This window comes from Scleropages formosus, chromosome 21 (assembly GCF_900964775.1).
Source record: "Scleropages formosus chromosome 21, fSclFor1.1, whole genome shotgun sequence".
Classification (NCBI taxonomy): Eukaryota; Metazoa; Chordata; class Actinopteri; order Osteoglossiformes; family Osteoglossidae; genus Scleropages; species Scleropages formosus.
Window position 1 is genome coordinate 2044257 of NC_041826.1, and position 61872 is coordinate 2106128.

General features: G+C 42.9%; 1 protein-coding gene across 5 annotated transcripts; it reads right to left on the reverse strand.

The window, feature by feature from the left end:
* Window positions 1–17863: 17863 nt before the first annotated feature.
* On the reverse strand, window positions 17864–60748 carry LOC108941972 (kinesin heavy chain). Of its 5 annotated transcripts, none has more exons than XM_029247380.1 (26): window positions 60201–60748; window positions 47520–47607; window positions 46685–46758; window positions 44965–45069; window positions 43748–43796; window positions 43616–43671; window positions 43373–43460; window positions 42849–42973; window positions 42519–42623; window positions 41470–41618; window positions 38979–39127; window positions 35896–36071; window positions 34346–34414; window positions 33324–33530; window positions 31896–32042; window positions 30800–30988; window positions 30491–30608; window positions 29784–29851; window positions 28877–28986; window positions 28573–28674; window positions 21858–21918; window positions 20712–20783; window positions 20245–20349; window positions 19882–20098; window positions 19019–19125; window positions 17864–18540 (listed from the first exon to the last, which is right to left on the reverse strand). In XM_029247380.1, the coding sequence occupies exons 1-25, from the start codon at window positions 60324–60326 to the stop codon at window positions 19031–19033; spliced, it is 2850 nt and encodes a 949-aa protein (XP_029103213.1). In that variant the 5' UTR covers window positions 60327–60748; the 3' UTR covers window positions 17864–18540; window positions 19019–19030. The 5 variants fall into 5 exon arrangements, with proteins under 5 accessions (XP_029103213.1, XP_029103212.1, XP_029103211.1 ...); XM_029247379.1 differs by having other exon boundaries at window positions 30473–30608; XM_029247378.1 differs by lacking the exon at window positions 60201–60748 and adding an exon at window positions 49572–49738.
* Window positions 60749–61872: the final 1124 nt, after the last annotated feature.

Genomic DNA, 61872 nt, shown 5'->3' on the forward strand with positions numbered 1-61872 from the left:
AGGTATCAAACCCATGTTCTTTTGCACCACCTAGGCACTATAAGACAGCAGCGCTACTTGCTGCACCACCATGCCACCAAGCTGTTACACACACACACACACACACACACACACACACACACACACACACACACACACACACACACACACACATTTTCTGAACCGCTTGTCCCATATGGGGTTGCGGGGAACCGGAGCCTACCCGGCAACACAGGGCGTAAGGCCGGAGGGGGAGGGGACACACCCAGGACGGGACGCCAGTCCGCCGCAAGGCACCCCAAGCAGGACTCGAACCCCAGACCCACCGGAGAGGAGGACCCAGTCCAACCCACTGCGCCACCACACCCCCATTCAAGCTGTTACATTGATACTCAAAATAGGAACAAACCATCATTGTATATATACATTTATTAATATTGCAGGCATTTTTCTCTAAAGTGACATACATCCCTAAGAACAATACAAAGAATGCATTACACAAACAGAAGGAGAGATCTGGATGCAGACGTGATTCTAGAGTTAACAGTCAATTTGTCTCATACCAGTATATAAACCAGTACACATTACACAAGTACATAACATAGTACACGTGTATCAAGCAAATAGGAGATCAAAGGAGAAATCAGATGTATTTTTAAACCCAACAATCCCAAGTGATAGTGTTAGATATTGTGTTTTACAGCTCTATATTGATCATATTAAAACGAAACTACCTGTTTTATGAATGGAAGTGAAGCAAAGTTTGTGTAGCTAAAGTTCTGGCATTATCAGTCAGGAGTGACAAAGACAGTTCCCTCTCTCAACATCCTGACCTATCCATTATAGAACTGTTGGCAGAGTTTCCGGGGCCAAAACTGTTTTGTTGCAACAAAGACAGACCAGCCAGGGATGAAGCTATGTGAAGCCCTTAGATGTTAATTTTGGGGCAAACTCCAGTAATTTAAGAACAAAATAAATAAATTTTCTGACAGAGAAGAGACATTCTTTTATTATATAGCTGAAAAGAGAATGTTTTAGTGGAGCAATGGCAAAGTACCTGTTAACACTGATTGCTTCCCCTTAGGGTCTCTTGGACTGCTACTGATGTATTGCTGTAAGAGTCTGAGTAAGGCAACACAAACCTGTTACTCTTTCATATGGAGTCACCCAACATTTCCTCCAGTGGATTTAGTTAAACATTCACACCATTCATCATTCACAGCTGTCGAAAATGCAGCAGAGTTCTTTTTTCATGTTATACAAATTCACATAAAAGGCTTAACTCAGAGTCCACAAGCTGACCCTTTTTTAAAGTTACAGATTCCTTGCAGGAGACTAAAAAAATGACTGAGGTTCTTCTATGGTATACATATGTACATTTATGGGTGTAATACTGTACATCAGTTATGATGCCATCTGATACAAATATAAGAATTTGTTATATACACCTGCAAAATAATTTTCCATAAAGAGCTATAATTTGACCGTTAACATTTTTGATAAAGCCAATTGTTCTGCAAGCAGGAATGGCCAACTCATCATGACAGATATTCCTCCCAGACTGTTACAGAAGTGCCCTTGACTGAAGATGGCAGCTTAAATTCTGACTCCACTCTAGAAACCTACATTTCTGAGAAGTAATGAAAAGTTGTTTTCTCAGTGCAGCTTTTTTAAAGGGACTGGACTGCTCCAATTTACTGTCCTTCCTTTACCTTTAACTAAAGTATGACCAATTTAAGTAGCAGTATCCAATGTGGTTCATTCTCATAATTATCTTATTCCAGAACATCTTTATGGGACATTTCCATGGGAATCTCAGGTGTGTTTTAAGTGTAAGGCTTATTTCATTTACCCTCAAAATGTGACAGGATATAAGCTTACTGCCGGGACATTAAATTAACAAGGAGAATCAGAAGATCCTTTATAGAAAGCACTATTTGATTTCCACATCATAAGATAATTTCATATTGCTGGATGACTCAACAGTCAAAATAAAGGTTGGCATTCAATTTCTAGGGTTATTTGAATAAACTCTGGATGATTAAGTCATGTTTTTAAATCTTCTTAGATAGGCCTGTAAGACCATCCCACTAATTAAAGCAACCCTTCCAGCTGTATTCCTTGTATTTATGAGCATAGTCATACCTTGTCATTTTATTACCCCATATTTTGTTATCACATGTGTGGTGCACCATTATTAATACAATTTATCCTTAATCAGTCCAGATTTTTATTTATGTGGTCTGCAACTATAAATTGAAATTGCATTCAAAAATTGCACCAAGTGGCTATGAGAGACTGTAAGATGCACTGCATTGTGGGAACAACATACCCATAGTATCAGCATTCTAGGACTCTGAGGTCTCGCTTGAATATTCATGTTTGTGTTTGCATCCTGTGCTTTTGTTTTATTGTGCCTTAATTTTCAAATTATTCATTTATTCACATGTGAAATAAAGCATCTGTCCTCCTCAAGCAAATCCATCTATCACAGTTAGCTTATGAAATCATTAATTTTAAAATTTATTTTATAAAATAAAATTAATTAAAAGTGAAATCTCCAGTCTCCTGCTTTCACACAGAGCCATGACGTGCTCCCTCAATCTAATTCCTTCGCCTATCCTACAGGACATTTCCCCACAACCTATCTCTTTAATCTACAAGATCTTCAACTCCTCACCCTCCTCTAGTTGTTTCCGATCATCCGTCAAAACTGCCTTCATTTGACCACTGTTAAAGAAGGCTTCTCTGGGTCCAGACTCAGCCTAGAACCACAAGCCAGTCTCCCTGTGATCCTCCCTGTGTTCCAAGCCCAGAATGATCTCTTTGATGGTCTCAACTGATGATTCAAGTCTGCGAGGATCAGCAATCAACACGTCGCCACGCACCGGCGCCATCTTGCCAGATTCACAGGGCCTGCTACTGGGCCCCTTATTCTTCTCAATCTACACTTCTTCCCTCAGCGTTGTCATTGCCTCGGATGGATTCTCCTACCATTGCTTCTCCAAAGATACCAAGCTCTTCCTCTGCTTTCCCCCTGGAGCTACAAACTTTTCCTCCTAAAAAATGCAAGTTCATAGTTATTCTTATGGTGTTTATTTTTATGTCCCATCTTGCTCTTAGTAATTAAATGTGCAAAAATGACTTCATTACATTATATTATTTGCTTCAATAAACAAATGACCATCTTATTTACACAAGTTTAAGCTATTTCATCAAACATGTACATGCTTGGCTGTTTAGTGAACCTATAGCTATATTAAGGTAATTCCTATAGGTATGATGCTGAGGAATTGGTTCATGCTTATGTTTCAAACAGGTTGGGCTACTGTAATACTCTATTATGGGGCTGTCTATACCACACTGTATCCAGTTTATAGTTGATACAGAATGCTGCTGTGAGAAGGTGTTGCAAAAACTTAGAAAATACATACAGACAGACAGTCTGAAACCACGTGTCCCAGCAAACCGGAGCCTAACCTGGCAACACAGGGTTCAAGGCTAAAGGGGGAAGGAGAGGGGACACAGCCAGGATGGGAGGCACCACAAGCAGGGCTCGAACCCCAGACCCACCAGAGAGCAGGCCCTGGTCAAACCTGCTGCACCACCGCACCCCCTTAGGAAGCACACACCCACACTAGCTGAAGCTACTTGTCCCAAGCGGGGTCGCGGTGAGCCAGAGTCTAACCTGGCAACACAGGGCATAAGGCTGGAGAGGGAGGGGACACACCCAGGACAGGACCAAGTCTGTCATAAGGCATCCCAAGCGGGACTCCAACGCCAGACCCGCTGGAGAGCAGGACCCAGCCAAGCCTGCTGCACTACCGCACCCTTAGTAAGCACATATATGTACAAATACATATAACACCAGTACTTAAATTGCTGCGCTGGCTTCATTATATTTAGAGTTGATTAAAAATCTTAGTTCTGACCTATAAGGCAGTTCATGATATTGCTCCAGCTAGCCTTTATGAGATTATTGATTCTTGTATTCCAAGAGGGTGTCTTTGTTCAGTGGATGAGGGTTACTTTAAAGTACCTGTGATCAATGAGATCTCAGTAGGAGGGGGCCTCTATTAGTCTTCAGCTATAGAGCACCTAAAGTTTGGGTTGTCAGGAATGCCCCATCTGTCTCAGCCTTTAAATCCAGGCTTCAGACTTACATGTTCACTCTGACATATCAATAACCAGTGCAATTCCTGTTTCCCATGGTTTGTTCCTTCTGTATAAAATTCAATAATCTCATGAAGTCATCAGTTATTTACAATTTCTTTCTTGCTGAGCATTGTTTCCCTATGATAAGACCCGAAGAAGCCCGGCTGGACATGATACCAGCACCCTATGTTGACTGAAGGTGATGACTGCCTGCTATGATGGACAAGACGTATGTGAACTGGGACATCAAGTCAACACTCAGCTACAATGTTATTTGTTGCAAATTCACTTAAATGTCTTTTTAATTTAAAATGTCCAGGATGGGTGGGCAGCCACTGGCACTTGGCTCCCCAGAGGATTTTTCTCCATTGCCTTTTGGTTGGGAGTTCTTTGTTCCTTTCCTCTATGGCCAGCAGGCATACTTACAGATTTATAACTACATGGATACTATAGTGATTTAACATATAACCAGCTATCTATTTGTCTATTTGTCTTATGCATTTGTTCAGCAATCTGTGTCACTGTGTGAAAAGAGCGTTGTACAAAAATAAATTGAACTGAACAAATTTAGTTTTAATATCTTGCTCACCATTAGTTTTACCAGCATTCTCCTGGGACTTGAACTTAGACCTATTAAAGGAAACTTCCATTAGACCCAAGGGAATCCTTGGCTGCTTACACTCCATCCAACTTCTCCATGTGCCACAGCTTCACCTACCATCCTCCCACTCCCCATGTTCTTGAAATCCATCCTACTCCATCATTACACAAGGGGCAAGGAAACAGGTCACGTTAATTGGCCGTCTTATTACATCTTCCGTTGGCTCCAGTGCTGCAAAAAGCAAAGGACCAGGCGAACCAATGACTCAGCACAACATCCCCTTTGTTCTCCTGGCTTCTTACCCCATGCCCTCCTAGCTCTGTACGAGAGACCGAGACACTTCCATTTTTCCGCCAAGGTGGCATGTGTGGTATTGTGTCTCCGCATTCCTCCAATGAATTCAGGCTCAATATGTGACACCCACAGCAGGACCCTGGCCTGGCTGCCTGGGTACATGGGAGACCAGCTAAGCCTACTGGATCTGGAACCGTACCCAAACTGAAACTCTGCTTCTCCATTAATTGGCAGTAAGGCTCAGTGTGGGAAGAACGGCTATACTTCCTTCATGATTTCAGTTCATCTGACTGAAAAAACTACTTTCATAACTGACACACTTTTAATCTACCAAGTCAAACCAATAATTTTACATTAGTCTGGATTATTTTCTTGTAAAACTTCTTGTTGACTGCATGTATTTTAGTCACATCACAAAAAATCTAAAGCATTCAGTTCTCTTCAAACCAATGGGTCTAAACAAATCATCTGCACTAAACCTAAGGGAAAACCTCTAAAATACTCAGAATAAAGGGCTCTTTCATGCATTCTTCACACTGGTCCTCTGGTTCCCTGTTGACCATTCAGCTGATGATCTACAGGTTCACTGAATACAAGATGCATTATTCATGAACAAAACAGAAGGATAGGTCTTTCAGAAGAAAAGGCATTTATTCCAAGAAGACTGGCAGTTTGTTTTTTTTTATTAATTTTGAGATTGAATTGTAGGCCCTCCTCTTAGGGCTTGATAATTCAACTTTACATACTGAATGTTTAGCTGACACTTTTCTCTAAAGCAACTTACAATGTTAAAGGCTTACAATTACTACCCATTTATACAACTGGCTAATTTTACTGGAGCAATTTAGAGTAAGTAACTTCCTCAAGGGTACTACAGCCAATTTGAATTGGCATTGGAGTAGCAATTGGATTGAAGTAGCAACCTTCAGAGCCATAGATAGTCACACTAACCACTATACTACCAGCTTCCCTGACTTAACACCTATGAATCATATCCTGCCATCTTATAACCTTTTCAATTTCTCTGTTAAGGCTTTTGTGAGGGTGTCTTTTTCAGTGTAAGTTTAGACTTCAAATTAAAGACTGCTAAGTGGGCGTTAACTAAGAGTTAACTATTTTATCATTATATACCTGTGATGACTGGATGCAGAATTGGGAAAATTCTCAACATTTCAGAAACAGTTTCAGGCACACTTCAAAGGGTACGATCCTCAAATATTATTTACTAGAAGCCCCAACAAAATTGAATTATACAAAGTTTTCAAAATCATATGAGACCATTTGTGGAATTCTTCAAAGTTTAACTGAAATTTAACAGCCAACTTCACCTTGTACACACAATCCACTTCATCCACAAGGAAGTAACTTGAGTGTACCAGTTAAATTCGTGGAATTGTATCAAGTCACTTTCAAGTTTAAGCTTTCAATAAATAACAGTGGATTCCTCAAATTAAAGGAGGACACTTTTCAATATTGCCTTCAAATACCAAGTTTAATTGAATAAATAGCACAGCTATTCAAAAAGTCAGTTTATTTCATTTAGTTTTCAACTGCTAGTGAAGTTAGTGGGCTCTCTAGACATTTAACCATTATGCACAGCAAAATCTCACGGACATGAAAGGAGATTAACTCCGCCATGACAAATTTTGAGTGTTTCTTTGTTCTCCACATGTTCTGAAAAGATTCAATCTTCCCAGTTGATGACAGAGAAAAGGTCTAATTTCTCTTTACCTTTTTAAAATCCCTTAACCGTTTAGATTATGTAATAACATCTCGCTGTCTCACCTGGGAGTTTTGCCAAGATGGTTAATTTAAGGACTATGCATTTTACTGGAGAATTGCAGTAATTTTCCTGTCTCATATGATACAGACACTGACAGTGATGTAGCCTCACAGTTGCTCATTTGATGGGTGACTACATCAAACAATACAACCCTAAATCCCCAAAAAAGATAACTCACCATATCCTAGAGGACTGCATCCTGAGCATAGAGGTTTCAAAAAAAGCAGGGCAACATCAACACACACACACACACACACATTGTCAGAACCGCTTGTCCCATACGGGGTCACAGGGAACCGGAGCCTACCCGGTAACACAGGGCATAAGGCCGGAGGGGGAGGGGACACACCAAGGACAGGACACCAGTCCGTCGCAAGGCACCCCAAGCGGGACTCAAACCCCAGACCCACCGGAGAGCAGGACTGTGGTCCAACCCACTGCGCCACTGCACCCCCCTTTGGGGTCATCAACAATGTACCCAAAAAGTGTTCATAAACCAAAGACTTGTTAATAAACCAAAAACTTGTAACCAAGTTTTAATGACAAGATGCCCCAAATTCTGCAGGACCTTGCATTTAACCTTTTATTCAAAACGCAGGGTAACAGGAATTGTAGTGGTTAGTGCTGTTGCTTAGTTATTAAGCGAACCAGGTTCAAACCCCACCTCCTGCTGCACTGACCTTGAGCTGCTCCAATAAAAATCAAACTTATATAAAAAGACAAAATCAGTAACTTTCTTTGGAGAAAAGCATCAGCTGAATAAATTTAACTTATCTTTTAACAACATTTTAATATAGCCATTGTTGTTAGTTTGTAAGTTTAATTGTGTAGGTCTTTGGATATGTAATGTATACTCTCAACAACAGAGAACATTAAGCTTTTCACATAGCTATGAAATAAGAAGTGAGATGACACAAAAAACAAGCAGTCACAGAGGTAGAGAGTGGTTGGGCACTAGGTCATCCACCCGGATGTCCTACCAGTAGCAGGGAGGGTCAGAGCACTCAAGTCTGTCCTGGAAACAAAGCACCACTGTGCTGCAGAACAAGAAGGAACCAGGTTCTTGCAAGGTGAGAAATGTCCCTGTTGACTGGAGATGTCAGCTGCCTAATGATGCACAGGGAGCAGAAGGATATTCCACCACTTCCATAAGAATGTCATTTTAAAAAAACTCAGTGAGAACTCAATACTCTTTCAATGGGTGTGTGAGCACAGGTGGGCGATTATTTTTTGATGGTTTCTTGTTTGTGGGACAGAATTATAATGTTGTGGTTAGACGTATAAATAAAAGGCAGATTAGTTTTTGTCAGACACTGTAGGCAAATTATCTTTGATAAGCGTGACACTTATCCATTATTAATTTCAAAGGGTTAATCTAGAGAGGGTGTCAACACTTCACCCACCTCAGTTAATGCATGGAACAAACTGGAGACTTGCAAACTTTATATTGTCATCGAAAGTAAAACGAAAGGAAGTTCTTAAATCATGTATGTGATGGACATGTTGCCTTTTTTTCTTTTTCTAAATGCTGTGACATGCTTTAGATTTAACAAAGAATAACTCCTAAAAGCAATCTGAAACAACTACACTTTTTCGAAAAGTCAGGATTTCCAGAAATTTTCTTGATTATGGTAATGATAATTTTTTTTCTATAGTATTCACTGGGAGCATACAAAACACTTTAAACCATGGGAAAATTAAAATCATTAGAAATGCCTTGGTTTATGCTTGTGGGGGTGCAGTGGTGCAGTGGGTTTGGCCAGGGCCTGCTCTCTGGTGGGCCTGGGGTTCAAGTCCTGCTTGGGGTGCCTTGTGATGGACTGGTGTCCCCTCCTGGGTGTGTCCCCTCCCCTTCCAGTCTTGCACCCTGTGTTGCTGGGTTAGGTTCCAGCTTGCTGCGACCCTGCTTGGGACAAGTGGTTTCATACTGTATATGTGGTTGGCTTTTATTTCTTTTCCAGATCTTGAAATCCTAAAGTAATATGAAGGGGTTATGTGGTTCTGAAGTGACAATAATATCGCTTCATTTTCTCTGGTCATTTATATTAGCCTGGTACCAGCAGAGTGACTCCTTAGCCTTCACAGTCAGATGGGGCAATAATCCATAAAGACTAGATGTGTGGTTTACATTTACATTTACATGTTTTTGTTTAGCAGATGCTTTTCTCCAAAGCAACTTCTAATAAACTCTATGTAGTGTCATCAGCCCATACCTAGAATTGAAGAATTCTTTTCCAAATTGTAAATAGGTTTAGAATTGTGTTTTCCTGTTTTATTACCTGACATTAGTTAAGCAGCATTGTGGATGGGCCTGTTGTCTTGTCTGCTGTCCTGCTGTAGTGCTGCAGTACACTTCATTAAAATACTTACTCTGAATTGCTCTGGTAAAATTACCTTGCTGTGTAAATGTTAAATATGTGTACATGGCTTAATGTACAATTCTGAGGTTGTGAGTTTGTGGAAAAAAAAAACATGTCAGATAAAGAATATTAATATTTATTACTTGTAAATACTTCCATATACATCCAATACATCTATAACTTTCATCCAGTTCTTGCACATCGCACATGTGTTTGCAGTTCTCTGCCAAGGGAATAGAGGTCTCTCCAGCTATGAGCCTGAGCACAGGACCAGGGCAACTTCAAGCAGACTGAAGTGGCTATGACGCCCCCCCACCCCTGAGACCCCTCATTCCGTACAACAGTCCTGCCAGTAGACCCAAAGAGACACAATGGGGTCTGAAGGTGACGTGGGAGGGGCCAGGTCATTTCCAGCTGCTTTAGAAAATAACGAGCAACAAGGTGTGGCTCCCCCTCCCACCCATTCCCCCAAACCACAGCTGTGCAGGACTGACTGATCAAGTTCTGGGAATAGGAGGGGCACCCGGGTCCTAAAAGAGTCTGCTTGCTGGGACTTAGGGCACCTGAGCAGAAGAGCTGCCCATTGAGCAGCTGAGTCAGAGAGCCTGGGTGAAGGAGCAAAGGAAGGAATGTGGAGTGAGCTCCCTGAAAACAGTCACCATGCCAGAAGCACCAGATAAGTGGTTGTTATTGACAGTGCACGTTTGTTTCACACAGCGACACCTTATTTAACAAGAGGGGTGAATTAATTCTATGGATTACATCAACACTGAGCATTTTTAATACAAATGAAGAAGTGACAGAAGAAACTGTATATGTGATGTACTATAATAAATTATATATAAAACATAATTCTTCATTGTTATCAATCCTCTGCAAAAATGCTGTGGTCATACAGTCTCTAGTTATTAGCCAGGTACAGTTGCTTGAAAAAGTATTCAGACCCTTTACAAAATCATTAATTTTACTGGATAAAAAGTGCTGTTGGCATCAGAGGATCCAACTGAGAATCTGTAGCAAGACTGCCCACAAGCAAAAAGAATGAGCAAAAATTGCACCAAGCTGGTGTAAAAACCAGTAGAGACTTTGAGGCTGTCATTGCTCAAGTCAAGGGACTGAACACTTATGTAAATATCATATTTATGTTTAGCTGATGCTTCTTACCCAAAGCAACTTACAATTATTTACTTTTTATACAGCTGGGTAATTTTAAAATTTTTTTTTTCTGGAGCAATTTTTGGTAAATACCTTGTGCAAGGATGCTATAGCCAGAGGTGAGATTCAAACCCATGACCTATGTGTCCAAAGGCTGCCTGTATTTCAGGATTTATTTTTCAAAAATGTAAAACAAAACTCGTGTTGACTTGGTTCATTTTCAATAGTACTATTTTAATTTAAAACACCACATGGAAAGAAATACACACACACATTTTCAGAACCGCTTGTCCCATACAGGGTAGCATGGAACCGGAGCCTACCCGGTAACACAGGGCATAAGGCCAGAGGGGGAAGGGACACACCCAGGACAGGATGCCAGTCCATCGCAAGGCACCCCAAGCGGGACTCGAACCCCAGACCCACCAGAGAGCAGGACTGAGGTCCAACCCACTGCGCCACCGCACCCCCTGGAAAGAAATATTTAAGCGTTTTTAAATCTCTGTGGTTTTCGGTAGCTGTTGTCCTGGTCACAGCTGTGGCAGCACAGAGCCTGTCCTGTAATCATTGGGCACAAAGTGAGGGGTACATTCTGGACAGGACACTAGTCCATCACAGGGTATCCACATACCTACAGCAGGAAATTCAGTGTTCCTTTTACCTGAACTGCTGGTCTTTGGAATGTAGGAGGAAAGCCACATAGACACAGGGAGAAGATGCAAACTCTACACAGACTGAGCCAGAGTCAAACCTCCACCTGAACAGCTCAAGCACTGTGAGATAGCAGCTGTACCTGCTCTTCCATAGCACTGCCCATTAAGCAAATATATACAAAGTCGATATTAGATCATCAGTTCTAAAGTCCTGGGGACAGACTGTGTTGAAATACCCAACTTTTAATAGTTGCTCAGGGCATGGAGACAATTGTGTAAAATGATACATACAACAGAACTTAAATCACAAGTCTTTTCTTTCGGTGTGTTGTGAATTTGAATGATAAGATGTTCGTGAAACTATGAGCCCTGTATGTTTGACCCTGTTAAACAAAGAATGGTACAAAAGATATATGAAAATGGCCATCACCAACTATTAGTCTTCTCCTCATGTAGGACAGTAAGTTCATTGTTATGGACAGAGACTGAGATCCACTGGATGTGCTTTAAAAATGGATGGGTTACATGGTGGCACAGCGAGTAGGTCTGCTGTCTCACAGCACCTGAGTGGTGTGAGAGAATGTGGGTTCTATCCCTCCTCAGTCTCTGTGGAGTTTGCATGTTCTCCCTGTGTCTGTGTGGGTTTCCTCCCACAGTCCAAAGACATGCTGTTCAGGTTCCCCCATAGTGTGTGAGTGTCACAGAGAGAGTGTGCTTCACTGATGTATGGATGAGTGACCCATTGTAAGTAGTATATCTAGCAGTATTAGTCACCTTGGTGAATAAGGTGTGTAGGCTAGTAACACTACATAGTATGCATTGTAATTTGCTTTGGAGAAAAGTGTCTGCTAAGTGAATAAATATAAATGTAAAAATAGTCCAAAGGTGTAAAACTAAATGTTATAACCCCTGAATCCTCTCACAGTGCACCTCTCCATGACTGTTGAATGATGACTGACAGCTGTATCCCACATGACTGGACTATAAAAAAACCCAGCATTACAGTAAGCCTCACATCTCATAATATGCATAGGACACATGTAGGTGTCACAGTGTCCCTCAGAGCTCAGCAGATCAACCGTGTGAAACCAGACTAAATGGAACATACTAATTATTATCGTTCATTGATTCATTCATGGGCCCCACCTACAGACTCCATAGTCCTGCTGGGGGACTTCAACGCTCACGTTGGCAATGACTGGGAAATCTGGAAGGAGGTGATTGGGAAGAATGGCTTGCCCGATCTAAACCCAAATGGTGAAATGTTATTGGACTTCTGTGCTAACTATGGTTTGTTCATAACAAACACCATGTTATAGGATGCTCACCAGAGCTCCTTGGGCCAAAGATGAATGACAGACTTTGTAGTCATTTCATGTGACTTGAGGCCACATGTTCTGGACACTCAGGTGAGGAGAGGTGCTGAGCTGTCAACCAATCACCATCTGGTGGTGAGCTGGATCGGATGGCAGGTAAAACTGACGGACAGACCTGGTAGATCCAAGCGTATAGTGAGTGTGTGCTGGGAACGGCTGTTAGAGGAGCCTGTCCTGAACGATTTTAACTCCCACCTCCGTAAGAACTTCTTCCATGTCCTGCAGGGGTTAGGGGACATGGAGTCTGTTCAAAACCTCCATTATGGTCAGAGGAGCTTCGCTCAAGCTGTGCTCACCAAAGGTAGAGAAACTCTGAGCTTAAATGAGGACACTGTCAGGAGGTGGAAGGAGCACTTCGAGGAACTCCTAAACCCAAGAGATATGCTTCCCTTACAGGAGCCAGGGCCAGAGGCTTCCGGGACATCAGATTCCATCTCCCTGGTGGAAGTCACTGAGGTAGTTGGATAGTTCCACAGTGGCAAAGCACCGGGGGTGGATGAGAGATGCCCGGAATTGCTTAAGGCCCTGGATGTTGCAGGGCTGTCTTGGCTGACACGCCTCTGCAATGTTTCATGAACCTCAGGGACAGTGCCTTTGGACTGACAAACTGGGGTGATGGTTCCTATCTTTAAGAAAGGTGACCAGAGTGAGTGCCAACTATCAGGGTATCAATTCAATTTATTTTTATAGAGCTCTCTTCTCATGCAGTGACACAGGCATAAGGAAAGAAAAAAATCAGATAAAGAAACAAAGAAGACAGCTGACTACCGACTATCATAATATAATGCTTTTATAGAGCTATAAGTATGTCTGCTGGCCATAGAGGAAAGTAACAAAAGCTCCCAACCGAAAATCGAGGGAGAAAATCTTCTGGGGGTCCAAGGGCCAGTCGTTGCCCGCTCCTCCTGGGCATTCTAGATAGAATAATAATTCTAAGCTAGTTTTCAAGCAATAATGATATTGTTGATGTATGGTAGCTTGAATTCCCAGTTCAGCACGGTACGTCTCGTCCATCATGGCAATTGGTCATCATCTTTAGTCGACATGGGGTGCGTCTTTGACTGCGGCCGGACTCCTCAGGTTGTATATTGGGAGACAATGCTCAACAAGAAGAAAAAGTTAGTACTTTGTAACTTAAACAAGTAAATTCAATTTGAATTGCTATAGAGGTGGGAAAAACACACACAGCCAAGTGGAATTACATTTTGAAGTGGAATGCCTGACTAAACATGTAAGTATTACACTTCTCAGTCTCCCTGGGAAAGTCTATGCCAGGGTGCTGGAGAGGAGGCTCCGGCCAATAGTCGAACCTCAGATTGAAGAGGAACAATGCAGATTCCATCCTGGCTGTGAAACAGTGGACCAGCTTTTCATCCTCTCACAGATAATTGAGGGGGCATGGGAGTTTGCTAATCCAGTCTACATGCGTTTTGTGGACTTGGAGAAGGCCTAAAACCGTGTTCCCTGAGAAATTCTACAGGAGGTGCTTCGGGAGTATGGGGTGCTGGGGCCACAACTGCAGGCCTTTCGGTCTCTGTACACAGGGGGCACGAGCTGTATCTGCGTACTTGCGTACTGGGCATTAAGTCAAGCCCATTCACTGTGGGTATTGGACTCTGCCAAGTTTGTGCCTTGTCCCAACCCATTTGTGGTTTTCATGGACAGGATATCAAGGTGCAGCCGAGGTCAGGAGGGCATTCTGTGTGGGGGCCAGAAGGTGATGTCTCTGCTTTTTGCAGATGATGTTATCCTTTTGACACCGTCACATGGATGCCTCCATCACGCACTGGAATGGATTGCAGCTGATATGAGGATCAGCACCTCAAAGTCCGAGTCCATTGTTCTCTCACGGAAAAGGATGGCATGCCCCCTTCAGGTAAGGGGAGAGAATCTGCCCCATGTGGAGGACTTCAAGTATCTCGGGGTCTTATTCATGAGTGAGGGGAGAAGGGAGCGTGAGATCGACTGCAGACTGGGAGCAGCAGCAGCAATAATGTGGTCGCTGTACTGGACTGTAGTGGTGAAGGGGAAGCTGAGCCATAAGGCAAAGCTCTCCATTTACCGGTCGGTCTACGCCCCTACCCTCACTTATGGTCATGAACTCTGGGTAATGACCGAAAGAATAAGATCGTGGATACAAGCGGCTGAAATGAGTTTTCTCCGCAGGGTGTTGGGACTCACTCTCGGTGACAGGGTGAGGAGTTCGGACATCCAGGAGGAACTCAGAGTAGAGCTGCTACTCCACACTGAGAGGAGCCAGTTGAGGTGGTTCGGACATCTGGTAAGGCTGCCCCTCGGGAGCCTCCCTTTGGAGGTATACCAGGCACGGCCAACTGAGATGAGGTCCCGAGGTCGGCCCAGAACCCGCTAGAGGGTTATATCTCCCAGTTGGCCCGGGAGTGACTGGGAATCCCTCAGGTTGAGCTGGAGGAAGTTTCAAGGGACAGGGATGTCTGAGCTTCTTTGCTCTCCCTGTTGTCACAGCAACACTAGAAGGACAAGCAGTGTGGCAAATGGATGGATGGAATTTGCAATGGGCACCTGAAAAACAGGCACACTGCAGGAACACAACTTGCAAAAGAGCAAGAAAAACACAGCAGACCTGTAAGGGTTATATTCATCATATTGTGAAACCTCCAAGAATTTGGGTAAAAATTTCCAGATAACAGCAAAAGTGTGTAAAGTAGAATAAGACTTTATTTTCTTTAGTGTCAAAGACTTTAAAATTGATTTCTCACCATGCATTCATCATCAGTAGGTCAGCAGTCCAGTTGAGGACTTATGGATAATTACTTTGCAAAGTTTTTAACAGTACTGGTCGAACCTTCAGTGATTTCTCTCACTACAGGGTAACCAAGCTCCTTTAAGAACCCTGTGTCTCACTGTATTATACCAATGTATCACCATTTCTGAGCCTAATACACAACAGCTTATTTTACAACCCAAAACATAGTTCCTACATAAACACTGGGTTTTTTTCAACTATATTATTGGACAGAAAGTCATACAAAAAATGGGGAATTTTGAATGTGAACATTTTCAGGACTTGAGTAACAGGCAAAATTAAATTTTACAATTAGAAGTTTTTGCAGATTAACCAGAGAAATTGAGTATTTACATGGAGTATTTCACATAGTTTGGCGGAAAAAAAGAAACGCAGCAAGCAGTGCAGGTACAATCAGTAGTCAAAGAAATGCATATAAATACTCAACTAATGCTGAATAAAATAGGATTGTTACATTTTTGAGGTGACAGAAACCAAAATGAGGTAAAAAGTATCTTGCAAATTGGATGAAAACAAACAAATATGTCAAAATAAAAAAAACGGTATAAAGGGAAAGCATAACCGGACTTAACAACAATGAATAATTAAAGCTAAGGAAATCACATTCCTCTTGACTATAAAGAATGTTGCCATGTCATTTACACAATAAGCTGCAGAAAATAATTGTATATGAAGAGCATTCCCGTTAGGAAAAAAGGTGCGCAGATAGGCAGGACTGAGTGGCAATGCAATAAAGTAATGCCCACCTGGATTTCAGTGAGGAAAAAACATAACCACTTTTTGACTCATGTTCCACTCAGTTTTTAGTACCACGTAATACTTACTCCTTAGTCACAAGGAAATATGTGAAGAATTCTAGCATATTCTGCTGGGGACATGCAAAGAGTGCTTCACCAGTGACAGTTGTGTTGAAAAACAAGATGTGCTGCAACACTATCTCTCCACTCACGTTTGGCAGCAGCACTTAAGAGAAACAAGAGACACAGCTGGGAGACCCATCTTGTTCCGTCATTTGAAAGTTTGACTAATGGGCCCCATATTTTACATGGAGAGCAATTTAATCGCAGCACCACGAACAGGTGGAAGCTGAGCACTAAGGGTTCAGACTTAAGGCCTTGAGGTTTTTTTGTAAAAACTGAAAGCAGACTTGCAAAAAAAAAAAAAAAAAAAAAAAATGCAAGGTGTGTCACTGTGCTCCAACTTATCATAAATGTTAGCCAGCCTTGGAAATACAAGCATCCCTCAATTTACTCATCTAAATTTTTGGTATAACAGCATTTTGATATCCAATTGATTTTATTTCCAAATGAAAAAAATTATCTTTAGTGTGTCCAGAAAAAATTTCAGATTGAAACATAAGTGCAGTAATGTACTTAGGTTTATGTTAACACTTGTGTACATCAGCTGTTTGCCGCTTCCTGTCTTCTGATATTTGTTTCAACATGTTTGTGCAGTGCTGGTGCAAGAATGACAGCCAAGCCTCCTCCATCCACCAAAATATAGAATGAATTGTTCTCTTCACTCACTAAGCACAGTAACAGTTCATTACAGGAAATTGCCTTATTTTCAAATAACTGTCTCCACTTCAATTTCATTATTGAATTTTTATTACTGTCTACTGGATATAAAGAAAGCACAGTTTCCAAAATACAATGCCTAGAAACATAGCAATTAACCTCATTAAGTTTGATAATTTACATCTTGGTGGTACTGTATTTGGGAAAATTAGTTTGGGGTTTTGGACAGGTTGGGGACACATTGTTTTTCCATATAAAATAACGGGAAACGGGTTCAGTATCCACACAAGAATGGATTAATTCTGTAAAGCGAGGAATTGCAGTGCCGATCAGCTCCGGGAAAAGCTGCACACAACTTTACCTTATTGTACAGATCAGTGACCTCATCACAAAGTGAAAAAGTTGGAAAAATGTAAAATAAAAATTAAAAGGGACAGAGGAGTTTTAGAACCTGTGAGCTGTATTACATTTATTAATTTAGCAGATGCTTTTCTCCAAAGCAACATATGTCACACAGGAAATTAAGTAAAGAATTAAGCTTTGGCTCAATAATTACAGAATGTGCCAAGGAGAAGGCACAGGTCATCCTCTCAATGGCTGCCAGGTGGACTGAGTGGCTGATCAGCATCGCTGGAGCCGGGATGAGCTCTATCTTCCTGTGAGCCAAGCAAACTTGGTCTCCTAAAAGATCCATTTTAGCTTTGGATTAAAGAAACATTTTATTTTACAGCCTACTTCTACAGTTACAAAAAGGAAAAAGAGGATAAAATACAGCAGAAGGTAATGGGATAGGTGCATTTCCTGATGAAACAGTAGCTACAAAAAGGGTGTTTTTTTTTATTGCAATATTTTAATGAACAAGATGATCTGCACCAACATTGCAGAATCTGTCATACACAGGGCCAAAGAAATGTTCTTAAACATTTGAGTAAGTTTTGAGTACTTCAATATTTCACATCGGCTTCAATTGTCAGAACCTCATGCCCTTGGGACCTTTGTTACCTCAAAATGCACGCTGCACATCGCTAAAATTGTTCAATTTTTAGGAACGTGTGAAGGCACTGAAATGTTGTTCAAAGAATTTTAATTTAAAACCATTTGTAAATGAATAATCAAAGCATGAAAAAGGCAAAAATAAAAAGATATCTTTATTAAATCAAATCATGAAAAATTAGGTTAAAAAAACTGAATAAATTCTGTGCAAAACAAAGTGCAAAATTTTACCAAGATGATTAAAGGAACAAGCTTCCACAGTTTTCCAGTGATACCAGCATCCCAGTTTCATAAGGGATTAACATCCCTACGATCACCTGGTTTGGAAACCCATCTCTACATGAAACGTAAATCTGTCTCTCAAAACTCACCGACAGCTTCTCATACCTTGCTGTATGTGCTGCTGTGCTGGCTTCCGCTAGATCAGTGACACAAACCACAACACCTGGTAGATGTTTTATGCATCAGTAGAAGGATTCTAGACATCCTCAGTGCGAAGCTCCGTGGCATCGCTGTGACTCTGCTAAAATGCTAATAAAGCCTGTTTCTCAACCATCAAAAAAAAAAAATATTGCATCAGAGAAAGCGATAGCAACAGTGCTGGATGATGGTGATGCTGCCTCCAGCAGTGGGCACAACTTCCAGGAATACAGAGACAGCGCATGAGTATGGGGCAAAGCGGCATGTGGAAAGAGCACTTGTCCAATTGAGGACGGGTTTCTTCACATTCAGGGCAGTAATGGAGATCTTGTGGGAGACAGCAGGAGGGGCACCGCAGAGGGCATGGGGGTGGGGCACAGGCACAGGGTCTCAGGCGGGGACAGGGGCCTTATGCATCCTTTCTATGGTCAGCAGTGTCTGTACACTAACAGTTGTGTGAAAGCTCCATCTGAAAAGTAGAATGACAAAACAGGAAATTGTGTCAATAGAGAGGCAGGCAGGCAAGCACATTTCACACTCCTGCACACATCCACAGCTACTGTTCATAATGTTCAAGCTGGAACGCTCCAAAAAGCAGCACAATGAAAAAGTGTCATTTTATTTGACACAGTGGGGTGGGAGGGACAGCAGCTATCATAACATTTGATTCTTATGACCCACTCATGTCCCCATAACTCATAGCAATCCTTTATTTCAAATTGAAAATGGGCACATGGAATGCAATTTCATTAAACCTACTGAAAATCATTTGTGTGTAGTGGACAGAATTTAACATTAATGGTTTTATATCTGAGCATGCTTAGTCAGCAAAATTTCCCTGTAGGAACTTCTAGATGTTTTACACAGGTATGTTGCCCTCTTGTGATGAAGCAATGTAATGAGCAATGTGAGCTGGCAAAATGGGCTTGCAATGAGGGGTTACTCACTGCCTCTTCTTACTACTTGTTTTGTTGGATGGCTCCTCCACCTCCCCTGATTGCCTGAGTCACTGTTGGGGAGGACGCTGGGTGCTGACCCGGGCGGATGGGCTTGGCTGCAGAAAGACCATGTTTGTAACAGAGCACAAAATGATCCCCTTCCAGCACATGTTCCTGCAATGTGCTTGTTAACATGTTACTGGCCAGTTTTAGAACTTAGTGACTGTATGTGATGCTGCACAGGAACATTGTTTATGTTTATTCATTTAGCTGACACCTTTCTCAGAAGCAACTTTCAAGGTTGAGTTACTTACAATTTATGCATTTTTGAAGCTTGGAAATTTTTTACTGGAGCAATTTAGGGTAAGTACCTTGTGCAAGTGTATGCCATGGGATTTGATCCTGCATTCTTTGGCTCCAAAGGCAGCAGCTCTAACCACTACACTACCAGCTGAGGCACACAGCAGCAAGAACTCGCTGTATGCAGCACATACAAAGCTTCACATAATATCTACCACTTTACCCTAATTACCATGTTAGCTTTTAAGAGTGCCCTCTCAAAAATGGATGCCACTGATGTATAGCTGAGTATCATAGCTTTAACCCTCGTTTCTTTGTAGAAACAAACTTGTTTGTTCTAGTGTCTATTTGCAATTTGTTTAATCCTAACAACTGTGTAATTCAGTCACAGGTTATCTTTACCACACCATTTCATTTTGTATCACCATCTCATTAAACATGTAACCTAGTGGGAAGTTTTACTTTGTACAAATGCATCACTTAGTTCCTTGATAGAAGGTGTTACCTAAATAGTGCTAACAACAACATGATAAAAACAACAACGCACCCCAGCAGTGTCCAACAGCCCTTACCAATCTGTGCAGTGTGCGCCCTCCTGGCCATGTTTTTGGCCCTCACAGCCTCCTTGATGCGGTCAACGTCCTGTTGATAGCGCTTGCGGTCACGCATGGCATTTTCTTTGGCCTCCTTCAGCGCTGTCTCCAGGGCCTTGACCCTCTCAGCTGTGGCCCGCAAGCGCTTCTCCAGTTTTGGCAGTTCACAGCGCAAGTCTGCGTTGTCCCGCACCAGCTGCAGGGGGATGGTTGTGACACAGCTTACTAAGGTGCACAGGAAGGCAGGACCACAACAGGCTTTTTTCCCCTATGTAAATGACCCACTGACACCTGCATGTATGCAGTCCAGGTATACTGGCAGAGGTGGCGTGGTCTTTGTACCTGCTTATGGACCTTAGTGAGCTGCTCCAAGTTGTTCTCCAGAAATGAGATCTTTTGTTTCTGAGCAGCACAGCCCCCTATGTCATCACAGTCCAGCTCAGCAGTCTGCAGTGGAGAATGAGAAATGCTTGACATCATGGGCCTCCTGCTCACTACACAGCAGTATCCCAAAAGACAAGGCTAAAAGTAAGTATGGATGCAAATGTGGACTACAATACTTTGGCCCTTTTAGTGTATTTCATTAGCAAGAAAATCAAGCATCCTCAACTGAAGATTGCATGTAAAAAGTTCAGCTGTTTTTATGCCTTCTCATCTTGCTCTTCTCTGCTATAAACCTCACCCCACTGTCGCCATCTCTGCAGGAGTGCTGGGCCTCACACTGCCACAGCTCCTTTGTCTGAAAACAGACTGAGGAAGTAGTAGTGGGGTCTCTGACCCACACTATGCAAGAAGACACTACCACTTGCCTTCTTGACACGTGTTGTGAGGTCCTGGACAAAGAGCTTGCGGAGGTTGTGGAGAGTCTGCAGCTCCCTGGCCTGTTGATGCAAATCTTCTCATAAGAAAACTGAGAAATCAGCAAAGTGCAAGGATTCCACAATACTATAACCAAAATGGAGTGTGTTAGACAGCACATTTACACCAGGGGTGTCAAACTCAGTTTATTCCACGGGCCGAAGATGATGCACGGCACCTGCTGTCTCCTGTACTTCTATAAAACTGTACACTGGATCAGTACTGGTCACAGTCACTAAGGCTATACACACAGTACCTCCATAGTGCTGTGTATTTATTCAATAGCATTTATTACTGTAGTTATGCCATATGGATGAAGCCCCTGAAATACTGTCAGCAAAAACTAAGCAATTCTGACCAACAAAATATTTTATTAAAGGGTCATTATTATAGCATGACATGTTGGTACTTGCTTCCCCATGTCCAACACTACTTAGCTTGAACAGCATCATCAAAGTTTGGGCCAAGCAAGTGAGCAGTGTCATTAAGTTGAGAACCACACTAAAATTGTGCTAGGACCACACGGTGAGCAGTGGTTTTACTAATGAAGGGCTCAGAAGATGGGACTCCAGGAACACATGCATGGAATGTCTTAGCAGCAAAACTTCACAGATCCCACAAGCACACCAGCCAAGGCTGCAGGACACAGTGAACTGTACAAGGGTCGGTAACAACAACTCCTCCTCCCCCAAAGGTTTCTACACCAATGCACATTCGTAAACACATAACTAAGAACTTACACACAGAAAGAACCATGCACATAACATTAAAATAATAGCAAGCAGCATTGCACTGTATAAGCACTGCTGAGTGCCACTTATTTATAACGTAAAAGTGGAAATCACAGAAGAAAATTGTTCTCAAAATGGCCATAATTCTTGCAGCAAAATCCATCAACCTGAGCTGTTTTCAACCTGTGTATCAATACAATGTTATATGCTTGTCATCACTATCATTTTAAGCATTTACCATTTGGCACATTTTAAGCGCGAATGAAAACTGCAGGTCATATTGGTTATATTCACACTGTTAGAGGGGTGTCTCTGTGCACATTTAAGTTGGACACCCCGAAGGCTGGGATTGGTCATAAGACTTACCACCGTCTCCTCCAGGCCTTTCAGGTCCTGCTTGGCTTGCTCCTCCTTCTCATTAAGCATGCTAAAAAAAAAAAAAAAAAAAAAAAAGGAATTGAGTAGTTGATCCAAAAAACATGGCCAGGGGAAGTAAGGACTTTTAAATGTTGCCACCTTCCTACTGGTGGCCAAACCCTGACAGCTGTGTAACGTAGAAGAGCCTCATGGTACGAAATTATATAAACAAGATTATATACACACACACACACACACACACACACACACACACACACACACAGTGCCACAGGAACTTGCCCTTCTACAAGAATTAATCTAAACCATTACTGAATTTACTTTGATAGAATGTACTTTCTCCTTTATTTACATTTATTCATTTAGCAGATGCTTCCCTCCAAAGCGATGTATCTCTCAGCAAAAATACAATTTGTGCATTACGTTAAGAGAAACGGACATAGCTGCAGACGTGATTAAGCAAACCTAGTTTGTTATTTGGTTTTTCTTAATCAAATCTGCAGCTATGTCTTAATGCAATGCACAATTTACTCTTATTATGAAAAACGTTTAATCTCCATGACCTCTTAAGGGCATGTAAGGTATTGTTCATGATCATGCTCGGATCAATTCTTTACAGAGGCACTCCTGCAATGTAACGTAAATGTTTATATGTATCCCAAAAAAAAATTAAAAACTACTAGAAAGGTGATTAGGAATCGGTGATATTCTGGTAAAGTTTTATGCAGCTACTTGTGTGATGAATGTCGGTGCGTATGGTGAAGGAAACTACTTTAGAGTCACATCTGCAGCTATGTCTTTCTCCTAAGGTAATGTACACATTGTATTTTCTATGAGATGTGCGTTGCTTTGGAGAAAGGAGTCTGCTAAATGAATAAATGTAATTACTTCTATGCTTTATTATTTACTACATGGTATTTTTCAGATTTTACTCCATTATATTACAGTTCTCTGTCTTTTCCTTACAGCCTGGAATTTCCACACCCCTGATTCGGAGACCCTTGGATGGTTCATTTTGTGGTTATGAGATAAAGGAGAGTATATTTACACTTATTTAGCAGACACTTTTCTCCAAAGCAACTTCCAATGAATGTAGTGTCATCAACCCACACACCTTATTCACTTACAATGCTAGACACACTACTTACAATGGGTCACTCATACATACATCAGCAGAACACACTGTCACTCACACACTATGGGTGAACTTGAACAGCATGTCTTTGGACTGTGGGAGGGAACCGGAACAGCTGGAGGAAACCCATGCAGACACAGGGAGAACATGCAAACTCCACACAGACCGAGCAAGGATCAAACCCTCATCCTCTCACACCACCCAGGTGCTGAGAGCCAGCAGCGCCACTCGCTGTGGTGCCATGTCGCCCATAGTAGGAGCGTAAACGGACAGTGAAGAAATGCGCAGAGTAGCGGCTGATGGATAACATCCGGGGTGATTCTGCAGAACTGTAATAAACCATTTTTAAGCCTATCTGTGGCTCGTTATGGAGACCCCAATGAACTTCAAGATGTCTTTAAACCACTCAGAACCGTAATGTGAATATCAGGAAATTAGATACGCTATTTTATTGTTTTTTTTTTTTTTTTTTTTGTTGAACATGAACAACACGTTTACCCTGCCCGGAATAGAGTCACTGGGACCTACCCCTAGAGCAAGGCCTCGGGGGAGTATTCCTAGACGAGCGCCTGCTGGCTTATACAAGAAACAGCACTTCAGAGTATTTGACCCTCTTGGATAAAGAGGTGGGCCCCTGGCCAGAACCCCATAGTCCTGTTGGGGGACTTAAACGCTCACGCTGGCAATGACTGGGAATACCGGAAGGGGGAGATTGGGAAGAACAGCTTGCCCGATCTAAACCCAAATGATGAAATGTTAGACTTCTGTGCTAACCGTGGTTTGTCCATAACAAACACCATGTTATAGAATGCTCCTAAGTGTACTTGGTACCAGAGCTCCGTGGGCCAAAGGTCAATGATAGATTTTGTAGTCGTTTCATCTGACTTGAGGTCCACATGTTCTGGACACTCGGGTGAAGAGAGGTGCTGAGCCGTCAACCAATCACCATCTGGTGGTGAGCTGGATCAGATGGTGAGTAAAACTGAGACAGACAGACAGACCTGGTAGACCCAAGCGTATAGTGAGGGTGTGCTGGGAACGACTGTTGGAGAAGCCTGTCCGGAATGATTTTAACTCCCACCTCTGTAAAAACTTCCCCCACGTCCTGTAGGAGGTAGGGGACATGCAGGGACGAACTGGGAGTAAAAAACGGCCCTGGATTTCCCCCCAAATAGGCCCCACCACAACTACAAACAGCTGCTATCATCTTACAATATTACAGCAGTTGATGTATCGCATTTATGGCAAATAATATCACAAAACCCATGGTGATTGAAATAAATTATTGTATGAACTAAAAGATGAGAACATCCGATGGCGCTACGTGTCAGTTTGCACAATTAGAACTGTTAAATTGTTTGTTTTGATGCGAGTTCATGAGCAATTTAAAACAGGATGAATGGGTGTGAATTTGGATATTGGCTGGGTTAGCCTACATGCCACAATCAAAATATCATTTTGGCATCTACTGTTACCATACAACGATAAAAGTCATGCTGCAGCCAAGCTGAGTGAGAGTGACCATGTGTGCACAAATTATTTGCAAACTCGCTCATTCTCATGTTAATCGGAGCAATCACCTTAGGCTACTTCATTTACTCTATTTTCTAACTTGGTAGCATTGTAACCTGTTGTAGAATCGCTGCTGTCTCGTTATGAATGAATGAAATATTCACGTCAGACAATGCGGAGTGAGAAATAGCAGTGAACGTTCGGACTAGGGATGTTCTGGGATTTTACTATAGTGCTGTTCGTAGGCAACATGCTCTATATAGAGAGAGGCGGGAAAGGTAACCTGATGTAACTGTCCTGACAGGCGACTCACCAGAACCATTGGCTCAGGAGCAACTGCTGCTGTCTCTCCCTCATCAGGCTCAAGATTAGGGCTACTGCTGCCTGCAGTTGCACAGCTGTTGGCAACACTATTGTCAAATATCTCATTTCTTGCATTTTGTAGCATTGGTCTCTACGTACTTCACTTTTTTCTCTTTTAGCTTCTCCCAACCGCCTTTATCTTTACATTTTTTTGCTTGCCATCATGAGCCCACTCTCCACTGTTTTGAGCATGTTCAGCTCCAGGTTGTTATGGCTGCACCAGACAGCCAGCTCTTGGACCTCTTGTCTGTAAGCAGACTCGTCACCATCCCGGATGAGGCCAATGAGTGTGGTGTCGTCTGCAAACTCCTGAAGTTTGACAGAGGGGTCTTTAGCGGTGCAGTCGTTGCTGTACAGGGAGAAGAGCACACATCCCTGGGGGGTGCCAGTACTGATCGTGCGAGTATTGGATGAGAATTTTCCCAGCCTCACTATCTGCTGCCTGTCTGTCAGAAAGTTGGTGATCCACTGACAGATGGAAGTGGGCACAGAGAGTTGGGTTAATTTGGACAGGAGGAGGTGTGGGATGATGGTGTTGAAGGCTGAGCCAAAGTCCACGAACAGGATTCTCGCATAAGTCCCTGGTTTGTCCAGATGTTGCAGGATGTAGTGCAGTCCCATGTTGACTGCATCATCCACAGACTTGTTTGCTCGGTAAGTAACTGCAGGGGGTCCAGCAAGGGTCCAGTGATGTCCTTCAGGTAGTCCAACACCAGTTTTTCAAGTGACTTCATGACCACAGACATTAAGGCGACAGGTCTGTAGTCATTAAGTCCTGTGATTTTGGGTTTCTTTGGGATGGGGATGATGGTGGAGCGTTTGAAGCAGGAAGGAACTTCGCACATCTCCAGTGATCTGTGAGAATCCTGTTCGTGGACTTCAGCTCAGCCTTCAACACCATCATCCCACACCTCCACCTTAACCCAACTCTCTGTGCCCACCTCCATCTGTCGGTGGATCACCAACTTTCTGACAGACAGGCAGCAGATAGTAAGGCTGGGAAAATTCTCATCCAATACTCGCACGATCAGTACTGGTGCCCCCCAGGGATGTGTGCTCTCCCCACTGCTCTTCTCCCTGTACACCAACGACTGCACCGCTAAAGACCCCTCTGTCAAACTTCAGGAGTTTGCAGACAACACCACACTCATTGGCCTCATCCAGGATGGTGACAAGTCTACTTACAGACAGGAGGTCCAAGAGCTGGCTGTCTGGTGCAGTCATAACAACCTGGAGCTGAACACGCTCATAACAGTGGAGATGATTGTAGACTTTAGGAGAAACACCTCAGCATTATCCCCACTCACCATCATGAACAGCACTGTGGCAACAGTGGAGTCATTCAGGTTCCTGGGCACCACCATCTCACAGGACCTGAAGTGGGAGCCCCACATAGACTCCATTGTGAAGAAGGCCCAGCAGAGGTTGTACTTCCTTCGCCAGCTGAGGAAGTTCAACCTGCCACAGGAGCTACTGATGCAATTCTACTCCGCAGTCATCGAGTCTGTCCTCTGCACCTCTATAACTGTCTGGTTCGGCTCAGCTACGAAATCAGACATCAGAAGATTACAGCAGATAGTTCGGACTGCTGGAAGAATCATCGGCACATCCCCCCCAGCTCTCCAAGAACTGCACTCGTCCAGAGTCAGTAAAAGGGCTAGCAAAATCATTCTAGACCCCTCACATCCAGGCCACTTCCTCTTCGAACCTTTGCCCTCTGGCTGGCGCTACAGAGCACTGAGCACCAGGACAGCCAGGCACAAGAAAGGTTTCTTTCCTCAGGCCATCTACCTCATGAACAGCTAAATCCCCCCCCCAGAGAGTAAACCAGTGCAATACATAATGCTATTTATATTTATAACTTTTTATCACATCATATCTCTTACTCACACTCCCTTGCATTTGTAACTAGTGACTATTTTTGTATATAATATTGGGTACTGTATATTTTTCATCCCTTATTCACATACTCTATCTTCTCATCTGTCTTGTCACTGTCATTATCTGTGCTGTGGAAGTTCCTGTCACCAAGACAAATTCCTTGTATGTGCGAACATACCTGGCAATAAAGCTCGTTCTGATTCTTTGCGTCAGTTCCGGTTTATTAAAAAAAAAAAAAAAAAAAAGACTGCATTAGCGCCCCCTTTTGTCGGCTGTCAACGTCACTTAATCTGACACTTTTCTTTGATGATGAACCAACCAGGCCGATGGCCATCGGATGGACGGCCGTTCTGGACTTCTCCAGAAAGCCCAAATGGCCAGTCCGCCCCTGGGGACATGGAGTCTGTTCAAAACCTTCATTTTGGTCAGAGAAGCTTCGCTCAAGCTGTGCTCAGCAAAGGTGGAGAAACTGATCTTAAAATGAAGACACTGGCAGGAGGTAGAAGGAGCACTTTGTGGAACTCCTAATTCTGAGAGATATGCCTCCGTTACAGGAATCAGGGCCAGAGTCTTCCGGGACATCAGAGTCCACCTCCCTGGTGGAAGTCACTGAGGTAGTTGGAAAGCTCTGCAGTGGCAAAGCACCGGGGGTGGATGAGATTCGCTCGGAATTGCTTAAAGCCCTGGATGTTGTGGGGCTGTCATGGCTGGCACACCTCTGCAATGTTGCATGGCTCTCGGGGACAATGCCTTTGGATTGGCAAACTGGGGTGGTGGTCCCTATCTTTAAGAAAAGTGACCATAGAGCGTGTGCCAATTATCGGGGTATCACACTTCTCAGTTTCCCCAGAAAAGACTGTCAGGGTGCTGGAAAGGAGGCTCCGGCCGATAGTTGAACCTCAGACTGAAGAGGAACAATGCAGATTCTGTCCTGGCCGTGGAACAGTGGACCAGCTTTTTACCCTCTCACAGATAATTGAGGGGCATGGGAGTTCGCTAATCCAATCTACATGTTTTGTAGACTTGGAGAAGGCCTAAAATCGTGTTCCCTGAGAAATTCTACGGGAGGTGCTTCGGGAGCATAGGGCGCAGGGGCCACTAGGTCTCTGTACAGAGAGAGAGAGAGAGAGAGAGAGATGTGTCCACATACTTGGTATGAAGTCAAGCTCGTTCAATGTAGGTGTTGGACTCTGCCAAGGTTGTGCCTTATCCCCACTCTTCTTTGTGGTTTTCATGGACAGGATATCAAGGTGCAGCTGAAGTCAGGAGGGCATTCTATGTGGGGGCCAGAAGGTAATGTCTCTGCTTTTTGCGGATGTTGTCCTTTTGGCACCGTCACATGGATGCCTCCATCACGCACTGGAATGGATTGCAGCTGATATGAGGATCAGCACCTCAAAATCCGAGTCCATTGTTCTCTCATGGAAAAGGATGGCATGCCCCCTTCAGGTAAGGGGAGAGAATCTGCCCCATGTGGAGGACTTCAAGTATCTTGAGGTCTTATGAATAAGTGAGGGGAGAAGGGAGCGTGAGATCGGCTGTAGACTGGGAGAAGCAGCAGCAATAATGCGGTTGCTGTACTGGACTGTAGTGGTGAAGGGGGAGCTGAGCCATAAGGCAAAGCTCTCTATTTACCGGTCGGTCTACGTCCCTACCCTCACTTATGGTCATGAACTCTGACCGAAAGAATAAGATCGCGGATACAAGCAGCTGAAATGAGTGGTGGGACTCACTCTCCTTGACAGGGTAAGGAGTTCGAACAAAGCAAGTGATGCAAAATTGGAAAGGTACAAGTTTAAGGGTACCAAAACTTACATGAGTTTCTGCAGCTTCATGTCCTTCTCCTGCTCTTCCGATTTGAGCTTCTCGTAGTCTGACATCAGCTTGGTCTTCTCCAGCTGCAATCCCTGGTTAAATCTGGATAGTGAAGAGAGCCCAGACATCTTACTAGAGTGCAGTAAAGGGATTATGGGAGCGTCTGGCCGCAGCATGAAAGAAGACCCCCAAGCTGTCAAGGTGTGCTGCAAGTTAGATAAAATAATGTGCAAGGAATAAATTAGAAGAGGTGAGTAGACAGAGCCTGTAGCACAGAGCAAAGGTGGTGAGAGCAACCCCTTACTCCTTCAACTCATCCAACATGCGCTGTTTCTCATCAATCTCATCGCGTAGGCGGCTCAACTGCTTCTGGTGGGCCTCACGGTGGCTCTCCATTTGCTCCTCCATGGCCTTCTGCAAGAGGTACACAAGACTGAGCATCTTCCTCGTGAGAGAAGGGGCAGTTCCAGAGAAAAGCCCCATTCAGTATGGTCACACATCCACACCAGGCCGTTCTTTTCAGAGTGGTAAGTCACATATATAGTCCCATAGACAGTCCCCTCAAAATCTGAAATTTCTACAAAAATTCTCTACAGGTCTGATCTTCACAGTTTAATCTCATTACCTGATCTTTAATAGGCATCCTGACGCCTACGTTCCGGTCAAAGAGTATCCGTGTACTCCAGTATCAAGTGTACACGCATTCAAGAACAGGCTTCCAGTGGAGATTCAGCACTGTCAAGCATGTGAGCAACCAAACTATGCACTTGTTAAATCACAACCCAAACTCCTTTCTTGATATTATAGTACACAGGCCATCTACTGTGACATATTTTGTGTCAAAATGCATTTTAACACTGTGGTCTACACCACAAGTTCTCTTTGTAAACATATGGATGACTGAAGTGTTTAAAGAGTTTCACCCACTTGAAAAACTGACATTTACATAATTTTAATAAATTCCATATACGGACACTCTTCTGGTAGTTATTACAAAGTGCTACATGACCATACCGGTGACAAATTGTAGCCTTTTGACCCTGAGCCATTGCTCTCTGTATATCGACATATTTCCTTTTTTGGAGTGCTGTCTATCTGTAGGCTGTTTTGACCCTGTGCCATGCATGAAATCAATTAAAATTAAAAATTAGAAAGAAAACGAAAGAACAAAAGAATGAACTCCACATTCTGTGGCCCAGCGTGACCTTTACCTTGATCTCCTCAGCATCCTGCAATCGGCTCAGATGCTCCTTCTCTTTGTCCATCACAGACATCCTCTCTGCAGGAGGAAGCAAAGAGGTCAGCTCACACTTCACTTTTATGACCCTCCTTCAACATGACCCTCATGGTATCAAGCTGCTATACTGTGTAGTTGATAACAGTACACAGCTTACAAGCAGCAGTGAAGTCTAATCTGCTCAATTCATTTTTTCATTTCATTGACACTTTTCTCCAAAGTGGATAAATCTAGACTTTACTCATTTATAGAGCAGAGCTTTTTTTCTTTTAGTATGTCAATTTAGGACAAGTACCTTGATCATGCATACTGCAGTAGTTGGTGGGATTTGAGCCTGCAACCAAAGATGGTTGCTCAAACCACCACACCACCTGCTGTCCCTTCCAAGCTGCCTGTTTACGGGTTCTCTTTTTTTTTGAACACATTCTTGACGAGTAAAACACATAATGCACCATGGCTGTGCCATTAGCCAATGACAAGCTGTCAACCTTTATGTTCATGGTCCCCTTGTGCCCACCTTCACCACCACTGTGCAGCGCTCTCACAATGATGTATCCACAGGTCACCCAGAGTTGCAACTTGAAAAGGCCCAAAAACAGCAGCATAAGCGTGGTGGAAAAGGTGTGGAGGCCCAGGCTTGCCTGCACCACTAGGGATACGTACGCGGTGTGGGAGTCTCACCCTGCGCCTGCAGCTTGGCCAGCTCCTCGGTCAGGGCATCCTGGCTCTCTTCTAACTGCCTTTTCTTCTGCTCCACACTCTGCATGCAATCCGTCAAGGACTTGATCTTGAGCTGATACTGTCCACAGAAACAGGCTGTTCACACCTTAGTACATAACAGTACAAGCGACCCATTTACTTTGACTGAATCACATCATAATACTGAGAAGAATCCAGTGTATGATGCACAGTTTAGAATGAACTGGCAAGAAATGGAGATGCCTCATGCACCTTCTTACCTTGTGGCCTCATCCCCTTACCAGCAATTACCTGGGAGATGATCAGCTGACAGGATGCCAGATCCTCCTCATAGGCTTGCATCTTGTGATTGGTATAAGCCTGGTTGGTCTCCAGCTGCTTGCTGCGGTTCACCAGGGATTTCACCTCCGACTTCATCTTGCTGATGTAAAGGCGGGCCATGGTGAACTCCTCCTCGATAACACCATTCGTCTCAGTCACCTGCAGACAGGAGACGCCACTAACACAACTCAATACAGAGAAGCGGAGCAAACTGGATCTAATCAAGATGGAAAAAGTGGAAGTCCCAGATGCACAGCTGCACAAGATAACTACAGCATCTGTAGTTTGAGAAACAGGCACTTTACAGGTCTCAGTTGGATGATTCCTTAAATAGTACACCCTAAATACCAGTGTCAACTGCAGCAATGAAAAGACAATGTCGAGAGGCTGTGCTAAGAGGCAAAGTTTCACAGAAAAAGCCTCATCTGACAGACAAATACAAAGAATTAAAGGTTAAAATGGGCAAAAGAACCCAGAAACTGGACAGTGGATGACTGGGGGGGGGAAGTTATGGATGAATGAGTATGTTTGAGATGACTTGACCAAGGAGAAGAACATAAGTGAGATGTAGAGCAAATAAAAGGATTCTGGAGGAGTGCTTGATGGCTTCTGTTAAGTATGGTGGACAAAGTGTAATGCTGTGGGGCTGCTTTAGTGCTGGTAAGGTGGGAGATTCAGACAGAGGACAAGGAATCAACCATAAAGTTTACCATTGTATTTTACAACGTCATACCATACCTTGTGGTCAGCACTTGACTGGTGCAAATTTAATCATGCTCGAGGAAAACAATCCAAAGCATACTTCTAAGCTATGCAAAACCTGTTTGGTTGATTCTAAAATTTTGAATGCTAATATAGGGTTCTAAAAAGGGCTAAAAATAAGATCAGCTGGAGAGAGGCTGAGACACAACCCTATACAGACACCTCCCTTGAAGGCCTGAGACACACTCTTGGTATCAAATTGGGCTGCTCATTCAAACACACAACCGCTTGTGGACCATGAAACACGTTTCTGATGGAAGTGCAGTAGGGGCAGAGGGAGGTGGGCAGAACGTAGCGTTCTTACCGCCTTTGTGTCACTGGTGCCGATGATGGCCCCTATTTCAACCAGATCCTTAAGCAGCAGACCTAGCACTTCTGCAGCCCGCTTCTTCTGGTGGCTACTGAGCTCCTGTAGCTGGGAGAGTGCCCTTTGTGCAGCCTGCAGACTCACCTACGGGCACATAATTCTTATTTAGAATTTATTCTTTACAACAGCTTTCAAGTCTATTGATGGCATGTACTTAAAATTTTCTACTTTATTAATTTATTTTTACAATGCTAAGTTAAGGTTTATTTTCCCTTTGTATCTTCAATACAGTCAACTCCAGAATTCTTTGGCACTCTTCATAAAAATATTGTATGTATTGTTAATTTTATATATTGATTTCTGCTCATTTTCATGAAGGGTGCAGTAATTTTAGAGCTGACCATTTCACCTCTTCTGCATATTGCACTCCAGTAGAAAGTCCAAGAGAAAGCACCTTTGCAATTTTCCTCTAACTGGGGCTGTATGGGAAGCAGACTGATAAGAGGGTATATCAGGGCACATCAGACATGACATTTTTATAGCAGGTCAGCTTTTGCGTGCACAGAGCCTCTGCTGAAGGTCACCATAAGGAGAAACAAAAAATCTCAACATTTTATCGCACCTCATCATTGAGTGGCTAAAGAATCAAGGACTGCCTGGAACAGATTAATTCCCACAACTAGTGTCACAAACAGGATCATCAAGAGGAGAGAGCATCTGGACATGCAGTCTGAAGGTCAGACCCACAGTGGCAGCAATTTTCCACTAAAACAAAGATAAGATCTCCTCTATTCATCTGTTTCAAAATATCTGTGGACTAATTTTTCACAGCTCAGTACATGATAGGAGACCTCATTGTATGAAGAAGGATCCTTTTCAAGTGGAGTCTAAACACATTTGGTCATATGATCCATTGCTGACACAGCAAACTATTCATTAGTCGCAAACTATGGATACCACCTTAATTATTAGCCCACGTGACGCAAGTAGATACGAGAAAACATGAAAAATGGGCCCTTCATTTTCGGTTCTCCAAGTATCTCAACATTGCAGAACATCCCAACATTTAATTCTAAGAGAGTGTTCATCTCATAAATGACTCTGAAGCAGTGTCATAGTGTCACGTGGCCGCTGCTTGTACTGAGAATTCACACCACCCATCACTTACATACACAAAGGCTAACACTTTTTTTAAAATAAAAATGCATTATCCTCATCTAATACATCTATATGTGAACATTCATTCTTGACTTGAACACCGTATTCCCTGTGGTGTTTAATACATGCAGTTCCTCTCCTTCACAGCAGCTTCACACGCTTAGTAACCCCCTCGGACAGAGTTTGAGTCCACATTGTACATGTTCAGTTTTAGGTTGCTACCCCCCACACCCCCTTATGAGGTCCTGATCACTGCACCCAACTCACAGTCTTCTGTGCTAGCTCCTCGCTCAGCAGCTCATTGGCACGGCTCTTGTCCTCCACCTCCTGACTCTTCTGGTCATAGTTCACCGCCAGCTCCTCCAGAGCCTGCAACACCTCCTTCACCTCCTCCTTTGCCGCCTCATTCTCCATCTGCAGCCGTGACAGCTCCTCCTGGATCTTCTCATAGTCTCGCCGTGTCGACGCCAGCAGCTGGAAGATGGGGAGAGCAGTAGGAAGGAATAACTGTCAAGGAATCGAATATTTAAAAAAGTAATGTGCTGTAAGTCATGTGCCAGGTTTATTTAATCCTCAAGGGTATATATATATTTTGTGGAAATTATACAACAAATGGTTTAGTTTCCACAGTAAACATCTGAGGGACCACAAATTAATGACAATGATAAGATGTAAAACACTAAGCAGTAGTTATACTGCCAGCATATGCATGATAAATGTGTAAATGTTTAATAATTTTGTGATTAGAAATTGTTGAATAAGTAAACCATTCATGGAGCTACTCATGTGATGTACACTGGTCATACAGTGGATTGTGACAAATGACCGATACTTTGTGCCCATGTTTTATTTGTGTGCCCCATTACATCCAGCAGATGGAGCCATGTCAAATTAAACCGTAAAACTGGTACAGAAATCATTTCCCAATTTTACTGACAATTTACTGCCAAGATGAGACTAAAGTGGAAGATTCCTGCAGACAAGCCCCTCTATGGTTTGGCTATTTTATTATACATTTTGCCATCAGGAAGCAGAAGATGGTATAGTAAGGTCCCTAACCTGAGCAAGGTACCTACCCTGAACCAATACCAAAGGGGGGGGGGGGGGAAGGGGAGGGGAAAAAAAAAAAACCCTAGCAGTTTACTTTGTTTATTCAACAAGTAACTTGACATTTTAAGTTGCTCTGGAGAAATACATGAATGTAAATGCAGGATGAGTGTAGTTTGCCCCATTGGTATTGCATGACAAGACAGAAAAGCTCAGGGAACATGAACAGGCAGCGCAGTCACCTCTTCCTGGTCCAGCATCTGCTGTTTGAGCTTCTCTGCCAGCTGACTTTGCTGGTTGATTTCATCATCCTGCCGAGAGGAGAACACAACCACATTTCACATCATTACATTTTCACCATTTGTTTAGGGGACATAGTAGGTAAACCTGACTACTCATAGGCTGAATATTTTATCAAAGCACTTGGTGTTAAGTACCTTTCTCAAAGGTTGCTGAGGTTTCCACAAACAGGCTGATAACTAGGTGCAAATTAGCACCTCATTAGTGCCCAATAACCTCACCTAAAATATATTTACTGTACATGCTAATAGTTGCTGCTAATTACCAGCACAAGATTGCCAATTAACATATTTCCAGTAAGTAAACAGTTACTGAGGCCTTCGGATGTGCAACAGGCAACACCATTTCCATAATGGATCCCTGCAAGCAAATTATCTTGCATAAATAACCCATATCAGATAAAAGGAGGGGAATCAAACCAAGACTTAGATACCAATTAGTTTATACAATTAATGCACATGTTACAGTACTACAATACTACTACTACTACAGTACTACTCTGCTACTACATATATTTCACATTACTGGAAGTACATTTATTCATTTAGCAGATGCTTTTCTCCAAAGCAACGTACATCTCACAGAAAAGCACAATTTGTTAGTAATTAACTTTATTATGGTTCATAATACATAAGAAACTGACCAAAGACTTTTTTTTTTTAAAAACTAATACCCATAACACATCCAGACCTAATCAGTCAGATGCATGCCAAATTATTTAACCACTCTCATAATTTACTATACAGTAGCACTATATAACAGGAACTGCCAGTGCTGAAATGAAGTTTGTAAAACATCTACTGGGTCCAAAGGTCGCAGGTTCAATCCCCACCTCCAGCTGTAGTACCCTTGAGCAAGGTACCTACCCTAAATTGTTCCAGTAAAAATTACCCAGCTGTATAAACGGGTAAATAATTGTAAACAGCTTAACATTGTAAGTTGCTTTGAGAAAAGTGTCAGCTAAATGAATAAATGTACTGCAAATTGAAGAGGAGAGAGGTGGGGACTTCCAAAACAGATCGGGGGCTGGGTCTCATTTAGCTGACGCTTTTCTCCAAAGGGCTTTACAGTGTTTAACTACTTACACTGATTTATCCCTTTATACAAAAAGGTAGGGGGTGCAATGGCACGGCAGGTTTGGCCTGTGCCTGCTTTCCAGTGGGTCTGGGGTTCGAATCCCGCTTGGGGTGCCTTGTGACGAACTAGCATCCCGTCCTGGGTGTGTTGCCTCCCCCTCCAGCCTTGCACCCTGTGTTTCTGGGTTAGGCTCTGGCTTGCTGCAACTCTATTCAGGACAAGCGGTTTCAGACGACGTGTGTATGTGTGCGTACAAAAGGGTCATTTCCACCATTTCAATTCAGAATAAGCAACTTCATCAAGGGTACTGGAGATGGGATTAAACCTGCAACTTTTGGATCCAGAGGCAGTAGCTCAACCAGTACACTACCATCTGTCCCATGTAGTTCAAACTAAAGTTGCACGCCCACCCTACCTTGTCATCCAACTGCTTGTACAGGTTGGCAATGTCCTCCTCATACTTGTTCTTCTCCTCAGCAGACACCAAGCCAATGGGTGGGGCAAGGTTGTCAATGATGGGTGTGTTATCACATGGCTCCAGGTTCTTCTGCTCCTTGGCGCTCAGCTGCTCCTCCTCCGGCACAGCCTCACCTGCAGACATGGAAGGAGCACATGACAGTGAGAAGTCTTGAGCACACACCTCAGTCGCAAGACCAACTCCTGGGTTTAGGTTCTATTCCTGTACCTGCACTGCATGTAGCACATGGTATAAGAGCTATATGTTCTCCCTAAAAAGTCCTCCTGGGTCAGTCTAAGGTATACAGAGCCTGAGTCATGAGGCTGCCAAATATAAACTGGACTCGTATCTGATACACTATGCATCACCACCAACCTACCCAAAGAATGACTTCAGATAAGCAATTACTACTATAGGCTTACTTCGTTTAGCAAGCATTATTCATTTCTGAAGATCAACTGCCCAGCACAGCTCCTCCAGAGTCAGAGTCACTGAGCCCACTACCACAATGGCCTGGAGCTGGGACTCAACCAACTCCACAACAGCCACCAACAGTTCTTACATGTCCTCACTTCAACCACAGCTCCTGCAACCCTTATATCACTGCAGTCACTGTACTGTAGCACTTCCCTCTAGAATTCAACCCTGTACTACTCCCACAGACTTCAAAAGGGCATCTTTAGCTTGTTGCTCTGCCTGTACAAAGCAAATCTCAAGCTTTGAGGTAGATCAAGCCTTCTGCAGAGGTGCTAGACTATCTTTCTTGTAAGGTTCTCAAAATGTTCATACAGAGATTTTGTGACCAAAAAGGAACTAGAGAATTCACAGCAGGATGCTGTGCCGATATACCCATGCTTTAACGTTACCTAGAAGCTCTGGCTAATTCATTGCTGCTAACTAAACATCAAACTCTTGGTAAGTTGACTGAATAGCTGCTGTATCCTCAAATTGCCGCCAAACAACTTGCTTAAGCTTTTCATTGATTTCCTCTGACAGATGAGGCAGTGCACCTTCTCTGCTAGTCGAACTTACTAAGCTTACCTTTCCACAATACTGGAGACCTGGCCTTTGATGGTTTGAAACTCATAATAGCCCACATAAGCCTCTATAGCCAGTTTATGTAAATATTCTTAAGGCCCCTTTATAAAAAGGAATAGTAATTACTGTAATGACTACCTCTTCATAAAGTATCACTTGCAGTAGAAAAAAAAACAACAATTCAAAATCACACAAAGTTATATGCAATGATGCTGCTTTTCAAGAGAATCCTGTGAACTGCATCACTTCAGGTTCTACACAAGGCTCTACCATGCCTTTTCAGCTTTTACCTCTTAAAATTTTGCAGAGAAACCATGCCTCAAATAAAGGGGGGGGGTGGGTGGTCTACTCGCCCAGTATAGTGTTTGACATCACCAAGTTTTGTATTTTCTGTTCTTGTCAGGGGTTTCTTGTTTGACTTTATAGCTCATCAAGGGAGCTCTACGGTACAAATCACATTTGCTTGTAATTCTCAGAATTCTTGTAGAAGGAGCATTCAACACACGAGGGAAGCCTGTACTGGTCTACCCTTAAATGTGAACCAGTGTTTACACAGTGGTGTACAGACCCAGCAGAGCAACCATGTGCTGCATGTTCCTTGTCCCACTGTCATGCAAAGGGACAGACAAGTCCTCAACATGGAAAAATGTAGGAAAGCTGCATCTCCACAGGGAGGGAGGGACATCTGGAGAAGTTCTTATTAAATCACCATATCCACAAAACCCACTGGGGGGGGGGGGGGGGGGGACCAAAAAAACCAAGCAGAGCTTTGCGTTCCCATCTCAGAACGTGCTAATTACTCAGTGGTGGTCGAACAGCATGCAGATGGAGCACCTGTCTAACAGCAGACCCCCTGGGCCTAAACCTCGAATCACATCCATCAGTTCAACGATAATAAGCAGTAAAACACAAACACAGCTTTCATTTGTCAACAAGCAGTTTTTCATGTCCTCAACATTTGACTGCATTATTTTCAAGTTGAAACAGCTCACTCAATAGTAGAACTGTTGTACCCAGTTCTTTAAATTATTTCCTGTTCTTTCTGGAATTAAGTCCATTCAGAGCTATGGCAGACATTAATTGGTATATGGGTTCTTGTTATAGCAGTTTTCTCCGTACAAAGAGTACCAACCGTGTTTATATGTAGCCCCTCTACAACTCAAAATCCCTCAAACAAGACTACATTAAACGGCCTAAAAGTTATACAATTTGAAGAAAAATATACATCTCTCTATACAAGGTAGCATAGCAGTTAGAGCAACTGCCTCTGCACTTAGAGGTCACATATTTGAATCTCACCACCTTCTTAAGTACTCCTGAGGTACTTTTCTTCAGTTGCTCCTGTAACAACTATTCAGCTGTATAAATGAGTTAAATGACCTAGAATTTTTACACTGGAAATATCTTTGAAGGAAAGCATCAGCTAAATAAATTAATGTAACTGTAAAGATCTCAAGCACAGCCATCCAGTGGCTGGCTGGTTATCTGCTCTCCCATACTGGTGCTCATGGTGATCCTTGCGATTCCTGAGACACATAAGCAATACCCTCCATTTTGTGTTTATTAAGAGGGTAAACCATGCTAAATGGAGTACCCATGCTTCACATCCCTGACCCCCAACCAGACAGCAGGGTTCTTTGTAGCTCCTAATGCCTGGTATGTGCATTGCACTCTGTGGAAAAGAGTAAATCACCCAAATGACAAAAGAGCGGGAAGATTGAGCATATACAACAAAGGTACTCAACCAAACGTGACATCAGGATTCAAATGACATTTACAGTACCCATGACAGAATATGGTGGCGCTGTTTTGAGAGTGAGGACTTCTAACACAGACTCCAGCATGACCTGGATAATGTCTCATCTAGAAATGGCCCTAAAGCCCCAATTCACCCCCTGGCTGATACAGATTTCTGAGACCTTTCAAAATTTTTCTATTAATTCAGTAGCAGTTAAGACAGTACAAAGGCAACGAGGATGAAAGCATCGCTGTCCCGCTCTTACCGTTCCTCCAGCGGTTGAGCTCTATCTCCAACCGCTGAATGACTAACTTCAGGCTCCGGCTTTTGTCCTTCTCCTTCTCATACTTCTTCTTCCACTCCTCTGCAGTTAGCTCCAGATTCACAGACACCGTGTTCTTGATGGTCTTGGCCCTGCAAAGATAGCAATGGTGCATGCAGAAGAATTGAGTCTGAAGATGTAAACGCAGGATGTGAGGACAGGGGTCTCTGAGTAGGACTGAAAGATGGCATTGATATAGGTATGAAAGTCCATGAGTTAGCTTTGATTGTAAGACCAGAAGACCATTCTGAATAATAAAATTGCCTTATATGTTGTCTACTCTGAAAGCAACTTTACAACGCTACAAGTAAATATTGTACACGTGCAAAAAAATGTCACTACCAATAAACACCAAATAAAGAACATCACACCCCACAAAAAAGACAATGCTTCAAATTTGGTCTTTTTGCACATTTGTCTAAAATCTCACAAATACAATTTTTCAGCTCTTCAAATAAGATGTTACCTTGAAGCACTTCATCCAGGAACAAGCCATGTACTACAAGTATGTATCAAGCATTCAAATCAAAGAGGATAAACATTACTGACATTTCTTTGGAATGACAATTCAAGAAAAGGTTTCTGTTTTCCAATCAGTATGATTAGGTACTGAAACCACTTATAGTGATGAAACACTAAATGCCATCAGCCCCTTATGTTATTGCCTTATAGGATGGAAGAAAACCAGAGTGTGATCACAAGCACAACTTATTAAAAAAGAAACATCAGACCTACACTCAGCCATGTTTAACTGCCACACAAGAGATGATTTCAACACCAGTGCCACCATTTGAAACTATGCATGTGAAGACAGCTTGCTGGCAACATATGGAACACCCAAAATGCCTTCCAAATCATCTTGCATTCACATCTAACCCATAGACCCACAAAAGAGGTAGGAGGGGGTCAAGCACTTGCCCATTCATCAGTATCCTTCAACAACTCCATTTCTAATACCGCATGACTAAACGTAGGTTCTTCAGTAAATTCAGTGTAATTGTTAGGAATTGTCTGCATACTTGCAGTGCTCATTGAGCAGTGAAGGGTTCCACATGCTGCTGTAATATTTTATTCAGTTGCTAGACAGGGAGATACTGCTGTTTTTCCTCCTCCACTCTGCCCCTCCCTTTTCCTGGCTGTACACAGAACCTGGGCCAACGAGCTGGACAGCTTGTCAGCAAACCCTCGGGACACAAGGACAGCAACGCTCAGCACACCCAGCTTCTGTTTCGGAGCAGGCAGTTCACTGCACATCAAACAAGTCTACGGCATATGGATATGCAGTGAATGCGAGACTTTTTCCATGAGGAAACAGAGCTGTCACTAGGGCCAGCTCATACTGTTCCACTCTTGGTCCAGTGCAAAGAAAACTGAGTGGGCAGTAATGTCTGGGGTATGGAACCACAATTTAAGAGATGCCCTCTCACTTCATTCAGGTACTTTGCCAATATAAATAAGAGGGGGGGGGGAGAAAAAAAAGGGGAGAAAAAAAAAAAAATCATTTAACCTGAATACAATGCATTTTGAAAATTACGCAACTAATGAACTAACTAGTCCATTTATTATACCTCTTATCAATTTGCCTTATCTAGCCATAACAGCAGGCATTGTCAGAATGTGCTTTTACAAAAATTAGTGTTTATTCTATACTCATGATTTACTTGTTATATTATTTGGTATAAGGAATTTATTCATTTATTTTGTTGTTACTCCATTATATCTGTTTTAATATCAAGCACCTCTGTCGATTTTATGGGTACCTGCATATTGGTAGAGTGTGGGAATATGTAAGCACGGTGGAGACACTGCAGCCAGGTAGCATCTAATTGTCTGAAAACTATAAAATCCAACAACCAGAATTAGCAGAAAGTGGCAGACCTTTTCCACAGCAATCTCCACAATGCAGAACCTGATAACCAGAGGGGCTTTTGTTTCTCAGTCGACGGAAAGAAGTGTGGGGAGACACACACACACACACACACACACACACACACACACACACAGGTATCTGCTTCCCCAAAGAGGAGGTGGTACACAGTGTACCTCTCATAATACCCCATGCCAATAGGCAGAGCCCGAAAACCATATTCATGTAAAATGCTTCAAATGGAGACTGTATGTAAAAAATTTTGAACAACAACCTCACAAACAATGGAAAGCTTCTCTCACAAAAGCAAGCTTCGATCATTCAGAACAATCAGTTCAAATTATCCAGATGACAAAAGGTGAGACTGAAGTGGAACCGGTATAGACAGAGGCACTGAACAATCACTAAAAAGCATCAGATAACAGCGTTTAGAGCGACAATCACTTTACGCAGCCATTGCAGTCAGCATGCTGGATGCGGAAATGGAGAATGATGTACCCAAGAGAACAATGGGGCTGTTTTCTAGAATATCAGATGGGACTAGGGCACACAGCGACGGATGCTCACCTCTGGCCAAACATAAGCGTGGACTTGGTCTCAGCCTCGTTGAATATTGAGGGGGAGCAGCAAATGATGATGGTAGTCCTACAGTTTCCCCCTAGAGAATCCTGCAGGATTCGGGTCATCTTGCTGTCCCTATATGGTACATGTGTTTTCTGCCAGAGAAACATTATACACATTCTCATGAAGGAACGTTATTAGCTATCATGCCCCATGCGCAGCATCAAAATCACCCCGAATTTCTATTGCCAATGTTGAGAGAGATTTACTGAAGGTGTTCAGGTAAAGTATTCTGCTGCAGAGTGAAGCCTCAGCAGGTTTTTCAGCTCTGCTGAACTCACAATATGTCACTTTAAAACTCATTTCCAGAGTTTACAACACCCTGAAAAAAGTACCACCACCCCAATTGTTTCTTGTTTTGACATTCGGTTTGATGATGCTTTGTTCTTCAGAAACCTGCAAGTGTTCACCATGTTGAAGCAGCTGGGCCATCTCCACAGCAATGCAAGACCCTGGTTAGCAGCTACAGAGAGTGTTTAGCTGCAGTCATTGCAGCTAAAGGTAAATCAGTTGTTGACTGAAGGGAAAGCTACTTTTTCCACATTTATGACTACTGTCTTCCACATAAAGAAAATTACAATTAAATACTGGTGCCCATTTTTCTCTGACACCATTCATATACTACTAAAAGTGACAAATCAAAACTACTGTCTAAAAGCAACGAATTTCACAGAACTGTACATTCAACAGACATCATTAAAGGCCAGTATGTTTTAAGAATTTCACCACTACGGGAGATGCAAGCTTAATTCTACACTACTGGCAGTAATAAAACACGCTTTGCTCAGAATGCAGACATTTTCTGGGCTACCCCCAAGATAAATATGTATTTCAGAATAAATACCCTGGTGTTTTGCATTTGCATGCTCACCGCCTCTCCCCCCAAGCCTCTTTAGCAGTAATGAGGTAATGATAGAGTTCAGTCAACTCCAGTCAGCAGCAGAAAGCATCACATTGCAAATGGTGATGGGTTTGGAGACCAGCACAGAACTTACAGTTCCCTCAGCCAGAGCAGAGATGACATTCCCAAGTGCTGAGAGGGACTTGTTGATATTTTTAGCCTCGTCCAACACAGCTCCTTCTGCCCCAGTTTTGCTGACCTTAAAAAGAAAAAAATAAAAAGATCTGTCCGTGAAAATGAGAAAAAGTGTATAAGTGCTTTCTGCCAGAAGTTTAATCTGTCCGATTCACTAGATGTATTGCTGGAATGCAGGTACCCAGAGGACAAAGGCATCAAATGAGGCATTTTTAAAGGAAATCAGTTAAGGTGTTGACAGAGGATGGGGGAGGGGCTTTTCCTCCATCAGTGTCCCAGCTCATCTAACCTTCTCACTGCCAGCCAGGTCAACCAGGTACAGCTTCCCTGAAAGCTTCTTCTCTGTCTCCACGTTCTCCTGCTTGATGTTGATGAGAAAGATGCTGTGGCTCCGAGAGCTGTGCTCGTTCATGTCTGGATAAAGGGATGTGAAACTAAGAAGTTGACTAAAACCTAAGAATCACAGCTTTATTAATGGCATCCTGACTTGTTTTTGCAGCAACAGGAAATACTCATTTGGTGCCCACAACATGCTAGACCCAGCAATGCATTATATTAACATTTCTCATCATCTATTGTCAGTCTTTGCCATCATACCTTTCCTCAGCTTTGTAAGTATTACAAGGTAAATATGGCAGTTTATATAACACAAAATTGTAAATGATAATCATTTACATCATAATTCCCCCCTCCCAAATTAAAACCGGTGTACTTTGGTCATTCATGCTAGGACCTGGTACTTGTGTTCTCAATGGAATTAAGATAGCATAAAATACAATACATGCCGGTTATCGCCCAGAATACTATACATACTTGTCACAGCAACATGTCGATTTGCTTTGCCTTCATCAATGACGTCCATCACCTCTTCCGGGCTCGACACAAACCTCTCTGTACAGCCCTGGAGGAACACCATGACTTTATACCTCTCATGTCCACCTCTGTATTTAGCAAACAGTGCTCGTAGACTGTCAGTCTTGCTCTGTGATTTGTTATTCTATTGACCGTAATACGAATTTCAATATGGGTAGGAAAATAACTTTGTACTTGACTTACCTTGACATAAGGAACTCTGTTTTTGTCTTCATGGACAGCCAGGTTGGTCTTTGAAACTTTTAAAAAAAATGCTCAATTAAAAATTTTAAAAACACAATAATCCAAAATTTAAATTAAATACATTTTCCTCACCATCTAACAAGTCTCGTATTTTGTCCAAGTAGATTTCAAAGTAGGAGACCTTCAGAAAGAGCACAGAAAAACAATGGCCTTCAAAAACAAATTAAGTCTTGAATTTTTTTTTTAAAAAAATGCATTTCCAGTCAAATAGCTGTGGAGGAGCAGAGTGCATTAGAGACTATCAATAGCTGGTGTTGCGGTTACTGTGCTGACCTCAGGAACACCGAATGGATACTTTGGCCTGCCTTTTCACACAAACTCCTGATGTTCTCGTGAACCATCCTTCTGACAGCTTTAAACTCACAAGACCCAATAACAAACCACAGCCAGGGTTTGTCAACAGAAAGCTCCTCACAACATGGCTGAAGGTGGTGTCCTTGTCACAGGCTTTCTTTACGCTTCAAAGAACACATCTTAATTCCAAGCCTCAGACAGACTGCTAGTGTCACAATATAATTCAGCTGTTAAGGGTGCATTTAGATAAATTTAAGACCATCTGTTAAATACCATGCAGGAAAAACAAAACTGGGGGGGAAAAAAAAAAAATTTAATTCTGACTGTACAGGTTCTTGATTTATGCTTGTGGTTTTTTCTAACAATTACATCATAATTCAACTCCATCTTTAATTAGAAATTCCTTAAGCCTGCATAATATGAACATTATAAACAATATGCATGAAGGCTTCTTGTATAACAGGGTTTTCTTATAGTTTTTCACTAATTTCATACATTATTCAAGTTAATAAGAGACAATTGTCTGTTGTGTCAGATGTCAGCTTCTGCTGGGATACAAGATGAGTTCATAACTCAAACACAGTCCAGAGAGTATCATTCTAGAGCTAGACTGTGCTAGATTTTGCGCCACGTGGTAATTTCTTATTCCATAATCTCCGATCTCTCATCCTAAAACTACAACTGATCCTCTGCAGCCCATGGGCCGGAAAACAATGGACAGGATGATGCTGGCAACCTCCAAAGTGCACCCTAGAAGCAATGTGATAATGCCTTTCCACAATCAGAAGGAAAAAAAAAAAAAAAAAATTACAGCATTTGTATCTGCAGACATTGAGAATGTAAGACTGACCATATCTATGACTTTCAACATATTTTTTCAGACTAGACCTCAGTGTCACCGCTTGTACAATTTCAAGCACATGTACATGAAGAGTGCTGCTCTGACCCCTGGCTGGACTGTTCACACAGAGCCTATGCCATCACTGAACTGTCACCTTGATGTGGAACTCCAGGTTCTCATCCATGGAGTAGATGTGGTCAAAGATGTCATGTGCAATGCGGGGGATAATGCCCATCAATTCAGGATCATGAAGCTTGCCCTAATGGGGGAGGGAGAGAAGAGGAGAGAATCTGGCATCATGTTAGAAATTACACAAGGAATAACAAGGGGAGAAGACGACAGAGAAATTTTAAAAAATAAAAAATAAAAATAAAGGGTGGGTGTACACCCAACAGTGCTGAATAACAGGTGTCCCTACTGCATGTCACACTGCTGTAAAACATTTGCAGTTTTTAGAAAAGCTGGAAATATTTGGAATCATACAGGCACACAGGCTTTTGAGAGTTTTTCCTGTAATCACTGAAAAAGTGCTTTCAGCGCTTATGTTTAACAAATTTCCGAACACCGAACGTTAAAAAGGATCAATTAAATACTAGAAACTTCAGTTTAAATGTTATGCTCTGTAGCTAAAGCTCATTGCACTGGCAGCAAGACAGTCTCATAAAGGTGGTATTTCCATCAGCAGCAGAGGTCTTAGCATCCTACACTCAATGAAAGCATGCATATTATTGAAATCAAAATAAATGGTATATAACCATGCATGTTATTGAAGACAATATATATGGTATCAATATACTGACATTACCAAAAACCTGCAGAGGAAGAATTCCATTTTGGACAACAACCCCTAGTGTCTGAAGCTCCCAGATGGCAGGAGAAAGGGGACTGACACACACAACACTGACCATTCCGTTCTCCCAGTCTCAACACAGCAGACAGCAGGCTGTGTACAGCTCAAAGTGAAGCAGCGAGCAGTGAAATCCCAGCTTCGGGGAAGCGCTTTTCAATAACACGCCACCGCATCCCCTTATCTCACCACCCGGGGTGCTTACATGTGGCAAGAAGAGGAGACCCGCCTTGAGGGACTGTTCCACAGGAGGAATCCTATTTTAAGAGGCACATTAAGTAGTCGGCGGCCCATTCTTAAGCTGCAGCCTCTCAGATTTAATCACAGCTGAGCCATGATGCAGCTGTAAATCTCAGTAACAAGGCAGCATGATGCAAGCAGAACACTCTTTTGTGAGAGATCGCCGTCATTGGAAAGTGCTCCATAACCATTACAGAGTATGTGGTACACAGGAAGTAGCACTCATTCCTCCCCATGTGGTCCAGCACTACAGTATAAAGAGATAACGGGAGCCAGCTCAGAGTATTGTAGTTAGTGCTACTGTCTTTGAATCCAAAGGTTGGCAGTTCAAATCTCATCTATTGCTGTATTACCCTTGAGCAAGATACTTATCCTCAATTGCTCCAGTAAAACTACCCAGGTGAATAAATGGGTAAATTATAAGTAGCTTAACACTAAGTTGCTTTGGAGAAAAGCATCAGCTAAGTGAATAAATGTAAATCATAGCAATTGTGTGTCCACTTCCTCCCAGTGAGGTCTGCCAGATGCTCCTTCACCACACTGCACCAGCAAGGTCTGGCAACTCAACCAACTGCAAAGCACCTAATACTGTGGCATTGGCAGTGATTGGTGGGGGACAATTTTAGTTCCCAAACACTCGAGCACTAAAGGCCTTTCTTTCAGAAACGTATCAGAAAGCTTCTTTTGGAAAAATGGCCTCCTCTGTTATTCCTGTGATGATTAATGGTCACCACACATATCAGTGGATAATCTTTGATATTTACCACTCCCTGGAAGAGAGACTTACCTCCATAGTGTGAGTCTTCCCTGAAGAGGTCTGCCCGTAGGCGAAGATCGTCCCATTGTACCCAGCAAGGACATCTGTGGAGAACGGGTGGGCATTTTCCATTGCCGGAATGTATAAAATACAAGAGCACTTCAAAGAACACCAATTTAAGTCGACAGCAAATCTGAGGTGGGAGGGGGCATTAATGTGTGCGAAATTACATCCGTGGGCAATTGTATTACCATGACTTCAAAATATTAAACTTCAAAGTGTTCCACTTTATTACATTATTAAATTACCTTTATACCAAGCCACCTCCCCAGTTTTTATAGTCCACAAATTCCTAGTAACTTCCTTATTAAGGTACATTACGAAACACCTCCAGTCATAATGCGCTGGAATTTCTTCTTAAAATTTGAGTTAACATTTAAAAATGTTTCACGATGAACGCCATAAGAAAAGCACTGGCTTTGCCCAGTGCTTCAATGTGTCAACGATCGCCATTCTTAATTACAAACATTGTTTAACAGAGAGAAAGCTAAAGCAGTAGGGAGTTGCGATGCATGAATAATTACTATTCACTATACAACAATACTGCGTATCCTAAGTGTGCACCAAGAAAAACAACCTTGTAAACAAAGTGCACAGTTTAAACTGTACTATCCTTTACTAGGGTTTTGCATTTTCGGAATGTAAAGAACATTACAAACATGCGGCAAGTGTAAAATTGGCAAAAGCTGACAGCAAAGTACAGGATTCGGAAAGGGGGTCTTTTACACTGACGCAAATGCTGGGAGACAGGCCTTGGGTGCGACCATGCATCAGCTCTCAGAGCTCAGCAGGGACACAGACCCACCTCTGACAATCTGCTTGGCACAGGCATTGTACACCTGTTCCTGGGTGGTGTTGGGGGTCAGGACTCTGTCAAAAACATACGGCTTGCCCTGCAAACGAGAGAAAGGGGCAGAGTCATTTTACGTTTTCATGCATAACTCAACAGCTGATTTATTTTTATTGCACTTCAAGGGATGTGTCCATCACAAAATTGCAAGTATAAAATGATGACGGAAAACTTCATCTGAACAACTAATGCAATGATCAACCCAACACACAGAGTCTATGCCCCAGCTCTGGTTGTACAGCCACTAATAAGGCACTGCTGACTGCACCGGAAGGGATGAGGGTTCAACTCCTGCGGCTGTAGAACAGAATCAAGGAACAACACTGTAATCAGAGTCTGACTCAATTTCAGCATGAAGGACAAAAACCTCCCGGGAGTTACATCTAACACGTCAGGCTCCTGCTTGTTATTTCCGTTCACTTTACTGTCAGCGATATCACACACAGCACTTTTCAGCTCAACAACAAATATCACTGTGGTTAAAAGAAATGCAAGGGACCCCTAACAAAGAATCTAATTACATAATCATAATTTATTCTTTTAACCTGGGTAGGACATTCTTGGTATCACTTCCTTGCCAAGTGGCTCTTTTTTAACCCATAACCAGTGCAACACTGTTCAAAAGGTCAAGGTCAGGTGGATTTAAACTGAACACTAAGAAAGAAAAAAAAAAAAAAAGAAAAAAAAAACCCTACATTCCACACAATTATCTGGCCCTGGTTCAATACCATGTCCCACATTCTCATCTGCTGTTAGAGCACTTACAGAATCAAAACTTATAGTAAATCCTGCATTCACAATGTGAGAGCAAGAAGGCGGTATCTCCAGCACTGACAGCCTCTTTCCTCATCCCCATGTGCTTATTTCACATCCAGATACCATGGGGCTTAGTAAAGATATTGCTTGTTGCAAGACCCAAATTTCACTCATGATCCTGAAGGGTGGGGTGTGTGTCAAACAACAACAATGACATCCAGCCAGCCATTAAGGTGCACTGAGCCCAGGAAAGCCAGTGAGCCTAGCACATCTGTCAACAAGTACATGTTATTGTTTTACAGCCAGAGTGAAAATGACAACCGGTGACAAGTGTCAGGAGATGGGCAACTCTTCTGTTGGTCCAAAGTGTATGGCAAGGGTGGGAGAGGCTTGTGGACCACACAGTATTGAACATTCTTACTTTGCATCAGTGTGACTGGAAAAATATCATTTTAATTTTTATAGATGATATCAAATTCAAATTACAATTAATTATTTGAACTGAAGTTTTCTAGAAAAACCGAAAACTGGTGTTAAACCCAGAACACCAGAGCAACCATTACATAGACGTGTTGACGTAGGAGTACCCACACGCACAAAGAGTTAAACACACACAAGCTCAGAGAGAAAGTGGTGTCAATAAAAGAAAGGGACATACTTTTCACTAGCCCCCCCCCAAAAAAAAAAAAAAAAAAAAAAAAAAAAAATCATGGTGACCATCAATGCAGACAGCAAAGAACAAACAGGCAATAATAAAAGCATGTTTAAAAAAGAAAATTCACTGTGAAAGTACAGACAATGCAAATATACTTTACCACAAACTGGGACAGAATTGGTTTGTTACTGAAAAAGTCTATCTCCATCTGTTGGTGAAATACACTCGTTTACTCTGATTTGTACTTCACTTCAGGGAAAACATCCACTGAATTAGGAAATGTAATGTCAGCGTCAGCAACCCAGACATCTCAACGAGGAGGGAGGCAACAGCCGGCGTTTCTCTTTCTCTCAGCTGTGATGCCTCTTGCATTTGCTTGGGCATTCTGAGTCTCCTGCCAGAGGTATTTAAGATGTAAATCAGAACACACAATGAAAATCATGGCCAGAGCAAGACCACACTGTTTATGCTCATCTGCAGCACCTCAGTCACTTTCTTACCATACATATCATACGACACTCACTCGTATTGAGGGTAGGTTCAAAAATAAGAACTAAAAGCATAGGAGAGAATTCCAGATAAGAAGAGAATCCTACCTTGAAGCAAAGACAACTGTGATTCAGCTCAGATATTACACCATTGTGAGGATGACAGAAGTGGCACTTCAGAGCAGGGATTCCTCCAGTAACAGACTGTGCCCAAATATGCCTGTGCCACAACCACCTCCCTCTCACACCAAGAGCTTTCATCCTAGAGCGACACCTCCAACGTCTCTGACAATGGTCAAGGCCCTCGGTATGAGCAAAGAATTTGGTTTGCATCGAAGTCACATCCCACATGCAGTGGAATGCAGCAAACCCATCTGCTGAGACACCCAGCAGCAATGGAATGACTGAAGCTCTACCCACTAAAGTAGTCTTTCAAATTATTACCTCTTACTCTCAGTTGCAGGACATAACATGATGGTTAAGGATGTGAATTGGTTAAAATTACTGTAGTATTTCTGAGCACAATCTTTTGTTATCTTGCACAGTTTCAACTAATACAACTTAAAAGAACCTTTTTTGTGTTTTGCTTATTATATAGCGAAGTATTAAAATGCAAGAAAGTAAAAATGTTAAATGACATTGTTACTGTTTCACTGGGAAAAGAAGGGGAGAGGAGGAAAAAAAAAAAAAAAAAAAAAAAGTTACAAATGACCAACATAGGGCCTTGATACGTATGATTAATGGTGGCCAGTCAAAGAATTTCTGTGGTCTGACAAAAACCCAGTGTACTGACTTCCCATAATGGAAGTAAAAATTCTCATTTTAGGGTTGCTATACTTATAGAATACCAATCCGTCACTGTCTTCCTATAAACAAACAGTAGGTTTTTGTTTTGCAAACTTCTGAGCTTTGACTTCCGGTAACAAATTACCTTCATAATGTGATAATGTAGTGTAAAGATCACGAAGTACAACTATTTCAGAGTTCACCCAGCAGGTATATTACTGGAGCTCCCACAAGTATGCTGGACTCAGGTTATTCTTAGTAATAAAGAACACTCCATTTATATACCTGTTGTAACACAAGTATTATTCCACAAACCAGACTATAACTGTCTCCATGCCACAGAATGGATGAGTAACAAAGGAAATCATGAGGCTGAGGCATAGCAACCGCAGCCTCACTGCACAATAAGTGTGTGCACTTCAAAGACAAAACACCACCATTATCCCCGTTCATAAGAAAAACAAAGTGAGCTGCCTTAATGACCATCGCCCAGTGGCACTGACCCCCATTGCAATGAAATGCTTTGAGAGGCTGGTGCTGGTACACATTAAGGACACCATCCCAGACACTTTGGACCCACTGCAGTTTGCCTACCGCCACAACAGATCCACTGAAGATGCAATATCACACACACTTCACACAATTCTGTCTCACCTGGATAATAAAAACTGCTATGCAAGGCTATTATTCGTGGACTATAGCTCAGCATTTAACACTGTCATCCCAACCAAGCTGATCCACAAACTACTAGGGCTGGGACTGAGTGCCGCATTGTGCAATTGGATCCTGGATCTCCGCACCAACAGATCCCAGCGCGTGCGGATTGGCAGTAATAACTCCTCCACACTGATCCTCAATGCTGGCACCCGACAGGGAAGCATCCTGAGCCCAGTGCTATACTCCCTGTTCACACATGACTGTGTGGCCAGGCACAGCTCCGACACAGTTTGCTGACGATACCACCATTGTGGGTCAGATCGCCAGCAACGATGAGACGGCCTACAGAGAGGAGGTGAGGCTCCTGGGAAAGTGGTGCCAGGACAACAACCTGTCTCTCAGTGTCAGTAAAACTAAGGAGCTAGTGATTGACTTCAGGAAACAGGATATGGCTTATGCACCCATCTACATAGGAGGGGACATTGTAGAGAGGGTCAACAGCTTCAAATTCCTAGGAGTCACCCTCACTGCCAAACTCACATGGACTGAGCACACAGCATCAACCATCAGAAAGGCCCATCAACGCCTCCACTTCCTCAGGCATCTGAAGAAAGCCAGGATGTCCACTACAGTCCTCACGACTTTCTACAGGTGTGCTGTGGAGTCCATCCTCAGAGGTTGTATTACATCCTGGTGTGGCAGCTGCTCCATACAGGACAAGAAAGCACTACAGAGGGTGGTCAAAACAGCTCAGGAAATCATCGGCACACAGCTACCAGCAGTCCAAGACACCTACACCACACGCTGCCTCAGAAAGACGATGCACATCATGAAAGATCATAGTCACCCCGCACGGGCACTTTTCTCTTCTCTGCCACCTGCAAAGCGGCTCAGGTCAATTTGAACCCGCACTGCTAGGTACAGGAACAGCTTTTACCCCACTGCTGTAAGAGTATACAACACTAATCAACGTGCTACCTTTAGTAACTAGAGTGGACTGCTCCTCCCAAGCACATTAGTAGATTACACTGTCACTTTAAGCATCTGCATTCTCACTCTCACATTCTGAGTTCTCTGACTGTCTACTGGTATTATTACTACTGTTTATTGTCATTGCTATTAACATTACTCACTGTCATTGTTATCGTTTTGTTTGTACAGTATTTGTATTGTCTGTCTTGTCCATAGTCTGTGGAGAAGCATTCAAGAAGAATTTCATGATACTTGTACACGGTACTTATACCTATGACAAACTTGAAACCTGAAATAGCTTTAGTAGGGATGCTCACATTTAGAAGAGAAGAGCAGAGATGACAAGATGAGGTGCTCAGGCCATACTGCACAACAAGCAGAGAGGGAGGATCCCAACAAAGCACAGAGACCAGCTGCATGTGTGTGTGTGTGGATACTTATTGGGGCCACACACAAGAGGGAACCAAAGAAACCGATGAACTGGAACACTGAATGCATTTTTAATTTAAAATATTTTTCTCCTCCTTCCCCAGCACAAGGATCTTGCAGAGAATTTATTGCACCCAAAATCTCTTCTTCCCTGCAGTCTTACTGAAGTGCATCTTATCGCCATGAAGACACACATTACACTTTCAATAAAATAAAGCATCACCATGCTATGGGACACATTCGCTATTACTGCAGGTCACTCACTACAATGTACCATATGTACCGAATCAGAACATTAACATTAAACATTCCAGGTACAGCTGATGAAATACACTGGGTCCTCATTGTACAAACACTGAAGTTCTGAATTTTTGAAAATACAACCCCCGTTTATTTTCATTGTAATTTCTTCACTTGTATATTTTTTTATGTTGTTATTTGTGGCCAAGAGAACATCACTTGCATACAGTCATTAGTTGGCAGCAAATCACACCCAGACAGTACAGGATTGTGGGACTGGATTAATTCAACTCACTTCCAGTGTTCAGTCCATGCCTCGTGATCAATGGCAAGATGAGAAGCGCTGGACATTTATGCAATGAATAGGGCTGAGGTCTGAGAAGAGAATGTTTTTCTTTAGCAATTTTAAATTTATTTTTCCCCATTTATCCATCCATCCATCTTCCTCCGCTTTTATCCGGGGCCGGGTCGCGGGGGCAGCAGTCCGAGCAGAGTACTCCAGACTTCCCTCTCCCCGCACACCTCCTCCAGTTCCTCTGGGGGAACCCCAAGGCGTTCCCAGGCCAGCCGGGAGACATAGTCTCTCCAACGTGTCCTGGGTCTGCCCCGAGGCCTCCTCCCAGTGCGACAAGCCCGGAGCACCTCCCTAGGGAGGCGTCCAGGAGGCATCCGGAACAGATGCCCGAGCCACCTCAACTGGCTCCTCTCGATGCGGAGGAGCAGCGGCTCTACTCCGAGCTCCTCCCGGGTGACTGAGCTCCTCACCCTATCCCTAAGGGTGCGCCCAGCCACTCTGCGGAGGAAACTCATTTCTGCCGCTTGTATCCGCGATCTCATTCTTTCGGTCATGATCCAGAGTTCATGACCATAGGTGAGGGTAGGAACGTAGATCGACCGGTAAATTGAGAGCTTCGCCTTACGACTCAGCTCCCTCTTCACCACAACAGACCGGTACAATGACCGCATTACTGCGGACGCCGCACCGATCCGCCTGTCAACCTGCCGCTCCATTTTTCCCTCACTCGTGAACAAGACCCCAAGATACTTAAACTCCTCCACTTGAGGGAGCAACTCCCCCCTAACCCGGAGAGAGCAATCCACCTTTTTCCGACTGAGAACCACGGCCTCGGATTTGGAGGTGCCGATTCTCATCCCCGCCGCTTCGCACTCGGCTGCAAACCTCCCCAGTGCACGCTGCAAGTCTTGACTTGATGAAGCCAACAGGACCACATCGTCCGCAAAAAGCAGAGACGAGATCTCGCGGCCACCAAAACAGACACCCTCCGTTCCCTGCCTGTGCCTAGAAATTCTGTCCATGAAGATAATGAACAGAATCGGTGACAAAGGGCAGCCCTGGCGGAGTCCAACATGCACCGGGAACAGGTCTGACTTACTGCCGGCAATGCGAACCAAGCTCCTGCTCCGGTCATACAGGGAACGAACAGCCCGTAGCAACGAGCCCCGAACCCCATAATCCCGAAGTACCCCCCACAGGATGCCACGAGGGACACGGTCGAATGCCTTCTCCAGGTCCACAAAACACATATGGACTGGTTGGGCAAACTCCCACGAACCCTCCAGCACCCTAGTGAGGGTATAGAGCTGGTCCAGTGTTCCACGGCCAGGGCGAAAACCGCATTGCTCCTCCTGAATCCGAGGTTCGACTATCGGTCGGATTCTCCTTTCCAGTACCCTGGCATAGACTTTCCCAGGGAGGCTAAGGAGTGTGATCCCCCTGTAGTTGGAACACAATCTCCGGTCCCCCTTCTTAAAAAGAGGGACCACCACCCCGGTCTGCCAGTCCAGAGGCACCGTTCCCGAACTCCACGCGATGCTGCAGAGGCGTGTCAGCCAAGACAGCCCCACAACATCCAGAGACTTGAGAAACTCGGGGCGGATCTTTTCCCCATTTACTGTACATAAAAGTTAAAACAATTTAAAAAAATGTCCTGAAAGATCAACACGTTAGAGCTATATCGATACTTCTACAAAGAAAATTAATCAAGGTAGACCTATTATTACACTTTCACTGCCTGTATAGTTAAGAGAGCAACAAGAAAGTGGGTAGGTAATGGAAAAGTTGCATATGTTGTTTCAAGATAATACAAGTCCCATGACAAAGTGGAAAAGAGCAAGTCTGCCTCTGGATGAGCAGGTAATTTTTTTTATAGGTTTACAGTGAGTTTTTATAGCATTATAGCTTTAACAATTATTTACAGAACATTGCCTTTGAATAAACTGAATGACATCTGTATTACTAAGCTTTTACTCACTGTTACAAAGTGGCAGGATTCGCAAACTGAATTACAGACTTCCAGTCTCAACTGAATTAGTAAACTGAGGACCCAGTGTAAAAGTTTGTAAATACAGCCTATCAGCCAAACAAGGTGCAGGTGAAGGCAGCTCTACATGATCATTCCAGGGATTCTACAGTCCATCACATCTCACATCACAGCTGTAGAATGCAGACTGACTGAAGCAGCTCTGCATCCACTTCAACCCCACATACAACTTGCATAGCAGTAATGTCCAAGACCTTAAGTGCTCAATAAATCCAAACACACCATTTACTTTCATGTGGCATTTGCCCAAAACAACTACAATGGATAGTACAAAGACCGGTCCTGAGGAAAGCAAAAGATGAAACTGCATCATTATCATGAGATTCTACTATAATGCCTTTATTGATTGCCATCTTTCTTATAGCATTGAAAAAACTATTCATATGATCGCAGCAGCAGAGGATAATACTGTTTTTACTCATTGCCAAAAGAATAAGATATTCAGTGCGTTTAATGAGAAAACCAGATTATTCCACACACAAAACACTTAAATACAAACATTATTCAAACTGTCACTGGACAGTCAGATACTGAACAGTGGTTTAGAAGACCTGGCTGTTTTCATGTTTTTTAACTATAAAAGAGGTTAAATAGTTTATGCAAATGAACTGAAAATTGAGATTTCATATTTCCTGCTCTCTAAAAACTACCTCTGTGGTTATTTGTTGCAAAAATGTACTAATGCACATAAAATCTACTTTTTAAAAAAGCAGCATGAAAATGCAGTCAGATGTTAATAGGACCTTTTCTAGTCCAGAAAAAAAAAAAAAAACTAACAATTTAAAACATTCTCTTTATTTTTATTCATAATGCACAATTTCTTAATTTAAATTTAAGTCACTCATTACAGGCATATTTTGGGACTGTTGTGTTGAAGCCACTGAAAACCAGATTCCCAGAAATCTCACAAACTGTAAGCAATTTGCAGAAAGGCCTGCAAATCGGTTTTCATTTTGCTATGCATAATTCCTTTGTTAATTTATATAAAAGTGTGTCATATTAATACATTAAATGACACAGGCCATTATTAATGCTAAATCTCACACAACCTCCTTCACTGTGTCAATGCAAAGACGAGCCAGCCAAGTGTTTTCTCAAGTACGGAAACAAAGAAGCTTTACATCCTCATCAATTATGAAGCAGCACTAAGCCCAGAGAACTCTGTTACATCATGTCATAGTAAAATTTATGCACATGTATTAAACCAGGAACAAAACTGCTGCACTAATCCATTGCCGGGTCATAAAACCATGTACTCCAGTTGTGCACTTCCCTCCATCCCTCGATTTTGCCATTAAGATGAGAGACAGTTGACAATTACTCAGCGTTGACTGAAAGCCAGTATGAATTTACATATCTGCATCCCAAAGCAGATGTTAATTAAAATAACGGTAGAATTCACAGCTAATTTGTTATCACCAAAATGCTTTCCCCACGTGTCATGTCTCTGTTGGCTAAAAGCACCATCAATTGCATGCAAACGCAGATTAAATTTAAACTATAATAAAACAAAACTATAAATGCCAAATAATCTGGGGGAGCAGTACATGAAGACATGCTGCTGTATATGACATCCCTGGAGATCACCCAAAATTTCCCAGAGGAAAATATCAAATTGCATTCTGGCCACAGATTCTTTTGGACACTTTGAAGCAGAATAAACATGAAATGACTTGGCAATTCTAACCATGTCATAACAACCAAATGCACAGCTCAAAGGTTTAAAATTTTACAGAAGCAACAACACACTGACCGCAGCTTTCAAAACCTGCATCCTGTGTTAGAAAAAGTCAGCACACAACTGAGAGCCAGGGCATCGATAAGCTGCCCGCTTAACTCAACAATTCAGAGGTTGCCGTTCTTGCGGCCAAGTACGCCCACCCCCCAAATAACAGGGTAAACGCATTCTGGGAAATCATCCTGTTAGGATAATTGCTGTTTAAAAGAGTCAAATTACTATTATCTTTTATGGGGGGGAAAAAAAAAAACGTGTTCCCAAACAAAAAAATATCACTTAAGATGCAAAATTTAAAAACATATTTTCTATTTACCTTTCAGGTATTTTTAATGTATGACAATGTCAACATGTTTTATATTTCTAAAAAATTATTTCTATCTTCTCTTAATTGTATTCCTCTTCTTAACCTTACTGCATTCTCTATATTGTTTTTGGGTAACCCCTTAGCTGTTTTTCAAGAGCACACATTTACTGTTTTAATAGCGCTGTCCTTACACCAGCTTATAGCAGAGAGGGGAAGCCATAGGACTGCCCAGGGAGTCACTTTCTTCCTATAAAAGCTATTAGATGAAATAATATAATAAATACTGACAAGTGACTATCATTTTTATAGACCACATTTTTCACGATTACTTCCTCTCACTGTTTCGTACCGTGTAGTACCTGCCCAGCACTGCGACTGAACTCCTCCTGAAAACCCACCACTGGTTGAAACAACAGAGCAACAGCGACCTGAGTTGTTATATCAACTTTTCCCACAGGCTAAAGTAAAATGACCATGTAATAAGCACAAATGCTGTTGTGCCAAATAAGGCAGTTTGCATATATAATATTAAAAAAAAAAAAAAAAAAAAAAAAAAATTTCCCACAGGCCGTAAGACCTCGTTACATGAGGGCTGAGCATGGTAAATATACTAGAGGGCTGTAAAAGCCGAATGATGCAGCATTCACCCAGCCAACAATCGGTGCACCCCAGAGAAGCAGCCTGCCTTTCTGGAACACTGGCCTTTTTGTTAATGCTCCTTGCTGCGGACAGCGCACAGCTGGTAGCGTGTTGGGGGGCAGGCGGGGTGAAATCGCTGTGGCTCTCAAGAGCAGATGAGACAACGATAATTGAAATAGTTAAAGCCACAGACCCTTCTATAATGGCACCAGTGCCAAAAAAACCACAGTACCCAAGCGCCAGGCCACTCAGCAGGAAAGTGCCTCACTACCTGTACCCCCTATTGCTTGTCAAGGAGAGTCAGCAGTTTACACTGCCAGCTTCCAGAGCATCCTGTGATGTACAGTTCACTCAATGTCATATTTAGATGTGCAGTGAAACAGTGCTACCGCAGCCATCCCCTGCCTCAATTCATCTTTAACCCCAGCTCTACTTGCTGCCTTGAACTTTGGAGCCCATTCAGCGTCAATGAAGAAACTCCCGTCACAGCCACGAGAAGTCAGCAAATTTACGGCTGAAGTACTCCCCACACCGCCGCGGAAGAAAAAGCCAACAATAGCGACAGGCAAGCATCTGTAAGAAGGGGCATAGGAGTTTAACTGAAAACCTTTTGCCACCTGCCACATCCTGCCGTTTAGAAATAACCTATCATTTCAGCTTCTCCATAAGCTGATCCTCCTTGATTGGAAGGAGGCAGGTAAAAGCGTGCTGACAGCAAATCTCACACACAAGGTCTGACAAGTCCACATGAAAAACTGCATCCATGACCTGCCTGGATAGCAGGAAAAGAGGACTGGCAGAGGGGACAACCTCCCCCTCCAAGACCTCAGCCACAAGCACAGAAGAGGGTAATGCAGGCGAGATGTCCAAGTTGGTCGCTGTTAGATGTATAAGGGAGGCATCTGTGTAACAATGCAAAGACTGGAGGTGAACACACCAACTTTCATGTCCAAAAGTGTCCTGATGATCTCCACAGCCAGACTCACTTTTTAATTCCATGACTATGTAATTGTACTTTCTTATATTTAGGAAACAAAAGAAGTCCTGGTTCCTAACATTCCCAGCAGAAAGTTACAGTGCACTGCAGATCCTCAGCAGTATTTGTGCCATGACACTTTTCTCCAAGGAACCTTGTACACTCCATATGCACTAAACTGAAAATATAGAGAAGTGGCCCAGCACTGAGCCCTATGGAACACCAACTGAGGGCACTAATGTAATAATGAAGATAAAGGATTTTATCAGTTACAGCCTCATTCTGGGTTAATTTTCTTCTTGCACCTAGACTTCATTAAACTGAGTAATTTAATCTCCAGTTTTTGGAATTATGCAGCTAATAGTTCTAACTGAGGCGACTATAAGCTTCTCTCATGTATCTGCTATGACTACTACTGCTGAGTAGGACTTCAGCCTTCTCAACAACTGTTCTTCTTGTCCACATTGGAAGGTGTGAACATGTCTGAGTCCCGGCAGACACATGTACGCTGTAACAGTTATGCATGGTCTAATCCCTGACTACAGAGGGATCAGCATGGTCAAACCAAGGTGCCTCCACTGTTTGAAGCTGACCTACTTCATGTGAAATAAACCAGACCTGTAGGCTGAGAATATATCTGAGGGCTTTGAAGCAACACCTGTAACAAGTACCAGGTAATGTGGGCAGCAGGTGGCATAATGGTTACATCTGCTGCCTTTGGATTCAGGTAGCACTTTCAAATCCCATCTCCTGTGGTAGTACCCTTGAGTGACATACTTACCCTAAATTGCCCCAGTAAAAGTTAAGCAACTTAAATGTGCAAACAACTAACCTAATGATGCAAGTCACTTTACAGAAAAGCATCAGCTAAATGAATAGATGTAAATTTAAGAATCAACATCAATGTTGCCAGGCTCAGAAACAGCTCCGCTTGTTGTTGGAGGCTTAGAGCAGAGCGATGTCTCATGTGCAGGAAATTGGGAGTTTGTGATTTAATTTAAACAATGACTACGGGGCTCAGAGCAGCACAAACCTACATCAAATCACAGCAGACTGGAGCATAGATGTGCATTTCAGAGCCTACAGGAACTCCTCCTTGTACCCACAGAGGACACGACTTTTTGTGCGGTCGTGAGCTCAGGCCAGGGTGGAAAATACAGGGGTGAGGGTAAATTAGTTGGCTAAAATTGTAAAAATGTAAAAGGAGCACACAAAAGCAGAATGATGACAAAGCCAAAGTGAAGTGGAGAGTACAGTACAGAAAATGGCTGAAGTCATGATAATGGAGGTGAGCAGCTCTACCCTCATTTTTACCCATGGTGGAAAAGATGTCACTCCTTTGTTTAAATTACATCAAGTACAATGGCAGGAAATTTAATAATTTTAGCATAAGCCAATTCAAGACCTGTAGTGTTCTACCTAAGACTAATTTATGTTATTCGAATGCATCCGGACCTATACTGATTAAATTTAAAAAACTGATTTCGGGAAAAAGCTTGGAGACGCGACACAAGCGTCCCTAAAACACAATTGGCGAAGAAGAAAGAAAGAAAAAATTAACAAGAAAGCGAAGGACTCGAGCAGTAGACACAGTGAATGAGTGAGTCGAGTGGGGTGTGTTTGAGGTGTGTCCCCCGCACCGCATCGCACCCACCGTCACCACCACCGTGTCCTCCTCCTTGAACTGCGGGATGAACCGGTCCCCGCGCGACACCTCGGCCTCGTTCAGCGGTCTGAAGCGGCACATCACCCGAATCCCGCACTCGGCCGCGTCCGCCATCGCGCTCCACCTGCCCCCGCAGCCGAAATGTAAAAAATAGCCGGATAAACTTTCGACAGTGTCCGAAAATAATTATAATATCGGCTTCCAAAAAATGCCTTTTTGTTTTTTTTGTTTGTTTGTTTGTCTTAAATTATCCCCTGCAGACCATTGTAATTGCCGGAAAAATCAATTGATTATTTGCAGCCGTCCATTCTTGCGGTCAATCTCAATTACAAAACCAACTGCTTCATTCACGTATCTTCCTTTCAAACCTGCTTTTAATGGTTGACAGGTTGTTAATATATTAAAGCTGCCTTCAAAATACAAGCAGCAAAACAGTGATATTTGTCGAAAGCAGTGAGAGGCTCGCGGACTTTAAATTGCGCATCGTCCTGCGCCGTCCCGCATCAGCACCCCGCCAGCCCCTGCGCCTCCTCTTGCGGTGCGCTCTACCTCGACACCCCCCTCCAAGGACGTTAAAACGCGCACTGTTACGCCACGACATGCACCGAGGCACTGTGGGACTTGTAGTTCGTTAGCCGCTCAATCAAGCCCCTTTGCTGTAATTGTGGGTCGTGTAGTTCTGGCACACATGAACCACAGTGAAAGTTGTACTACGCACAAAATGACAAAACATGTTACGAGTTATATGTTTATAGTTTATTTCTAAAAAGGTGGTATTAAAGGGCTGCAGTTAGTGTAGAGGTTAATACCCTTACATTAATTCATTTAGCTGGTACTTTCTCCAAAGCAAATTACAATTACACACACATTTTCAGAACCGCTTGTCCCCGTACGGGGTCGCGGGGAACCGGAGCCTACCCGGCAACACAGGGCGTAAGGCCGGAGGGGGAGGGGACACACCCAGGATGGGACGCCAGTCCGTCGTAAGGCACCCCAAGCGGGACTCAAACCCCAGACCCAACCGAGAGCAGGACCCTGGTCCAACACCACTGCGCCACTGCACTGTGGTAATAAGCTGCTTGAAGGAATATCTGTCTCTCTCCAGTGCCTATATTAAAAGAGAGGAGTCCAGCCAACACCCTTCAAACTCTGCTTGGACACTAGCAATCAATGTTTCAAGGATACCTTAAAAGGTTATTAGGAGCTCTTTGCTTCTTTTCACTTCACTGAAAATACATCTTTTTAAACAACAAGGTATAATCCCCACCCAAAAATCTCCATAAACTTCATATCTTCATCTTTCCTTGCCGCTTCCTCCCTTCTCCTTCACTATGAAAGACTTTGTCTTATTCTACAGAGATTAATTAAATGCCGTCTCAAGCAAATTCACTGTCTGCTTCCTCTTTCCACACCAGGATTGCTGTTATACCTTCACTGAATTCCAACCCCTTGTGGAAAGTAAAATCTCAAGAACTTTTGGTTGCATACTGAGCCATTGCTTGCCCTACTGACCACATTCTTTCTCTGCAACTTATTGCTTTTTATTTTGTCTATATTTAACTCCCCACTCACATTTGTCTTCAAAACTGCACATCTGACCATCAAGAAACCTTTTCTAGAACCAAATTCTACAGTTAAAGACCAGTCTCCTTCTCATTCC

Excerpts from the sequence above, each read along its gene's own strand:
- LOC108941972 (XM_029247377.1), bottom strand. The coding sequence starts at position 49,724 with ATGAAAGCTCTTGGTGTGAGAGGGAGGTGGTTGTGGCACAGGCATATT. Across the intron at positions 39,128-41,469 it reads ACGCTTATGTTTGGCCAGAG|GGCCAAGACCATCAAGAACA; the intron begins GTGAGCATCCGT and ends CTATCTTTGCAG. Across the intron at positions 28,675-28,876 it reads ATGTTGGATGAGTTGAAGGA|ATTTAACCAGGGATTGCAGC; the intron begins GTAAGGGGTTGC and ends TTCACTATCCAG.